Raw genomic sequence first — 71,625 nt, forward strand, 5'->3', positions numbered from 1 at the left:
GATGTACCAACTTATCCATTTCTGGTCTCAGACTTGGGATCAGGCCTCTCTCTAAGGCACCCTGGTTCCTGCGGGGCAGTGGCGCTCATTGCTAGAGTTTCAGTAGTTTTGATGTAACATTTTGGTCATTTTTATTTCAAAATCAATAAGGCAAATAAAACAAAATTTAGAAAGTTTATAAGTTTCAATTTATAAGTTTCAATTCATAAGCTTGATCCTTAAAGTTATTCACCATAAGGACTTTATCAATTGGCTGAGTTGTCTCCAGGACAAACCCAATGCTAAACATGCTTTCTAAGTCTAGAGACTTTTTACCAGGGAGGAGGCATCCCATAAAGCCCTTGTTTAATCCCACCACATACTGCTTCCCCAGCCTGTGATGCAGTTAAGATGCGTTTGCAGGATGGACAATGGCTTCCTTGCTCTGGGGGCCAGGGTCATGCTATTTTTCTCACTGTTAAATAGCACCGACAAAGAGTCTGGAGACAAATGCCAGCAGGTTATTTGGGCTTGTCCTTTGAGTGCATAAGGTGTAAAATTTTCTGGGACACCGTATTAGTCAGGGTTTTCTAGAGGGACAGAACTAATAGGATACATATATATATATATATATATATATATATATATGTATCCTTTTATTTATGTGTTTATTAAGTGTTATATATACTTATATAGTTTATAATATAAACATATATAGTTTACTTATATAATACTTGTATAGTTTATTTAAATATATAATATAGTTTATTATATAATGCTTTCATAGTTTATATGTTTAAAGTATTACAATATATAATACTGTATAACTAATAGGATAATATATAACTTATATATAACTAATAGAATATATATATCCTTTATATATATACTATATATATATATATATATATATATATATGGTGTTTATTAAGTATTAACTTACACTGTCACAAGGTCCCACAATAGGCTGTCTGCAAGTTTGAGGAGAAAGGAGAGCCAGTCCAAGTCTCAGAACTGAAGAACTTGGAATCAGATGTTTGAGGGCAGGAAGCGTCCACCATAGGAGAAAGACATAGACTGGGAGTAGACCAGTCTCTTCTTTTGACATTTTTCTGCCTGCTTTATATTCACTGGCAGCTGATTAGCTGGTACCCACCAGATTAATGGTGGGTCTGCCTCTCCTAGCGCACTGACTCAAATGTTAATCTCCTTCGGCAATACCCTCACAGACACACCCAGGATCAATACTTTGTATCCTTCAATCAGGTGGATACTCAGTATTATTAACCATCACAGACACATAGAGGGAAGTCATCCCCCTAGCTAGTTACAAACCTGTGTTTCTACATCCCTCTTCCTCTCCACCATCATGTAACATACCAGATGTAGAGGAATTCTTACTCCAATTAATTTTAAGATATTTTAGATCCTGTAAATTAAAGTCCAATTACAATAGAACCCTTAAGTGAGTTTATAGAGCAGATGCAATTGCAAAAGCTTTTAAATTTAAAATGGAGACATTAACCTTATGTTTGAAACCTCTACATTATCAACAGAAGAGTTAAACAGTGGGAGGTAGGGAGTGAGATGGTGGTATTTTAATGTCTTCACAGGTTGCTTTCCCTCCTGGTTCCACCACAGCTAACAGAGGTTTACAAGGTGGGGTGAAGCAGGAAACCTGGTTGTCACTGTGTTTCCCAGCTGGCTAGGTGCCTGGCTGAGAGTCACCGGCTGTAGCATCCTTTCCTTCAGGCCATGGTTCTGCCTAAGAGTAGTCTGAGAACCCTCATGCCAGCCCCTACTTTCGAGATACTTGTACGTCTTTCAGGAGGAGCACCCACTGGCGATGTTACCTGTGCCAAGTCACTTACCCTCACTTCATGTCGGTTTTCTCAACAGCATTATAAACTAGATGGGTCTTCCCAGCTTAAAAAGTCTATGGGTTTAGGTCAACTCAGGATAAATATAACACATACGCCATGCAAGGTGTAGTGAAGGCACAGCTAATAGGACATGACAGCTGCCTTCACTGGTTTCTTCTTCCCTGCCTCACATTAATAGAAAAAGCACTTCAAAAGCTTCCGTTTTGTTCAGATGTCAAGAGAAATGGCAGTGAATTTCAGTTTCAGGGTGGCCTCGGCACCTCCTGAACTCTTGTGAACTATTTTCCTTCACGGATAGGCTAGCGCCCCTGCAAGGGATTGCTCACATGACCTACTGGAGAGATGCAGGCAGCAGCAGTCCCATCAGAGGGGCATCGTTGTGCTGTGTGCACGGCCAGGGCACACTCGGTCAGCCTAACCAGAGTGGAGCGAAACGGTGCAGACTGTCAGCTCTGAGAGCCTGTGTGAATTTGTGATGCTGAAATGGGATTTGGAGGTTGCACAACCCATAATACTAAGGTTGTCATTAGAAACACTGAGGTGAGGCCAAGTGTGGTGTCACATACCTGTAATGGAAGCACTTTGGGAGGCTGAGGTGGGTAGATCACTTGAGGTCATGAGTTCCAAATCATCCTGGCCACCATGGTGAAACCCTGTCGCTGCTAAAAATACAAATATTAGCTAGGTGTGGTGGCATGCACCTGTAATCCCAGCCACTTGGGAGGCTGAGGCAGGACTGATTGAATTTAGAAGGTAGAGGTTGCAGTGAGCCAAGACCATGCCACTGCACTACAGCCTGAGCAACAGAACGAGACTCTGTCTCAAAAAAAAAAAAAAAAAAAAGAAAGAAAGAAAAGAAAGAAAAGGAAAGAAAGAAAAAGAAAGAAAGAGAGAAAAAGAAAGAAAGAAAAGAAACACTGAGGTGGATCTGATCCTCTGTATGTGTGATGGTTAATACTGAGTGTCAACTTGATTGGATTGAAAGATGCAAAGTATTGATCCTGGGTGTGTCTGTGGGAGTGTTGCCCAAGGATTTTAACATTTGAGTCAGTGGGTGGGGGAAGGCAGACTTATCCTCAATCTGAGTGGATGCCATCTAATCAGCTGCTGGTGCGGCCAGAATATGGTGGTGGCAGGTAGAAAAACATGAAAAGACTAGACTGGCTTCACCTCCCAGCCTACATCTTTCTCCCATGCTGTATGCTTCCTGTCCTTGAACATCCAAGTTCTTCATCCTTGGGACTCAGGCTGGCCTCCTTGCTCCTCAGCTTGCAGATGGCCTATTTGCGGGACTGATCTAGTTTGGCTCAGTTTCCCCACCCAAATGTCATCTTGAATTGTACTCCTGTAATTCCCATGTGTTGTGGGAGGGACCTGGTGGGAGACAGTTTGAATCATGGGGATGGTTTCTCCCACATTGTTCTCCTGGTAGTGAACAAGTCTCATGAGATCTGATGGGTTTATCAGGGTTTCCGCTTTTGCATCTTCCTAATTTTCTCTTGCCGCCACCAGGCAAGAAGTGCCTTTCGCCTCCCACCATGATTCTGATTTCACACACCAGCCGTGTGAAACTGTAGGTCCAATTAAACCCCCTTTTCATGCCATTCTTGGATATGTCTTTATCAGCAGAGTGAAAACGGACTAATACAGGGACAGTGTGATCATGTGAGTTAATACTCCTTAATAAACTCATATATATATATGGCCTATTAGTTCTGTTCCTCAAGAGAACCCTAATACAGTATAGTTAGCCCAGCCCCAGTGTGTGAACATGGTTTCCCTATTAATTTGTCTCCTTTGAGAGGACAGTTTTTACACTTGTTTCATACTCCTCTTCTCCTACACAGAACTTTTGAATACAAGTACAGACGTGAGGAGCCTAAACATATCACACTCTGTGACCTTGTATTCCAGTCATGTACCCAGGAATACAAAATAAGATCATACAGGAAAATACTTTTTTAAAAAGAATATTTTTTTAAAAAAGGAACTAAAGCCTCTTAATAATCAACATTTCCAAAGTCTGTCTTGCCCATGGTTTCATCTGTCTGGTACTGTAGGGCTGAGGGCCCCACAGGGTCATGGGTGAGCCTTATGCTGTGCTGAGGTGCAGGATCTGAGAATAAAGAGACAGGACACAGAAGTACAAAGAAAATGCAGGTGGGCTCAGGGGACCACACTACCTATAAGCGGAGTCAGGCGAGGCCCCAAATGTCCAGAAGCATGAGTATTTATTGTGTATAGGTTAGGGGGCAGGGCAGTGAGTGAAATCATCTTTAAGGATAGTGATAGGGTCGTAAGCAATAAAACATGGGGTCCACCCCCATTAGGTCACCTAGGCCAGGAGGTGGACAGTGTGCAGCAAGGGGCCTGTTTCCATGAAGGCAAGGATCGTGTGCAGTAAGGGGTCCACCCCCATTTGCTCACCGAGGCTTGAAGGTGGGCCATGTGCAGTGAAGAGGGTGCAGTGTGCAGTACTTCTATCTATGGGCAAACTACTTCTAAGAAGATTTATAGGAGGATGCTTTAAGTTACATAACAGTGACAGAGCTGTCAAGGTTACCGCCACCTTCTGGCAGCTTCCAATGAGTTCTATGGGAAGATGCTTTTGGGGCAGCACAGTAGCAAGAGCTGATAGAGTTCACAGTCACCAAGGTGGATTGCTGGTCTGAGGGCAGCCTTCCACAAGAACTGGAGCAAGGTCCTACAACTCCTTTATCAGGAGGAGTGGCTCTTGCCCCAAGCCTGCCATACAGTGGGTATCTTTACGATACTGAACGCTGCCACCTGGGCCATGGATTCTTGTCCTGGTATAACTGTTTTCCCTTAATTCATGCTCTGCACTGTGTCTGCTTTAGGGATCCCTCCAATTATAAGCTGTTTATTCCTTAATTCATGCTCTGTACTGTGTCCACTCTAGGTATTCCTCCGATTATGAGCTAAGATATAATTATAGGTATATATGCAGGGAAATATTCTTTAGGCACTCATACTGTTACCTATTATATGATTATATATAAAGGATTATATAAAGGGATTCTACAAGCCCTGATTCTATAAACTAATATATGATTATATAAAGGATTATATAAAAGGAAATAGCTGAGTAGTAACACTATAAAGTGAGACATTCTTCAAGCCCTAACTGTGCCAGAGTTCTGCTTAGCTCTTTCCTCGGTGCCTATATGGGGGGTTACCCACATGGTACCCCGACCTGCATTGTTAGGCCTCACGTCTCATTCCGCCTTCATCTCTGGGGGACCATTCCATGGGGTGTGAAAGTAGCATCTCACCTCTAGTAGATGCCCCCGTCTTCTGCTGCCAGCCCCAGGGCTCCTGGGACACCAGTGACGCAAGACACTGCAGGGGAGCCTGTGAGACCCTGGGGCAGGGGCGGTGAAGTTGAGAAGCTAACAACTGAAGGAGTGAGCCTCCACTGCCTCCAGCAGACAGGAGCAAGAGACGAAACACATCTCCATGTTGATCCTCTGGGGCAATTCTTCAAGGGTCTGTCCAGGCCCCTCAGGAAGGTCTGAGCATGGCCATGCACCAGCCACCCTCAGCAGTGACCTGGGTAGTGCATCCTTGCTATCTCTTGCTCCTCTTGGTTTCTCTCCTGTTTCCTGGGATTACCTCCCAGATAAACTCAGGCCCTTGTCTCAGACTCATCTGTTAGAGGAAACCTGAGCTATGGCAACTGCATTTATTTATTCAGTAATATTTGAGTTCCTACTGTATCCCAGACTTGAACCATCTGTATAAGTTTGTCCTCATGCTGCTGTAAAGAAATATCTGAGACTGGATAACTTATAAAGGAAACAGTTTTAATTGATTCACAGTTCATCCTGGCTGGGGTGGCCTCAGGAAACGTACAATCATGGTAGAAAGTAAAGGGGAAGCAAGGCACCTTCTTCACAAGGTGCAGGAAGAAGTGCCAAGCGAAGGGGGAAGAGTCCCTTATAAAACAATCAGATCCTGTGAGAACTCACTATCACGAGAACAGCATGGGAGAAACGGCCCCCATGATTCCATTATCTCCACTTGGCCTCTCTTTTGACACTTGGGGATTATGGGGATTACAATTCAAGATGAGATTTGGGCGTGGACGCAAAGCCTAACCATATCACCAACCAAGAAGAAAACGATGTAGGTAGCCTTGCCCTTGAGAGCTCTTGGTCTAGGACATGACAAAATGTCACCTACTGAAATTGAAGTTAGCAGATTCACATCTGTATACCTGCATAGACTGTACTAATTTCTTTTACTAAGAAATTATCTCAGTCTCAGTTTTAGCTGAATTCTCAAGATAATTGGTTTCAACTACCTCCACTTTCCAAAGTATGATACCAGGTCACTGATGCAAGGCTTACAAAATCTTGTGACCATTAGTTGACCTCTCTTGTGTCATTGGAGACACTGAGAGACGAGATGTTAACCACCACCTGTGGAGGTTAGGGATGGGTCATCAGTGGCTTTTGGAGGGTGAAATGCAGCCAATCGACCAAGAGCCCCTGTACATCTACACATTTATTCAGTAAATATTTCACAACAAAGGTTCTAAGTCAACACACTTGTGGATAATTAACATGGTTAAAAGAGTGGTTTTATGAATGATAAAAGCTTTAGGTTCCAGGCCCAGAGTAAACATTATGAACTACTATTAACCAGTAATTCCCCTTTGATCTCCCCCTGAGAGGACCATCCAGCACAAAGTTTACCTAAGTAAACAGAGTAGAGAAAAAGGGATGTGGGGTCTTTGGCCTTTTCAGTCTTCCAAAAGGTTTGAGACTAATCTATAACTTTCCCTAATATTTTCATAATATTTTGCCCGCCACCCCTAGTGAATTCCAACAGAGAGAGGTTGAGAAAGGCATATTATAAGGGCTTTTAAAAAATCATGACTGATGCTTTAATGAGGCTAAAAACTTATATGTCATGCCTTTTAGGATTTCAGTTCATGGGAGAAAAATAAGATCCCCTCTTCCTTCACATCACATGTAGAGAAATGGTGCTCCGTCTCCAAGCACCAAGGATATGTCACCCTCTCCAAGTGGTTCCAATTAGGTTGATAGGTCCACCAGGCTTAGGGACATGGTGGGCAGGTGTCTGATCTTTGACTCATAGTTGACTCATGTTCTGCCTGCTCATGGAGCAAAGAGATGTGTCCTTGGCACAAAGAAGGCACATGGATTTCTCAGGAAGCTCTTAGGGACGAGAGAGAGAGAGAGAGAGAGAGAGAGAGAGAGAGAGAGAGAAGGAGGAAGAAGAAGAAGAAGAAGAAGAAGAAGAAGAAGAAGAAGAAGAAGAAGAAGAAGAAGAAGAAGAAGAAGAAGAAGAAGAGGAAGAAGAAGAAGAAGAAAGAAGAAGAAGAAGAAGAAAAGAAGAAGAAGAAAGAAGAAGAAGAAGAAGAAAGAAGGAGGAGGAGGAGGAGGAGGAGGAGGAGGAGGAGGAGTGGTAGCACCAGGATGTCTTAAATCCTGCTCAGAAGGAGGAGGAGGAGGAGGAGGAGGAGGAGGAGGAGGAGGAGGAGGAGGAGTGGTAGTACCAGGATGTCTTAAATCCTGCTCAGAAGGATCTCTAGGACTCTGGAGACTACAGAGTGGATCACCAGGTGCCTTGGATTGACAGCGGCATCTTAAGCCACCAACCTGCATCACAGAATTGCAAACAAGAGATTCCTACCTAGTTGCAGGGGTGGGGAAGAAGGCAGTGCACAGTTCCTTCCATTGTCCCGTAAGACCTCTCCATCAGGACCCTGTCTATCTGTTCACCTTCACCAGTTTCTGGCTTCATGAGGTCACAGCACTCCACCTCCTGCTGCCCTTCAAACACAAGATTGCCTCTGCTTCAGAGGACCAAGTCCGCTTGGGAGGGATTTCCAGACTCACAGAACTGGCTTTTCATTTTGCTATGTTTCATCTCAAACATCACCTCCTCAGCAAGGCTAGCCTTCCCAGAAACCCTGGCTAAAGCATTTCCCAAGCCTTGGTCATTATGTTACCTTTTTTTTTTTTTTTTTTTTTTTTTTTTTTTTTTTTTTTTTTAACTTTTCTTGGCTCTACACCCACTCCTCAGGAGTAAAAATCTCAATACATTGTCAACAAATGAAAAGTAGGTATTGACTGAGCATTCAAATCCAGGTCTAACGGATCCACATTGGTGAAGGGTTGCGAGAGCCCTGCCCAGAGCAGCTGAGTTCTGCCAGATTCTGTAACTTCATGCAGCTTTACACCTGCACTGGCAATACACGTGGCTGCCGTCAGCTGAAAAGCAGCTAGTGCCATTGGTTGAAACGATAACGTTTTGGACACGCTGAGTCAAAGAAGAAATGACGCACATGGTTCTCATCAGGTTTCTATTGGACAGCGCTGCCCCGAGCCTCGGCAAGTCATTTGGCTTCTTCCTGTCTACCATCTGTCTTCTTGAGCCGACTGTAAGCTCCCTGCGGACAAGGCCTGCTCCGTTCAAGGTTGGATCTCCAGCTCCCGACACACGCCAGGTGCTCAGTCACTAATGGTCCCGCGAAGGAGTGAGTGAAGCAGGGACTGCTGCCTGGGAAAGGGGAGCAGGCTGGAAATGGGTGGTCCCCGCGGCGTCTCCCACCCGGGACCCCGCTTTAGCAGCCGGGCTCCTCCCGGGTCGGAAGGAAGCAGAGACTCGGGGTGCAGCCGAGGCGCCCGGAGGGAGGAGGAGGGGGAGGAGGGGAGGGAGGGAGGAGGGCAGGATCACCCACCCCAGCCCCAGCCCCGCCCCACCTCCGGGCAGCTCGGGGTCGCCAGGCGGCGGTATCCAGGCAACGGCCGAACACAGCCGCGGACTGGACGCGGGCGCTGCCAACCTGAGGCCGGCGGGCTCCGACTGGGCCCTGGGCGGGCGGGAAGGACCTGGGCCAAGGCTGGGGCGCAGACGGGGACGGCATGGAGGACGAGGAGGGGGAGGAGACCACCGCGTCCACGCTGCGGGGCAAGCCCAGGCCGCTGCCCGTCTCGGCGATCTCCGCCTTCAGCTACATCCCGCCGCGGCGCCTGGACCCCAAGGAGTACAGCTACTACTACCGCCAGGCGCGGGTGAGGACCGCGGACGGGGCGCACAGGCGGGGAGGCGGGGCAGGCGCGGGCGGCCGCGCAGGGGCTGGGAGAGGGGATCACCCCAGCGGAGGGGGCCTGGGGGCGGGGCTCACCCTCAGGGAGAGGGCGTGGGAGCGGGGCTCACCTTAGGAGCCGGGCTCACCTTAAGGGAGGCGGTCTGGGGGCGGGGCTCACTCTGGGGGTGTGGGGGCGGGGCTCACCTTAGGGGCGGGGCTCACCCTCGGGGAGAGGTTGTGGGGGCGGGGCTCACCTTAGGGGAGGGACTCTGGGGGCGGGGCTCACCTTAGGGGCGGGGCTCACCTTTGGGGAGGCGGTCTGGGGGCGGGGCTCACTCTCGGCTCTGCGTGGGGGCGGGGCTCACATTTGGGGAGGGGCTCTGGGGGGGGGCTCACCTTAGAAGGGGGTCCTCGGGGCGGGGCTGACCCTCGGGAAGAGGGCGTGGGGGCGGGGCTCACCTTAGGGGAGCGGCCTGGGGCGGGCATCACCTTAGGGGACGGGCTCTTGGGGCGGGTCTCACCTCAGGGGAGGCGGTCTGGGGGCGGGGCTCGCCTTAGAGGAGCGGTCTGGGGGCGGGGCTCACTTTAGGGGAGGCGGCCTGTGGGCAGGGCTCACCTTAGGGGAGGGGGACTTCGGGGTGGGGCTCTCCTTAGAGGAGAGAAATGGGGCGGGGCCCACTTTAGGGGACGTGGCCTGGGAGCGGGAATACGCCGCTGGTGACTGCTGAGGGGATCACAGTGGAGGGTCCCTGGGAGGGGCTGCAGCGCTAGGGGCTGGGGATAGAGCTCACAGCGCGGAGGGGCCCTACAGGAGGAGCGCACCTTCGGGCAGGGACCCTGGGGGCAGGGCTTCACTTCCAGGGGTGGGTTCCAGAGGCGGGGCTGGACAGCCTGTGGAGGGCCCCGGGTGGGAGCAGTCGGACAGGAAGCGGACGCGGCACGGCCAGCTGGGGAGACAGGCTGGGCGAGCTCCCATGAAGGCGCCTGGACCCCAAAGACTACAGCTAAGACGACCACCAGTGTCAGCTGAACTGCTCGGAACGAGGGAGGAGCCGGGGCTGCGAGTGGACGTCTCAGCTGGGACCAGGGGCTGAGGGTCGCGGCAATGCTCAGCTGGGACCCGGTGCTCTTCCAGGAAGGGAGCGGGAGCCACTAGGTGTCAGGATCCCTCAAAAGCACAGTGGCTCTGCCGGGACAGCAGGGCGCTCCTTCTGCCCAGGTTCTGGAGGGGGTCGCAGGAAGTTGGGGCCGCCCAGCGGGTCTTTCTGCAGGTCTGTCTGCGGCGGGTCCAGGGTAGCAAGGAAACAAGGCCTTGCCGCCGGGACTACGCCCGGATGGTCCAGGGCGCGGAAAACCCGCCGCCCGCCTGCAAACAGAAGACCAGGAGGAAGAGCTGGCGAGCCGCCTGCAGGGAGGGCTGGACTGAGAGTGGTCACTCTGTTCTGTCCTGGCCCCAGTGGTCCGTGCCCTTCCTGGGATGGGCTCTGCGGGTCTGCGAAGGCCACCTCCTACCAGCGGTCAAAGGAGCAAAAAGTAGCAAATTCAAAGCCAGCTGAGGCTCATCTACTCCTTTCTTCTCACCATTGTTCCTAAATGTCTCCAGTATGTCTTGCTCAGGATGCAGAGGCAGGGGCCTCATTGCTGAAAAGGAGCATTCACTGGGGACCCTCGGCCTGCGGGCATAACTGGGACAGGCCTTTCTAATTCTAGTTGTCCTGGTGGCTTGAGTGGCTAGAGAAGTGGCTACAGATTAGCCAGGTGTCTGGGGGGAAGGAGATCGTTCCCTTATGGTGTATAAGGTGTTACCAGAAAATGCATCCTTCATTTTCCCCCTCCCGCCCCCACAATCCTAGACCCCAAATAAAGCCCCCTTCTGATTGGGTCGGCACACATTGGCCCGCATGCCACACATAAAACGTAAGCACTCTTGGACAGCCTCAACAACGGAAGCAGTCCTGTTTCTAGTTTAGACAACTGCTGTCGGTTGAATCGTGTCCCCTTAAAATTTATGTTTTGGAGTCCTAATCCTCAATACCTTAGAAGATGAACTTATTTGGAGACAGAATTTTACAGAGATAATCAAATTAAAATGAAGTCATTAGGATGAGCCCTGTACTGGTGTCCTTGAGAAAAGGGCAAATTTGGATATAGAGGCAGACATGCATGTGTTAGTCCTTTCTCACACTGCTAATAAAGACATACTCAAGACTGGGTAATTTATAAAAAGAGGTTTAACTGACTCACAGTTCAGCATGGCTGGGGAAGACTCAGGAAACTTAAAATCAGGGTGGAAGGGGACACAAACATGTCCTTCACATGCCCACAACAAGAAGAATGAGTGCCCAATGAAGAAAGAGGACCCTTATAAAACCATCAGGTCTAGTGAGAACTAACTCACTATCAGGAGGACAAGATGGGAGAAACTACCCCCAAGATTCAGTCGTCTCCACCTGGTCCCTCCAAGGACATGTGGGAATTATGGAAACCACAATTCAAGATGAGATTTGGGTAGGGACACAGCCAAACCATATCAGGGAGGATGATGTAAAGGGATAGAGGGAGAAGACGGCTGCCTACAAGCCTCAGGGAAAGGCCTGGAATGGGGCATTCCTTCACAGCTGACTGATTCCATACTTCTCGTGCCAGAACTGTGAGACAATGAATTCTGTTGGTTAAGCCACCTCATCCGTGGTACTTAGTTTGTGCAGCCACAGCTGACAAATACAGCTGCCATAAACCTCAGCCGGCTGCCAGGAGGATCTCTGGTATCTGACAGCTCCTCTCTGCCTGGCCTTTAGCAATATGCAAAGACATGGGGGAAAGGGACATTTGCAGTCAGATCTGTCTTCAGCCCTGTTTGCCTGTTCTCCCAGGCTTGACTATCCACTGGATATTAAGACAGAAGCAAGGACACAAGGGGATGATAAGTTCCCAATCTCATTGCCTCCAGCGATGTCAGTTTTTTCCTCCTGGAAGCAATATGTTTTGAAAGAACTGTTACCTATACATAATTTCATTTATTAAATGAATTTTACATGTTAAATATTTAATACTCATGTGACTGCCAATAAATTGATAATTAATGCGTTAGCAGTATTGCACAGCATGAGATAAGCAGTTGAAAAAGTATTGAGTCTTGTTAAGTTGTTCTATGTTGTTTTGCTAAGAGGAAATAAAATTCTTCTGACAGAATAAAAACATTGATACTATGCCACATTTGAGGGGTCCTGTAAATAAGATAAAATATACAACTGGGGTGGCACCAGGAAAAAGAGCAGAACTTCTATCCCCTGTGGTCCAGTTACTGCCTAGGGAAAGGTGCTGGAATTGAGCCTGGCAGGCCCAGCTCATTCTTATATTTACTAGTCCAATAAACAGCTCCACCTTCCTGGGACCAAACTAACCAAAGGGCAGAGAGATGGCCGAGGTGTGAAGTGATGGAGACTCCATCACTTGGAAAGAGGTCATTTGGGAGTCAGCCGGAAATCTGTCCCTTTAATGCAAGGGTCAGTAAACTGAGGTTCCTTGGCCAAATGTGGCCAGCTGCCTACTTTAATAAATAAAGTTTGACTAGAACACAGCTTCACACCTATGTGTTTAGCATGTCTATAGTACCCCAGAGAGTTGTGTACATTTGGCAGAGACCATGTGACCTGCAAAGGCTAAAACAGTTACTACCTGGCTCTTTACAAGAAAAGCTTTCTGTCCCCTGCTCTAATGTATCACTACCTTCTGGAAGGTAGGTATGGAACTTAAAACAAATAATGCAAAGTGGATTTTTGAAAAAAAAAAAAAAAAACAAAAAAACAAAAAACAAAAAACAAAAAAAATTTTTTCCATGCAGTTTGGATAGTTGAGGTCACAAACAAATTCAAGTCCTGAGGCCTTCAGTACCACGCAAAAGAAAGTAATGCAACATAAATGTTAACATCTGAATTAAAACAGCCTTGAAAGCAACAAGAATAACAAAAAAACATTTTGAAGTCCATTTGACAAATAGCTACCCATGGTAATAATCCACTCCTCAGGATGATATTAACTGGCATTCAATCAGCTGCAGGACCAAAGAACCAGTCTCTGACCTGGAGATTGTTTGGAATAAAGAGGGTAAATTCTGTGTCACAGGTTTGCTAGAGGACTCAGTTAAACCTAAATTTACTGAAAATAATTTCAGGCCCTACTTGGAAGGTCAAGGAGGGTGGATCACTTGAGATCAGGAGTTAACGACTAGCCTAGCCAAAATGGTGAAACCCCATCTCTACTAAAAATACAAAAGTTGGCTGGGTGTGGTGGCACATGCCTGTAGTCACAGCTACTCAGGAGGCTGAGGCAGGAGAATCACTTGAGCCCAGGAGGTGGAGGTTGCAGTGAGCCAAGATCATACCACTGCACTCGGGTCTGGGTGACAGAGCAAGACTTCATCTTCAAAATAATAATAATACAAGCTGAGTAGTAGAAACAGTATGGAATTAGTTCTTAAGCCAATGCTATGGTCTGAAAATTTGTGTTCCCCCAAAATACATATGTTGAAATCGTAACCCCCAAAGTGACAGTATTAGGAGGTGGGTCTTTGGGAACTGATGAGGACATGAAGGTGAAGCTGTCATGAATGGTATTATCACCCTTGTTAAAGGGACCCCAGAGAGCTCTGTTGCCCCTTCCAACATGTAAGGACACAATGAGAACATGCCATGTAGCAACCATTAAATGTTCCCTCACCAGACACCAAATCTGCCAGCATCTTAATCTTGGGCTGCCCAACCTCAAGAACCTTGAAAAATAATGTCTGTTGTTTATAAATCACCCAGTGTATAGGTATTTTGTTATAGCGGTATGATGGGACTCTTCTGTTTAGTTTATTTCTGTGTGACACACACAATAGTGTGTGTACTGATTAGTTAGTAGCGCAGGCTGAGTAATCCTAGGTAAAAATATTGGCTCCATGTTGACCAGCCATGTGGACTTGCCACACTACACACACGCTGTTCCATTCTGCCCATCTTTAAGGCAAATGGTACCAACTTCATAGAGGTCTTATATGAATGACTTTAATTAATCAATGCGAAGTGGCACATAGTAAGCCCAATGTAAGTATAGCTGTTATTATTATTTGGTTGGTGATTATTAGAGCTGCTTTTCACTAAGTGCTAGGTCCCAGTGGCAAATCTCATATCCCCGATCCTCATTTGCTGTAAGAAATTAACACAAGTGAAGGCAAAATGTGTCAGTCTGTGACTTCTAATCCTCTAAAGCAGCTCACTTCAGGGAGCCCATAGAGTGGATGCACTGAAGGATGCACACTTATTTAAAGCCAGTAATGCCTCCAAATTGTAAAACAAATTTGTCATCTAAAGCTGCCAGCAAAAAATGTGATTGGCTTCTGTACTGCTCCCTAGATAGTTCTAGTAGCATGGGCTTTGCCCGTAAAATATGGTTCCTGTGGCAGCAAAGCAGATTCTGTTCAATGGTGTTTTTCAATTACTTTTTTCTTCTTCTGCCTTGTGCAGCATTTCTGCTGCAAAATGAAAAAGCAGAGTCAAGCCCTTTTATGAAGGTTTTGATTAAATTTTTCAAAGTCAAAGAGCTGCATTAAAAAAAAGTTATAAGTGGTTTTAGAACTGCTTTCCCTCATGCTGAGGGGGCTTGTGGATAGCTCTGTCCTGAGTGAGGCTTTGCTGTGAAGGCCCCACCTTAGGTTTGGTGGGATTAGCTGGCTCTCCTTCTCTATGTACGGGGGAGACAGAAGCTGACTGTTTCATTATGCATCAAGGACTCTACCTCCCTGAGCACTGAAGTTCCCTTTGCCAAGTGCAGCCAAGCCCCTTATACAGGTGCATAGTGACATGGCTTAGCAATATGTCCCCACCCAAATCTCGGCTCCCCCACCCAAATCTCAGCTCCAATTGCAACCCACACATGTTGAGGCAGGGATCAGGTGGGAGGTTATTGGATCATGGGGCAGTTTCCCCCATGTTCTTCTCATGATAGTGTGTGAACCCTCAGGAGATCTGATGGTTTAAGAGTGGCACTTCCCCCTTTGCTTTCTCTCTCTCTCTCCCACCAGCATGTGAAGAAGGTCCTTGCTTCCCCTTCCCCTTCTGCCACGATGCTAAGTTTCCTAAGGCCTCCCCAGCCATGCAGAACTTTGAGTCAATTAAATCTTTTTTTCGTTATAAATTACCCAGTCTTAGGCAGTTCTTTATAGCAGAGTGAAAATAGACTAATACAATGTTAACTGTTCAGAGCCACAAAGGGGAATCTCTGAAGGGCCTGTCAGTATACAGACAGTGCTCAATATAAGCCTCTCTAGGTCCTACCTATGGAGTCTCTCCCTTCTCTCCCTTAGGAACCACGCACCTTTACCACACACACTCAGCCACTCCAAGGGAGCTCTCCGGGGAAGGTGAACTCAATTTTGTTGCTGGTCTGACTGTCAATATCTAGGCAACTCTCCATTATCCAGCGGATTCTTAAGCTCACATGCCTTTCCAAAAGAATTTTTACTAGCCCAATTTAGTTATGAGCTCTCCACATGGATACTTTGTTTTCTCTCCCTATTTTTCTCCTTTTGCCAATTAGCTAAACTACTAAGCATTTTCCTTAGTTATCTTGTTGTTTTCTTCCACTAAATGTGAACTTTGTGAGGGAAAAATTTACCTTTGTCACAGCTATGTCTTCAGCAATCGAAAGAGTGCCCATCTCACAGTTGGCACTCTGTAAATAACTGTTGCCTGAACAAATGAGGAATGAATAACTGGAAAGCCAATTTTTTAAAAACAAAGGGATAACTCACTGATTCACAAAATTAGCTTCTTGGACTAAATAGGGGTTTTGGTTTAGATTACCTGCTGCTTTGGTTACTCTTGTTCTCGTTCACCTTCTCTGGTATCGTCAATGGCAGTGGGCTATGGTTTCTCCTCTCACTTTGCTAATTGCATTTTTCGCTATGCAGTGACCTGCCCCTGGAAAACTCAAGGCTTGGGGGAATGGGGCTGAACGTCTTCCTCCAGAGCAGGTAGCGCTTTAAAAAGGGGTTGATTGGGAGGCTGAGCCCAAGGCCCAGTTTCTCTTGCAAACCCATCTGTGAGGGAGGAATGAGTGAAAGGGGAGGCAGGCACCTTTCTGCAGAGTTCTGGCAGAGACCTTTCACTTGGAAAGGTGATGGGTAGATTGCAAACATTTTTTCCCATTCTGTTGGTTGCCAGTTCACGCTAATGATTGTTTCTTTTGCTGTGCAGAAGCTCTGGAGCTTAATTATATCCCGTTTGTCTATTTGGCTTTTGTTGCCAATGCTCTTGGTCTTCTAGTCACGAAGTCCTTGCCTACGCCTATGTCCTGAATGGTTTTGCCTAGGTTTTCTTTCAGGGTTTTTATGGTGTTAGGTCTTACATTTAAATCTTTAAGCCATATGGAGTTAATTTTAGTGTAAGGTGTCAGGAAGGGGTCCAGTTTCTGCTTTCTGCACATGGCTAGCCAGTTTTTCCAACACCATTTATTAAACAGGGTATCCTTTTCCCCATTGCTTTTGCTGGGTTTGTCAAAGATCAGATGGTTGTAGATGTGTGGTGTTGCCTCCAAGGCCTCTGTTCTGTTCCATTGGTCTCTATCTCTGTTTTGGTACCAGTACCATGCTGTTATGATTACTGTAGCCTTGTAGTATAGTTTGAAGTCAGGTAGTGTGATGCCTCCAGCTTTGTTCTTTTTGTTTAGGATTGTCTTGGCTATGTGAGCTCTCTTTTGGTTCCATATGAAGTTTAAGGTGGTTTTTTCCAGTTCTGTGAAGAGGGTCCTAGGTAGCTTGATGGGGATAGCATTGAATCTATAAATTACTTTGGGCAGTCTGGCCATTTTCACGATATTGATTCTTCCTAACCTTAAGCATGGAATGTTTTTCCATCTGTTTGTATCCTCTCTTATTTCTCTGAGCAGTGGTTTGTAGTTCTCCTTGAAGACGTCCTCTACATCCTTTGTTAGTTGTATTCCTAGGTGTTTTATTCTCTTTGTAGCAATTGTGAATGGCAGTTCATTCTTGATTTGGCTCTCTGTTAGTCTGTTATTGGTGTATAGGAATGCCTGTGATTTCTGCACATTGATTTTTTATCCTGAGACTTTGCTGAACTTGCTTATCAGTTTCAGGAGATTTTGGGCTGAAACGATGAGATCTTCTAAACATGCAATCATGTCGTCTGCAAATAGAGACAATTTGACTTCCTCATTTCCTAATTGAGTATGCTTTCTTTTTCTTGCCTGATTGCTCTGGCAGAAATCACCCTCTTTTAAGGAGTAAAAGCAAGTGACACAAGGAAAGAGACAGTATTTTTCCCAGTAGCTTTGATCAAGAGGAACATGTAAAATGAAATTCGAATTTCAGCTCCTGTGGATTCCTGTTTCTTCCTGATTTGTGAATTGCTGGGCTGGTGGTGGTGGGGTGAGTAGGAAGCTGGTATCAGCGGAGGAGGAAAAGCAATTGACTCCACAATCACCAAATTTCCAGTTGGCGACAAGTTGAGCACATAGGTGAATGCAGAGCTCTCTGAATCAGAGCACTCTTAGAATCTGACACAGACACGAGATCAGAGGGAAGAATAATTTTGACTTCAGTCGAATGGCAAAATATCTAGATTACTTGAAATTTTATAAGAGTTTCTAAAGCTTGTGATATTAACATACCAGGAGAAGACACAGAATCTTTTTTACAGGAAAAAACAAAAACCCAAAGGGAATAGTTGAGTATTCTCTTTTCAGAAAAACCTAACATTGTGTCCTTGACAAGCAACAGTCCTCTGAGATACAGAATTTTTAATGTTGTTAAAATTAATGAAAATGTCCTCATTAAGCTTCACACAATACCAGACCTCTAAGGAGATGCTCCGGATCTGTCAGAAGTAAATTCAGGCCCTTATGAATCAAAGGAAACTGTTTTTGATTACCTTGGGGATTTTTAGTTTTAAAAGTAGGTTGTTTATCTCTGGACAAGCAAACTGACAGGAAGCCTCAAGTTAAGAGGATTTGAGAGGTTGCAGTTCTGTGGCTTCTGAGGACAGGAAATTAGGTAGCTCACTTACAGGTTGATGAGCATATGAGACAAGGTGGGCTAGGATGTGCTGTGGAAATACTTTCTAAACTGGAAGAGACTCAACCCGCAGTGTGCTGGAGCTGGCTTGTATGACTCACAGAAGCCAACTTTCAGCATTTCTTCTAAGCTTTGCATTTAATTGCTATCCTAAAATTGACCATGATTGGAGTATTTACACCACAGAAATCATCAAACACTACAAATCAGATATTTTTTTTTTCTCCAGAAAGTGGGTTGTTAATCAGGTGTACCAACAGCTTAACATAATGACCATGACATCACAAAGGCTTATTTTTTTCTCATGCATAGCTTGACATGTATGTTTCTACCAGGAGGCTTTTAGCGCAATTTCTTGGAAACCCCAGTGCCTTCTTTTTCATGGTTTCCCTATTGCTAGGACCTGGGAGTCCTTAGGACTTTAGAGTTATTTGTTGGATGCTCTGAATTTATCCACCAGTCACTGGGGAGAGAGGGCTTGGAGGACTGCCTGGAAGTTTTTTATGGACCAGGACTAGAAGTAGTATTCACTGGAGTCACCCACATTCCTGGCCCCAACTTACTTGTGAGGAAAACTGGGAAACGCATCTTCTGCTTGTTCTGGAAGGGGTAGTATGTGTGATAAGCACATGGCATCACCCCTGCCACAATTACATGACAAAAGGTATTATTTTTTTTCTCGGTTTTTTTTTTCTCTCTTATAGAACTTACTGGTTTAACCTTATGGTGGAGAGTAAATTAATGCTTTAAATGATCTGAAAGGGAGGAGAAAATAAAGGATGAGGGCCCCAGTTTGCTCAAAACCTTACACCAGTTACTTGTGTGAGAGTGCGTGTAACTTCTGCGAGTAAGAGTGCTTCACAGGTTTGGAGGAGTCATGGGCATAATGGCTACTTCTCATCAAGTGTGTTTGCCTGGGCAACTATAAAATGCACGAACTTGGTGGCTTAAAACAACAGAAATTTTTTTTTTTTTTTTTTTTTTTTTTTTTTTTTTGAGACACTCTGTCATCAGGCTGGAGTGTACTGTCATGATCTCAGCTCACTGCAACCTCCCAGGTTCAAGCGATTCTCCTGCCTCAGCCTCCCAAGTAGCTGAGACTACAAGCACATGCCACCATGCTCAGCTAATTTTTGTATTTTTAGTAGAGATGGGGTTTCACCATGTTGGCCAGGATGGTCTCGATTTCTTGACCTTGCAATCTGCCCACCTTGTTCTCCCAAAACGCTGGGATTACAGGCATGAGCCACCACACCTGGCTAGGAATTTCTTCTTTTAGTTTTGGAGGCTAGAAGCCTGAAATCAGGGTGTTACCAGGACTTCTTTTCTAATTTCCGACTTTTAATTTGCGAAGGATATGCAAGTTTGTTGCATATGTAAACATGTGCCATGGTGGATTGTACAGATCATCCCATCACCCAGGTATAAAGCCCAGTATCCATTAGCTCTTCTTCCTGGTCTCCCTCCTCTCACCTCCTGTCCTCTGACAGGCCCCAGTGTGTGTTGGGCCCCTGCAATGTGTCCCTGTATTTTGAACACTTAGTCCCCACTTATAAGTGAGAACATGAGGTATTTGGTTTTCTGTTCCTGCATTAGTTTGCTGAGGATAATGGCCTCCAGCTCCATCTATGTCCCTGCAGAGGACGTGATCTCATTCCTTTTTATGGCTGCATAGAATTATATGATATATATGTACCACATTTTGTTTATCCAGTCTATTATTGATGGGTGTTTAGGTTGGCTCCATATCTTTGCTATTGTGAGTAGTGCTGCAATGAACATACATGTACATTTGTCTTTATAATAGAATAATTTATATTCCTTTGGGTATTTACCCTGTAATAGGATTGCTGGGTCAAATGGTATTTTTGCCTCTAGGTCTTTGAGGAGTCACCATACTGTCTTCCACAATGGTTGAATTCATTTACACTCCCACCAACAGTGTAAAAGCCTTCCCATTTTTCCACAACCTCACCAGTGTCTGTTTTGACTTTTCAATATCCATTCTGACTGCTGTGAGATGGTATCTCACTGTGGTTTGGTTTGCATTTCTCTAATGATCAGTGATATTGAGCTTTGTTCACATGTTTGTTGGTTACATGTATGTCTTTTGAGAAGTGTCTGTTCCTGTCTTTGCCCAATTTTTAATGGGGTGTTTTTCTTTTCTTGTAAATCCAAGTTTCTTGAAGATGCTGGATATTAGACCTTTGTCAGATGCATTGCTTGCAAAAATTTTCTCTTATTCTGTAGGTTATCTGTTTACTCTGTTGATAGTGTCTTTTGCTGTGCAGAAGCTCTTACATTTAATTAGATACCATAAGTCAATTTTAGCTTTGTTGCAATTCAGCAGGATTCATTCCTTCTAGGGGCTGTGAGGGAAGGCTCCGTTCCAGGCCTCCCTTCTTGGCTTTTTGATGGCCATCTTTTCCCAGTGTTTCTTCACATCATCTTCCCTCTGTACATGTCTGTGTCCAAATTCCCCTTTGTTTGTTTCTTTCTTTTTTTTCTGTTGATACAGAGTCTCACTCTGTAGCCCAGGCTAGAGTGCAGTGGCATGATCTTGGCTCACTGCAACCTCCACTTCCTGGATCCCAGTTCAAGCAGTTCTCCTATCTCAGCCTCCCGAGTAGCTGGGATTACAGGCACATGCCACTATGCCCAGTTAAATTTTGTATTTTTAGTAGAGACAGAGTTTCACCATGTTGGTCAAGCTGGTCTTGAACTCCTGACCTCATGATCCACTAACCTCACCCTCTGAAAGTGCTGGGATTACAGGTGTGAGCCACCGTGCCCTCCCAATTTCCCCTTTCAATAAGGACATCAGTCATATTAGCTTGGCGGTCTACCCTACTCCAGTATGACCTCATCTTAATTAATTCTTCAATTACCTTATTCCAAATAAGGTCACATTCAGAGTTCCTGAGAGTTAGGACTTCAACATTTGAACACTTGGAGGACACAAGTCAGCCGACCACATCCAGAGAGGTTATTCTGCAGTGGTTCTCACCACAGTAGTGTGGTGTGGTCACCCGTCTCACCTTCAGTCACCTGTACCTCCTACCCGTGGCCTAAGCAATTGCTCATCAGTCATTATTTTCTGCTACTACACTTTGTGATTTTCATTTATTCCATTTGTATTTTTCTGTGGTTCATAACTAACCGGCTAGTTTCTCTTCTCAGTCTGTGGTCTTTTTTAAGGCAAGGACTCCCCATTTCTGTTCTGGAGTCTGGCATAATGTCTTGTACAATAGTAGGCTGAATGTGCTGTGTAGGTTGAAAACTGGAGGCCTCCACTCTACTCATGGCATCTGTCCAGGCCTGTGGTCCACAGTGATTTCTCAGGATCGGGGTGGAGGTGACTGTGAGGGAAACTGAGGGTAGGTGATCAAGCACCATGACCAGGCTAAACCCATGCGACATTTTAACAATATTCAAACACAATGGGAGAGATCACAAGGTAAAAAATGGACATTTTCTCTTTTGCTTTGTTTCTTTTTGAAGCAACATCATCTGTGAAACAGAGGTAATTCCTTGAGGGATTTTAATGGCAAATTTCAGAAGCTCTGTCTTGTGATTGCATCTAAATCCCAATTGGTTTTTATTAATATCATTTTGCTTCAAGCCATACAAGAATAAAAGGAAAATAGAAGAAAGATTAATAATTAAAATCCAAGGAAAATACAGATTTTCAGTTTGATTAGGTATTAAAAATGGATAGTCACATTTCACAGTGAGGGTGCCTGACTTTTTTTTTTTAAATCCTTAGTTTTCAATGATAGAAAAATTCAATTTTACTCTGGAAAGTTCTGAATTTGCAAAATCTGCACAAAATTAAAAAAATAAGCTTCCTAAGATTCTGATCATTCCACACCCACAAGTAGTAAGATTCCTAGTAAACACTAAGATATAGAAGACTGTCGGCAACTAGTCCAGGGATTGTGAGGCAGGCATGGCTGCTCAGAGTGGTTACTTTGATAATGTTTTAGGAGACCTGATTAGAATGAGAGGAAATAAGCTTCTTCAGTATAGGGAATACAATGAATGAACTAATAACAGTGATTGCATTCTCATTTCTATTCTTAAGTCCATTCTACCTTCTTAAGAGTTTTTCTCCCAGGATAATCCAGGCACCTCAGTGGGGGCTCATTCGGTTCCGGAGGGTTGAGCCTGATTAAAAGTACTGTGCAGAAGAAAACACAAGCCTAGGCAGTTCCTGGAGGATCTGTTTTCCTTGCTGTTGGTGCTGCCCACTCTGGGGGGCTGTCCCTTAGACCTGGGTGATATGGTTTGGCTGTGTCCCCACCTAAGTCTTGAACTGTAACTCCCACCATTCCCACGTGTCATGATAGGAATCTGGTAGGAGGTGACTGAATTATGGGTGTGGGTCTTTCCTGCGCTGTTCTTGTGAATGAGTCTCATGAGATCTGGTGGTTTTAAAAAGGGGAGTTTTCCTGCACAAGCTCTCTCTACCGCTGCCATGTAAGAAGTGACTTTTGCCTTCTGCCATGATTGTGAGGCCTCCCTATGCACGTGAAACTGTAAGTCCATTAAACCTCTTTCTTTCATAAATTGCAAAGTCTTGGGTATGTCTTTATCAGCAGCATGAAAATGGACTAATACACTGAATGATGGTGGCTGCCCACCTGCAGGGAGCATTGTAGGGTTTGAGGAGTCACCAGTCACCTCCACTTTGCTGCAAGATTCTTAGGGTGCAGAAGAAGAGAGTGCCTCCTGGCCATGGGTGTAGCTTTCTCCCAGGGGTTCAGTTCTAGAGACTGGGTCTTCATATTGTGCACTGCAACTGCTCTCCCCAAAACTCATGACACAGGGTCAGCCAGGTCAGTAGGGATTCCAGAGGCAATGGAACACCTAGATGATGAGAAGAGTCTGGCTACTACTGAATCTCTTAAAATATTGCTTGTATGTGGGGTGGCCTGGGGGTGATGGCGATCAAGCTATTGGCTGGCTAGTGGCTCTGAATCTCAAAGGAAAGGTCTGATGGCAATGTCTTTACTCTAGAGCATTTATCCTCCCTCATCCTTGCAGAGTGTATGGTGTGAGTGGCTTCCTGTGTGTTACTGGGTGGCCCATCCCAAAAAGGTTTGCTTAGCCTCTGCAGGCCAGCAGCAAATCAGTGTCTGCAACAACAGCTGCCTATGTTATGGATGTTAAAGATATTGAGATTTCTCTATCATGTCTTAAAATGGTTTTTTAAAGTTTTCATTTTATTTGATAAGCAAATGTCTAATTTATATGTAGTCAAAGTAACTGATATTTTCTGACTTTTTCTATTGTTTTTATGTGTACAAGTTTTCTAATGGGTTTTCTTTTTCTCTTATTTTACTCATCATCCAGAATTTACTTTTGACTGTACTGTGATGTGAAGACCCAAATAACTAGCCAGTTGTCACAATATTAAATGTTGAATGGCTTATCAATTCCCCACTGATTCACGCTTTTAACCAATCCTACGGGTACATAGCTATATGGTAGATTGCCGTCAGGAGACATGGGGGCCAGGGTCGTTCGACGTGAACACATCCAGAAGTTGAGTGAGAGCGAAGACAACAATGAGAGATGCTCGTGTCTGGTGAACTCATAAAATTGCCAGCACAGGCACAGAGGCAGAAGCCACAGCTCCTGGTTGGAGGTTGTTTCCCTCCTTCAAGCTGATTAGAGTGACTCTGAACTAAGACATGCCAGGATTCCTGCAGTTGCTGGCCAGGTGCCTTATACATGTTGCTGTTGGAATTCTTACGAACCGTAAGGTAATGATTCTTAAAGACTCTGTTGTTTCCTTACTAGATGGCTCATTGAATGAGGACAGTAGCCAAGTCTCAGTTATCTTCTAAATCCCCTCAGCAGAAGCACAGCATGTTGCACATGACAGATGATCTGTGAATGATTTGCTAAGGATTGGCTGAAGTTACAGTATGCCCTAGTTATTCCATTACTGTCCAGAGTGCCAAGTTCCTGCAGTCAGTGTGAATGGGCATGATGTGTTTTCCAACATACTATATATATGTTTGCCTTATGTCCTTTTCACTGCCTACTTCCACCTCTGTGTTCCCCTGTTGAAGGAAATCATTCTAGCCTCCCTATCTGGGAAAACAAACAAACAAAACTAACCAAGCATAAGCTAGAGACCTGCTGCTCCCAGATTCCATGGAGATGTGTCTGAGTTTGCTGCTGGAAGATTTAAAGCGGCTGGAATAACATAAACGACAAGCCTGACTCACAAGGTGAAGGCTGAAGTCCAGCTAACACATGCATTCTTGACTGGATACTAGACCACCAAGATTTTCTTTTGTATTCAGAAAAAGTTGGGATGATAAAATAGAGATGATACAGACAATAGCTCTGTTAATGGGTCATTTTCTAGTACATCAGAGTTGTGTGTGTATGTAAATTATATACATATGATATATATGTGTATATTATATGTAGTATATGTATTCATATATATATATATATATATATATATATATATATATGGATTACCAAGTGTTACACTTAACACATATGATTAAAGAAAAAAATACGTTAACTCTCAAGAGAGGGTTTTGCACATAGAGAGCCTGACTCTTGGCTAATGTTAGAGTTGGGGAAGCAATACACCAAAATGTGGTGCTCTTACATTCTGATTTTGAGAAGAAGGCTCCAGGTCTCTCTGACCACCCCCTACCCGTGCCCCCTACTCCTGTCTCTCAGTACTTTGTCTCTCCCAAAGCACTGGATGAAGCTGATTTCTAAAGTTCCCCTATCTGCCTAAATCTGGACTCACCAAAGAAGAAAACCGTCAGGGTAGCCGGGAGAAAGGAGAATAGACCAAAGTCAGGCAAGCCAGTTTTATGAACCTGCCGGGCTGCTCCACAGCAATCAGAGGAGGCAGCGTATTCCTAACATTCTCGCCTCTTAATAGGTAATAGAGGAGGGCACTGTTCTTGTCTGGCTGCTTCTTGCTGGATGGGGATGATGTATGGGGAGAGGCTAGATCATAGGGTTTGCTGTTCCTGGAACTGTCGGTATTCTTGAAACAGCATTATATTTTGTATTGTTTCTTTGGTGAAAGCTTTAATATGGTTCTGTAAGAACTGGGTGAGAAGTTATAAGAGTCAGGGGCCAAATGCTAGAAGGAGAAGGATAGAAGCAAGAGGTCCAGCTAGCGGGAGGAGCCAGGGTGCCCAACTCCAAAGCTTAGTCCAAGAGTTCGAGAGGCACTGCCTGATTTCAGAAGCTTTTTTATTTAACCGTTGAGCTGATCTTGTACTAGTCCTGACTACATTTTTCCCCTAAAAAGGTACACAGCCCTCCTTTTTCGACAGTGAGGACCTGGTTTAAACCTTCACGGTTTTGGAGTGCAACTGCTGCTAGAGAGTCTATTTGGGACTGAAGAGTAAGAGTGGATTCTGCTATGTCTTGCCGATTGTCTGAGAGGTCTTTGGAGAGGATGTGCTAGTAGGACAGGGAGGGGGCAGATCTGCTATTCCTGTTCCTGTGGCTGCGGTGATTCCAAATCCCATTAGTAGGGGTATCAGCTGCATGGCTCAGCACTGACAGATTTGAGCTTTGATGGGGACTGGTAAGTTTTGGTTCCCTGGGGCAATGCCTATTTTGGGGCTTGGAAAGACTAGGGTGCAGGTGCCAGTCCAATTAGTGGGGAGATATAGGTAAGTTGAGGCCCCACACATGAAAAGTATGCCTTGGCTGGGGCAGACAGAACTGGTTGTCTATGTTAAAAAGTGTGTGTGAGATTATTGTTCTTTTCCCGTGCTCCTAGGGTGCTAGCTAGGGCGGCTCCAGTAAGCAGCTGAAAAGGGGCTAGTGGGGAAAGGTGAGTGGCTCTGTGTGTTCTGTTTTCCCATTGACCAAGGAATCATTTTGTATCTGCTAAGATTCATTCAGAAGGATGGTTAAATGTGGGTATAAGGAGGCATTTATCAGGGGTGGGGGCTGCGCTGCAAGGGGTCCATGGGTGTATAGTTATGCCTTCCTTTACAAAATCCTGATTGTTTGTTAAGTAGAGACCTACTAACGACTTTAGGGGGTCCTGAAAAGCGGACAGGTGCCTAAATGGAGCGGCCTGGAAGACTTGAAAGTTTTGATAGTTGGTTGGGGCCTGAAGCTGTAAGGCATAATTGCACCGATGGGGCAGTAGGTGCCCCAGAGGTAGACCTGAAGATACATTGCCTTGAAAGCAAATTGGGGCTTGGAGAGTTAAGTCTGTATTTATGGTTATGGGGCTGTGTACTGTTATTATTGTTTGCATGTTGGGTGGGATTGGAAATATAGAAACGCAGAAGTTGTACTGTGCATTCTGTTAAAGTATTTTTCATTGTTTTAGAGATGGGAAACCTGGCTAATGACTGCATGTTTAAGGGCTGGGAGAGGCTTGTACTTTCATATTGGGGATGATAGGTTAATTTGGTAAAAACCCATGTTTTTTTCAGGGGCAGGAGTGGCAGTATACGTGGTGGCTGACAGGGAGAGGCAGAGCCAGCAGTCTTTTGCTAGGGTTGGGTTGGATTGGTTCAGCAGTGAATGGGTTAAGCTGAGGGTTTTGTAGAGGTAGTTAGGGATGGTGCAGGGCTGCCACAGGAGTGGGAGGGGCGGACAGAGGAGTGAATAGAAAGGTAAACAGCTGCATCTCATCTGGAGTGGGAGGGGCAGACAGAGGAGTGAATAGAAAGGTAAATAGCTGCATCTCATCTGCATCCAAGGCTGTGTGCCTTGGAAAAATCGGTCATTTATCCACTCCAAAGGAGAGTTAAGAGTGGGAGCTTAGGGGTAAAACCAGGAGATGTCTTTGCAGACGGAGTAGAGGAAGAGGGTAAAGCGGCAGTCTAGGCAGGGGCAGGGCATTTACAATTCTTTAGGTATTTGGGGAGTAAAGAGGAGGGAGACAGCAGAGGGTTACCCTCGGGAACAGGCATGAGGCGGAGTTTGGTTGCGCTGAGAAGAGAACTGGAGAATCGGTGGAGGATGGGGCTGGCGAGTTAGTGGGCACGTCAGGAGCTCTTTGTAATCTGGAAAGATGGTACCAAGAGACACGACCTGAGAGTTTAGCTGCAGTGGGGGTTGTGAGAAGAACTTGAAAGGGACTGTCCCACTTTGGTTTAAGCCTTCCTGAGTCAAGAGTTTTTAGAAAGACATGTTCTCCTGGTAGGTCTGGTTGGTGGGGCCTTTGTGGGGCTGTGGGAGGGCTTGATCTGCTTGTTCACAGAGGAGATGGCGGATGAGGGAAAGTGTTGGGAGGTATTCTCCTAGCTGAGTTAGAAGGGGGTGTGTTTTGTAAGATCAAAGGGAGTCCATACATTAACTCCAAAGGGCTGAGGAAGGAGGGTGCTTTCAGGCTGGCTCTGATACGGGGACTGGGCTACAGGCAGAAGAGAGGTCCAGGGTTTCTGGATTTCTAGAGTGAGTTTGGTTAACTGAGTTTTAGGAACCCCATTTGCCCTCTCAGCTTTTCCTGATGAGTGGGGCCGGTATGGGATATGGAGGCGCCACTGAATGCCGACGGACTGAGAGACTTCTGGGGTGATTTGGGAGATGAAGCTAGGGCCCATGTCTGATTGTATGGAGCAGGGAAGAAATATCTAGGAATGATTTCTATTAATTGGGAGACTACTGCAGCTGTTTCTGAGGAGATGGGAAATGCTTCTACCCACCCACAGAAGGTATCAGTAAGAGTAAGAAGAAACTGAGTTCTTTTAACAGGGGGCGTATTAGGGAAACGAGCCTGTAGGTGATCAAGGAGTTCAGTGCAGGAGTGGGTGGGAGAGGAGGAAGATACTGGAAGAAGAGATGCAGGATTGAGGGGAGCACTTACGGAGAGGCAGAACTCAGGGTTGTCAAGAAAGGGCATGGGGTAGTTGGATACGAGGAGAAAGTGTGTTCAGAGCTCAGGAGGGGAGATCTTGTAGATTGTGTGGGCTGTAGACTGTGGTGTGTTGACTGAATGTTAGTTTCTTGCTTTCTAAGGCTAGGGTGGCGGCTGCTGCTAGGGCTCTGAGGCGGGTGGGCCACCCTTGGGAGGCGTTGTCGAATTGTTTAGATAGATAAGCTACGGGTGTGTAGGAAGGAGAACTTCCATGGTTTTCGGCTGTGTAGAGAATGAAGGGCTGAGAGATGTCAGGCAAAGACAGAGCAGGAGCAGTGATGAGGGCAGCTTTAAGTTTGTGGGAGCTGGGGATTATGTTGTGTGAAGGGTTTAGGGACTCATTGACAGAGCCTGTAGCCGCTTCATCGAGGGGGCGGACTAGGAGGGCAAAACTGGGAATCCATATTCTGAAGAAGCCTGCTAGTCCAGGAAAGAGAGGATTTCACCCTTAGAGGTGGGTGGGGACAAGCTGTCTATTAGTGCTGCTGTGCTGAGGTCATGGCTCTGGCCCTGGTGGGAGAGTTGGACTCCTAAGTACGTTACTGTTGGAATGGAGAGTTGTGCTTTGGAGGGGGAAACCCTACATCCTTCATTAGAAAGAAACTTTAGAAGGGTAATAGTGTGAGTTTGAGAGTCCTCTAAGGAGGGGCCGCAGAGGAGAAGGCTGAGGTTGTTCACATACCAGAGAGAAGGTTGTTTGCGTACCGGAGGAGCCGACTAGGGGACAGGTTTAGAGAGGTGACGTTTTGAGCTAGAGCTTGCCCAAAGAAATGGTGACTGTCATCTTTAAAGCCTTGGGGGAGGGCTGTCCAAGTAAGTTGTCTGACTGGAGGGTTTCAGGTTCAGTCCAAGTGAAAGCAAAGAGATCTGGGGAGTCAGCGTGAAGAGGAATGTAAAAAAGGCACCTGTTAGGTCTACCACAGTGTAACGGGTTGTGTCTGGAGGGATGAGGGAAAGGCGTGTGTAGGAGTTGGGAACTACGTGATGGATGGGAAGGACCGCCTGACTGAAAGCTTGGAGATCTTGGAACGACCTTTGTGGCAGGGAGTATAGAAGTATTGTATGGAGAAGGAGTTGGCCTAAGGTGGCCTTGCAAGAGGGGTCTGTTGACAATAATTGTAAGCCTTTTAGGTGTGTTCATGAAATGGGATACTGAGAGACATTAGGAAATTTGGAGGGGTCGTTTAGCTGGGTTTTGATGGGGTCATGGTGAGCTGCTAGAGAAGGGTTAGTGGTATCCCACACTATTGGATTAACAAGAGAAGTCAGGAGTGGATATCTTGGGGAAGGGTCAAGGGCTGGTGTGGTGACAGAGAGGAGTAGGAGAGAATCTGGTTGTGGGGAACAGAAAAAGGTGATGGAAGCTTTGAATTTAGTTAGGAGATTTTTGCCTAGATTGGGGGTAGGGCAATGAGGCATGATAAGGAAAGAGTGTGAGAAAACAGTATGAAATAGGGAACAAGTAAGAGGTCTGGTGGCACGTGGGTGTGAGATGAGTCCGCCAACCCCCACAACTGAGACCTGAGAGGCATGAGTGGGTCCTGAGAATTCAGGCAAAGCTGAGTACGTGGCCCCAGTATTGATTTAAAAAGAGATCGGCTTGCCTGCTGCTAGCAGAGTTACCCTGGGCTCTGATGCCGTGATGGCAGATGGGGCTAGGGGCCCTGAGCCTCAGCAGTCTTCAGTGGCTAGGCCGAGCAGCTGCAGGAGTGCAAGCGATTCTTCCCTTTTTGTCTTGCTGAGCTGATGGTGGCTCTGAGGTGCAGGCTCTTCTGTCCGTCTGTTGAGAGGAGTCAGACTTCCAGGGGACTGTCTGCCGGCAGACTGGGCAAGGGCTTTTCGGCCCTCTTGGGTTAGGACATGCCCTCGCCCAGTGACCTTTTTTTGATGCTCTTAAAACAAGGCCCGGGAGGGCCACTGCTATCAGGTCTTTTTGTGCCGTTGGGTACTATGGCTAGGCTGACGGATAGCTGCAGCTCGAGGCTGGTATTTAGCACGATCTCTTTGGACTTTATCTAACTTACTCTGCTTATTTCTGTTATTGAAGACTTTGAAAGCCAGGTTAAGGAGGTCTTGTTGTGGGGTTTGAGGGCCATCTTCAGCCTTTTTAAGTTTGCACCAAATGTCAGGAGCAGATTGGGAGATAAAATGGATATTAAGAACAATAGTTTCTTCTCGGGAAGCAGGGTTGACGCAAGCATATTTTTGGAGAGCCTCTGTAAGGTGGGAAAGGAATTGGGCAGGATTTTTATCTGCCTTTTGGGAACTTTCTTTAAGTTTTTCAAAATTTACGGCCCTATAGGCAGCCTTGTTAAGGCCTGAAATAAGGCAAGTAATCATATGGTTGTGGGATGCCTGACCGGGGTCTGTGGGTTGGTGCTCTCAGGAAGGCTCTTCCCGGGGGACAGCAGCGGCTCTTTCGGGCTTAGTAGGGTCTCGCCGATGAAGATCCTCCGCATGTTCCTGGGCCGTGAGCCACACTCTTTCCTTCTTTTCCGGAAGGAAGGTAGAAAAGAGAATAATATAGAGATCATGCCAAGTGAGTTCGTAAGACCGGGTGAGATATTTAAATTTGTTGATATAAGTGTCGGGATCAGAGGAGAAGGACCCAAGACGCTTTTCAATATGGGGCAGATCGGAGAGGGAGAAGGGGACACGGACACGAACAATTCCTTTAGCCCCTGCTATCTCCTGGAGGGGAAGCAAGGGGGCCCAAGGGAGCCGGTTGCTGGGCATGTTGGGCTTGGGAATGGTTATGGGGCCGGGAGGATTCAGAGCCAGAAGGGAGGTGGCTGGGGGAGAAGTAGGGCTGGAGTGCGGAGGTACAGTGGATTGTGATGTTTGGGTGGGAATTATGATGTGGTTGAGGAGGAGGAAAATCGACGGGGTCAAAGGAAGAGGAATCGTTGGCTGGGGCTGTGGGAAGTGTGGCAGGAAAAGAGTTGTCAGCCGGGGCTGTGGGGAGAGCGACAGGAAGAGAGTCAGGTTTGGAACGAGAGGAAGCTTTGGAAAATAGAGCAGGACCGGCCGAGGGAAGGATGGTTACAGAGGGTGAAGAAAGCCTGAGCATAAGGCATCTCAGACCATTTCCCACTGCAGTGGCAAACACTGTCTAAGTCTGTAAGTATGTTGAAATCAAAAGCACCATTTTTAGGCCATTGGGAGCCATTGTCTAATTTGTATTGAGGCCAAACGGTATTACCATAAAAGATAAGCCTCTTAGGACAGACTTCTGAACAGAGGCCAAGAGTATTGATATTACGCAGGAGACACCCAAGGGAGGTAGTTTTGGAAGGGGTAGAGTAACAGGCTCCCATTGCACATGGGGGAGGGAGGGAGAGGAAGAAGAGACTGCTGATTGACAAGGATGGCAGGAGACGGAGTCCCCTGTTCTGGGGGCCCTGTCCGGAATTTAGGAGGTATCCTCTGAGTCAGGCTTCCCTGAAATGGAGGAACCAGAGGCCTGGAGGCTGGAGGAAGCCCTTGGCCCAGTGCTGGGTCTTTTGGGAAGACAGAGACAGTCAACAGTTCCGGGTAAACGGCAACAGTCTCTCTGACTCACCCCGGCAGAGGCTCTGACGGTGGATGTGGTCACCAGCAACGGGAGAGTCTGGGAGATCCTCTGGATCTTTGGTAGGTTCGGGAAGCAGAGGATGGCCAGCAGAGAAGTGATAGAAGAGAGAGGTAAGGAGAGAGAAAGAGCGAGGGAGAGTCCCTTAAGGATGCCCAGCTACAGCGCACCCCTCCTGGGTTTCGGCACCAATAATGTAAGGGTAGCTGAGAGAAAGGAGAATAGACCCAAAGTCAGGCAAGCCAGTTTTATTAACCTGCCGGGCTGCTCCATAACTATCAGAGGAGGCAGCTTGTTCCTAACAAAAACAAGAACCGCTGGTACCTTCCCTGAGTTTGCATTAATTGCACTCCTATCATGGGAAGACAGGTTGAAGTCTGTTAGGACACTTGGACAGACTTTTGTCACAGACCATCGTCTGCTCTGTGGGCACAATGGACTTTGTCGCAGACCTTTGTATCTTCTCCAAGCCCATTGTATCCCCCTAAAAATAACTTCCTACCTCCCTAAAATCATCCACAGTTCCCCATCTTCCTTTCTCATATGAAGAAGCCTGTACTAGCCCGTTGTGTGGCAGGGTAATCACCCTGAGATTTCCCTCATGCACATTAATAAAAATGTGTATGCCTTTCTTTTAATCTTCCTTCTGTCAGTTGGTTTTCAGGCAACTGTCAGAGGGCAGAGAAGTTTGCCCTGAGGTCCTGCACTAGCAACTCCTAAGTTTCATTATCCTAGTATGTAGGTATTGTTTGTTTTTCAAAGAAGCTCAAGCTTATTACAGAAAACTTGAGAAACACAAAACAAGTAGAAACAAAGAAAAAATATACACAAACATAACCTTAGAGATGTCATTTTGCTATGGTCTGAATGTTTGTGTCTCTCCAAATTCATATGTTGAAGCCTCAGTGGCATTGGGAGGTGGGGCCTTTGGGAGGGGATTAGGCCTTGAGGGTCGAGTTTTCATAAATGGGATTAGTGCTCTCATAAAAGAAACCTGAAGGGGCTTGTTTGCCCTTTCAGCATGTGAGGATACAGGGAAAAGACACCATCTGTGAATCATAAATTGGGTCTTCACCTGACACCCAACCTCACAGGGCCTCGAACTTGGACCTTGCAGCCTCCAGGACTGTGAGAAATAAATTGCTGTTGCTCCTAAGTCACCCAGTCTATAGGGTATTTTGTTACAGCAGCCTGAATGGACTAACACATTTTTATTTTAAAGTTTGAGCTCTAGCAATGGAGTCAGACAGCAAGAGAGCTTGGAGACTCACCTCTCTCAACAAGGGAGGAGAAAGTTGAGAAGTGCCATGAAAATATTCCTACTTCATCTGGGGCCTCGTAGCAACCATCTCTTGCTGGTAAGGCCTGGGCCTCTCCCGGCCCCAGGTCACAGCTGGTCCTTCTTGGTGAGATGACCTTTCCTACCACATATTCACCATATGCACCTCCGACCTCCCTTGGGAAAGTACTGGCATCTGTGCTCCACCAGGCCTCAATGTCTCCGCCTTCAAATTAACCCATGGCTTTCTTTCTCTTTTTGTTCCAGACAGGAATTATTTCCCTCTACGACTGTGTTTTTAAGAGGCGCCTAGATTATGATCAGAAGTTGCACCGAGATGACAGAGAACACGCAAAAAGCCTGGGACTTCATGTTAATGAAGAGGTAATATTAAGACAGAATATTAACAGGTTGTCAACAGATTAACAAAACTCTGTACAGGCATATCTAGTTTTATTGGACTTCACTTTATTGGCTTTCACAGATACTGCATTTTTTTTTCCTTTTTTTTTTTCTACATCTCAAGCTCATTGTTTACTAGATACTGAATTTTTTTACAAATTGAAAGTTCGTGGCAACCTTATGTCAAGTAAGTCTGTTGGTGCCATTTTTCCAGCAGCGTGTGCTCCCTTCCTATCTCTGTGTTAGCATTTTTTAACAATAAAGTATTTACAGATTAAGATCTGTACCTTTTTCAGACATAATGCTATTGCACACTTAATACACTATGGTGTAGTGTAAATATAACTTATATATGCACTGAAATCCCCCCAAAATTTTATGACTCACTTTATAGTGATATTTACTTTATTGCCATGGTTTAGAATCAAACCTGCAATATCTCTGAGGTATGCTTGTGTGTGTGTGTGTGTGTGTGTGTGTGTGTGTGTTTGTGTGGTGGAGGGTGCATGTACAGTTATGCATCACTTAATGACAGGGGTTCATTCTGAGAAATTCATTGCTAGGCAATTTTGTCATTGAGTGAACAAGTACCTAACACAAATCTAGATAACATGGTTTACTCCACACCTAGGCCATATGGTACAGCTTATTGCTCCTAGGCTACCAATCTGTACAGCATGTTACTGTATAAAATATTGTAGACGATTATAACACAATGGTAAGTATTGGTGTATCTAAACGTAAAAAGGTACAGTAAAAATATGGCATAAAGGATAAAAAACGATACATTTGTGTGGGCATTTACCGTGAATGGAGCTTGCAGGACTGGAAACTGCTGTGGGTGAGTCAGGGAGTGAGTGGTGAGTGAATGTGAAGGCCCAGGGCATTACTGTGACTACCATAGCCTTTATAAACACTGTATACTTTGGCTGCAGTAAATTCATTAAATTTTTTTCTTGAATAATAAATTAACTTTAGCTTACTATAACTTTTTAACCTTATAAACTTTTTAATTTTAAAAACTTGATGACTCTTTTATGGTAACACTTAGCTTAAAATACAAACACATTGTACAGCTGGACAAAAATATTTTCTTTATCTCTTTAAAAGGTTTCTCTTTTTATTTTTTTTTAAGCTTTTAAAGGTTTTGGTTAAAAACTAAGACACAAACACACACTGTAGCCTAGGCCTACACAGGGTCAGGATCATCAGTATCACTGCCTTCCACCTCCACACCTTGTCCCACTGGAAGGTCTTCAAAGGCAATGACACACAACACGATGGAGCTGTCAACTCCTATGCTAACAATGTCTTCTCTGGAATACCTCCTAAAGAACCTGCATGAGGCTTTTCTACAGTTAACTTTAAGAAATAAGTTGAAGGAGTACACTCTTAAAATAGCAATAAAAAGTATCATAAATACATAAACCTATGTATAATAAACGCATAGTCATTTATCATCGTTGTCAAGTACTATGAGCTGTACATAATCGTATGTGCTGTATTTTATATGACTGGCAGCACAGTACGTTTGTTTTCGCCAGCATCACCACAAACACATGAGTAATGTGTTGTGTTACGACATGACAACTATTATGACATCATTAGGTGACAGGAGCTTTTCAGTTCTATTAGGTTTTGCCATTTTAATGGCAAAAACAGCAATTACGTTTGCACCAATCTAATATTATAACCTTATTTGGACTACCATCATATATGCAATCCATCATTGAGTAAAATGTCACGTGGCACACGACTGTATGTGTATATGTGTATGCATGTATATAGGCATACATCTATGTACATGTATGTCTATGTGTATATGTATATATTCAGATATGTATATTTTTATATAATGTACATAGTTTGTGGGTATGCATATGTGTACCTGTGCATATACATGTATGCATGTATGTATATGCATGTGTGTATGTGTGCATATATTATATGTGTGTATATGTGTGTTCATGTGTGTGTGCTTGCTTGTGAATGTGTGTAAATGTGTATAGGTGCATGCATATTTGTACATGTGTGTATATATGTGTGCATACATGTATATATCATGCACGTGTGTATATTGTATTGTGTATATGCACATACATTTATATGTACATGCATTGGGTTATATGTGCACATACACGTATATATTTAATGTTGTACTCAGCTGCTTTATTTAATTTTCTTTACACAACTCTCCTCTATTTGTGCCAAGAAGTTAAGGCTAAGCTACTATTATAGCTCTCTCTGTTCAGTCATGTCATTGTGTATTTTTCTTGTAGTATTGTTTGGTTCTTTAGAATTTAACAATTTAAAGACAGCAAAACTAAGATGTTCTCTTCAACAGATAAAACAAGTCTCTGCTTAACCGCTAAGTCCTGGCTTTCATAATTTTTCTGGAAAAGTTGATTTTGCAGGGCTGAAGTTGCACACACAAGAACATTTCTTCCAAGTTTAGTTACCAAGCCACCATCCCCAGCACATGTAGTGCGTTCTAAGTTGACAGCAATGTTAATGTTTTCCTCAGGAGAAAAATACGGCACATAATTCTTTAGAAAAAAATCCCCATCCTCTCAAAGCTGTCATTCCTGCAGGGAGAGAGATAAAGTAAAGGCACAGAAATCATGGGTCAGGTGTGGTGGCTCATGCCTGTAATCCTAGCAGTTTGGGAGGCCGAGGTGGGTGGATCACCTGAGGTGATGAATTCAAGACCAGCCTGGCCAACGTGGTGAAACCCCATCTCTACTAAAAATACAAAAATTAGCCAGGCATGGTGGTGCACTCTTGTAATCTCAGCTACTAGAGAAGCTGAGGCAGGAGAATTGTTTGAACCTGGGAGGTGGATATTGCAGTGAGCTGAGATTACGTTACTGCATTCCAGTCTAGGCAACAAGAACAAGACTCCATCTTGAAAAAAAAAAAAAAAAGAAATCATGAGCAAATTCTAGGTAGTGATGAGTGGTGGTACATAGGAAGAGGAAGCCATGTGAGGATGTGAGGAGATGCAGAAAGTGAAAGGGATGAGCAGGGAGCTGGGGAGACGGGGGGCCAGGGAGGACCTGGACATCTGATCCAGGATCTGGGTGGTGGGAAGGGACCAGCAGCAGCAGGAGAGGGAAATGACCAGAAAGAGCACAAGGACACACAGGTAGAGCAAATGGTCTGGGACAGTTGAAGGAGGCCCCTGGCTTCAGCATGGAGGTATCCCCTTGGTTCACTGTGGCCGAAAAAGCTCCCAGGACCGAGGCTGATGGACGTGCGGGTGAGCTGTGCTGGTGAATGCAGTGGTGTTGACTATGTGCTTTGACAACTTTCACCAGGAACAGGAGAGGCCGGTTGGTGTGCTGACGTCTTCTGTCTATGGGAAGCGCATCAATCAGCCCATTGAACCCCTAAACCGGGACTTCGGCCGTGCCAACCACATACAGGCTGACTTCTACAGGAAGAATGACATCCCCAGCCTCAGGGCACCTGGCTTTGGGCACATTGATCCAGCCTGAAGCATCCCTGTGACCCACAGGGCATGTCACGATATCGCATGGTCTGGCAAAGTTGTACAGTGAGAAGGTGGCATCTGGAGCCTTCTTTCCCCTTCTCATGACACCTAGGAGCTTGGCTATGCCTGTGTTACATCTCTACTGTGGGCACATGAACACATTAGCAGCCTCCCTCAGGCTGCCATGGTCAGGAGCCTGAGCAAACACCTGTAGTACATGTGAAGAGTCTCTAGTGGGATGATCTTCAGCTGGAATTATTTTTGATCAAATGATACTGGAGACTGATTCATTGTGAGCACCTGAATAAAATGAAAACTTTGTTCCCCTTAGTAATGGTTGAGTTGGTTTTTGTTCACTGGCTGTCTACATTTGCCAGGATTCTTTGGGGAGGCAGTCACAGGAGTCAGGTGCAGTTACAAAGTTTCCCAAGAGTTATGGGAACTCCTGCTGCTTCATAACACAGACAACCCTGACATGTTCCCTCCTCCAAGAGGAGATGTAATGACAATTGTCTGTTGGCACAAACTCTAGAAACTACATTTTTGTTATTCCAGAGGTCTGAACCACAAATAACAGATTTTTTTGCAACTGAGACTGGGAGCCCTAGTAAGGATGGGTGGCCCTGTTATCCTGGTGGCCAGCAGTGCTCACTGTCACCATTCAGGGAGAGGGGCCAGTCATGGGAAGAGACTTTGGTGTTCAACGAACTCGGGTAAAATTCTGGCTGCTGTGTTTTCTAGATTTGTGTTCTAGGACAAGTCATGTCATCTATTTGAGCAGACAAGTCCTCATCTTTAAAGTGGAATTTCCAAACCTAGAATAGTTCATTTGGGAGTCAGTGAGCTGCTAGATTGCAGGCATAACATGAGCGCAATGTGCATGTCCCGCCCAGGGTCCCATCATCACAGCAGTGACTTGACCTTAGACAGTCTTCTTTTGGGATGCAGTTGCTTTTAACCTAAGCTGAAAATACTTACTTTGGAGATAATTTGAAACTTACCCAAGTATTAAGGTATCAGCTACGTTTTTAATGAATGAATCCCTTGGAAGAACTCATCTCTCATCTACCGTGATTAAATTTCCCACAGTTTAGCAGTGAATGGGCAGGTGGTCTAATTGAGTTCAATGCTGATTCCTCCATCACTGGCTTTATTGTTTCGAATCTGCCAAGAGGATTCTCTAAAAATAAATGACACTGAATTGCCGGCGATTTCAAGGCTGAGTGACTCCTAAATATTTATTTTTCTGAAAACAGTTTTTCCGTGTAAGTGCCTTTTATTTATTTCAAACAAATGGCAGTCGTTTATTTCGAATGCCTTTGGGTGCATTATACCACATTTATAATAACATAATAGAAAATATATAAAGTTTGGGTTATAGAAATATTTATAAATTATTCATTATTCAGACTTGATATCAACAGAGACAAGGCATCTGTAAGTGACTGCAATAAATTAATGCCAAACTAACTTATTGTCATTTACTTTAAGTCAGACCTTACTCCCTTCACCTTCTACTACATACTGACTTTCAATAGGCAGGGCTGTAATTAGCCAAGATTTGAAAAGATCTCACATTTGTTAAGCAGTAAGAGAAAATTAACTATATTTATCTTGGTATCCCAATGCTTATCATTTAAAGCCAATGAATGAATGCTTGTTAAAGTCATTGTACGTAAGATATTATATTCTTATAGTATGATTTGTTTTGTTTATACAATTTTCATCACTGGACAATTAGGTTGTTATTTTCTTTCTTTCTTTTTTCTTTTTCTTTTTCTTTTTTTTCTTTCTTTTTTTTTTGACAAAGTCTGGCTCTGTCACCCAGACTGGAGTGCAGTGGTGTAATGGAAGCTCACTGCATTCTGGACTTCCTGGGCTCAAGTGATCCGACCACCTCAACTTCCCATGTAGCTGGGACTACAGGCACATGCCACCATCCCCAGCTAATATTCTTATTTTCTGTAGAGATGTGGTCTCGCTATGTTGCCCAGGCCAGTCTCAGACTCCTGGGCTTAAGTGATTCTCTCTCTTTGGCCACCCAAAATACTGGGGTTACAGGCATGAGCCACTGAATCTGGCCTGATGATGTTTCCTGGTCATTCATGTATCCGAGCAAAGGAAAGATGAATGGTTCTGCCTTTCGGAGCAGATTGAATTGGGAAGGAAGAACAACATTGTGGATTGATGATAAAACTGAGACATTTCTAAACAGATACATAAAACATGGGTTTTCGGCAACCGGACTAGAGGCAATTTTCATGAGAGGCTTCCTGTAAGACTTAAAGGTTAAGGAGAGCATTAGGGAGAGGTTTTTTCTTGAAACCAATGGCACTGGGACCTGGGCTGATGAGCGGTGCCCTTCAGGTTTTCTGCCTGGCATTTTGGCTCACAGGGATGTTTTTAGCTACTCAGAGCTTTAAGGAGCTTTGACCAGGATGAATGCTCTTTCAGATTCAGGGAACAGGCAGTTTTCCACTCTAGCCTGGCCTCGACTGCTAACCAGTTGTGGAACTCTGAACACGTGTGCCTGAACTACTCTGCCCCTATTTCCTCATTTGCAAAAACACTGGGGAGGGAAGGAGGGCGTGCTCAAGGTTGATCGGGGATCAGCATCACCTGGGGAACCTGTTCACTAGACAATGATTGTGCTGGGCCCCCACCTCAGGGATTTCAGATTCAGGGTCCTCCTTCAGGTTGGGGCCTGGGAATCTGCATTTCTGACAAGTTCCCAGGTGATGCTAAGGCTGCTGTTATGGGACCACACCTAGAAGGGCCCACATGGAGCTTCCCACAGTGGATTCTGACAGTGACTCTGATTGCTTTTAAAAGCCTATTGTTTGGTAGGACTGGTGACATGGCTTTGGGAGAGCACAATTCTCCTTTTGAGTTCTTTTCAGTACAAACCCAGGTTCAGTGCATCCCCTGGGGGAGTGGGAGGAACTCTGTTTATGAGAACTTGGTGGATCACTCAGCTGGGGGTGTTCACTCAGGATAGATGACCTAAGGTGACCTGAGGATGAGTGTAATTAGGATGGTAAGGGAGGAAGAACCTATGAGGCCCGGCTGCTGCTCATCTTATAAATTCTACATCAGTTTGAGCTCACGGAAATGCAATGGCATCGTAGTCCAGATTTCGGTTAGAGGGAACAGAAATGCCTTGGAATAGTTCTCTTGCTTCAATCATTGTTATTAGAGATTTGGGTATATTAAGGCCAAGGCCGAGTTGTGATTACAGGATCAAAAAATTCTCGATTGAAGCAGAATATTGAATAAGTCATGCTCTACTCACACTTTGGTGATGAGGGACGGTTATCAGCTTCTATAAGTGCCTTTTACTGGGAATGAGTCAGTCCTGGCACAGGAGCTGTGCCATGCTGCGAATGCCACAGGGCACCTGCCAGCCTCGCTCACAGTCATTGCCTCATTTAATCACTACCGATCCCATGAGTTGCCAATAAGGAAAGTACTCCTAAGAGGGGCTGGGAGATGTGTTCAAAGTCACACAGCTAGTGAAAAATCAGAGCCAGGAATCAAACCAGGGACTTGTGCTTCAAATTCTAGTTCCTACAAATAACAGGCTTCCTATGAGATCATCTGGGTCCTCTGCCTCTTACAGATGCCTGCCATGAGCTATAAAAAGAAAACAAGTTTGACCAACTACGCTATGATTTGCAGTTTTGCTTTTAAACATTAGATTACACATGATTGCTCTACTTTTCACTATTTGGCAAAGTATGATTTCTTTATGTTAAAAGTACCAAACAACTTGTGTTGGATTTACAAGAACAAATTCTTCAAGGTCTTCTGTCTTCAAAAATGCATAAGCCTTGGCTGTGTGTCTTCTTTCGCCTTCTCAGACGTAACAGGCAGTTCGTGGGTCTTAGTACTTCTAGCAGTTAGTTCACACTGTTGTGAGACTGATTTGCATAGCTTCTTCCAAATTATTCTTTTGCAGTCTATGTCTGTTAGCTCTAGCAAAACATTCTTCCTACAGACAGGAGCGTAGTGGACGGAGGGGGCACTGTTGCTCGCAGAGAATCTTTTTACTGTTGAAGTATTTTTCCCTGAAAACGTACTCTAGAGATGCCCAAATTAAAATCAGACCACTAGGTACATTGAGCACGCTTGCCTACTTTCCAGGGAGCTGAGTAACCAAATTATCTGCGTCACACACTGTGTCCTAATCTGAATTACATCTCAGTATTGGCTTCTGGAGAGCTCCTTCTGAATCAACTGTGTCAAAAGGGAGAATGGATGGAAAACAAACTTGAATTCTGGAGCAAACCATGGGGAGAAAGAAGACAAGAAAATAAGATACAGGCACTGTAAATCAAAGTACGTAAAACTTTTAATGAATTAACTTTACAAAAGACAAATGGCATCAAAACATCAGACGAGTCTGGTACAAAACTAGTCCTAGGCTGTGAGGACTAACTCTGGTGATGGATGGTGACGTGCTGCTGGCATGAGGCACATGGAGCAGAAGGACGAGAGCCGTGGGTCCCAACGGGGGCCCTTGGACACCACTGGCAATGAGATGACGGGTAAGCACAGACTCCATGTGGGGGACAGAATCAACTTATTCACGAATACTGTGTGTTTGAGTATCAGACCAGTGGATGTGGTTGGTGAGCTACCGTATTTTCCAGAAAAGAGCATGCACCAGAAGATAATATACACCCCCTAGTTTTATTGCCTTAAGAATGTGTGTGTGTTTCACCTCTCTCCTCTTTGTTAGTTCTCTGGATGCTTTTCTTCTATCACGCACGCTCCTTTTCCCTTTTGCTCAGGAGCAAGCACAGTGCAAGTGGCAGAACGATCTGGGCACACGTCAGATACCAAACGGTATGCCACTGGGTCACGGGAACGAGTCTGCAGAGGCTCCATAGGACAGACAGAGCACGCACATCAAAAACGAGGGACAGAAGTTGCAGTCAGAAAGTGTGTGGTACCTTCCTGGAAATACAGTCTTCTTGCCAAAATGAAGGTGTCTCTTCAGGACGCCACGTTGCTCTGGGAAAGGGACCTTGACATTTCTGTGTTTACAAAGTACGTCTTCAGGTCCCCTTTTCCTTTCACATTGATTATTCCTCGACAGGTGCACGTGTATCCAAGGGTCTGCAGGACAAGGCTTGTTTCCTCGGTGACCTAGAAGGCAAAGGAAGACAGGAAAACAGGCTTAGTAGCGACATTCATACAACCCATCTGCCTCAAGGATGAACAGCCAAAAAAAAAAAAGCACCATGCTCTTTGACCCAGAAATTCCACTCCTGAGACCTTAGCAGAAAAGAGAGAGAGAGTAATTCACAAGAAGAAAATTCCAACATTGTGAAGGACAAATATTGTTTAATTCAGCGCTGTGATAGTGAAAACCTGGAAACAACCTAAAATTCAAGTAACTCCAGTAAACTATGGTGCTACCATGACTGCTATCACGGCTGAGACAATATTGAGCCATTTGGTCCAGAAAAGGAATTGAGCCTGGGACCTCCAGGCTATGATTTCAACCACATGACGTTATGTTTTCACATGGAAGAGACCTGGAAAAAATACAGTACATCAAACGAGGTTGGAGTGGTGGGATTCTGAATAATGTTTATAAATTGCCATGAATGTCCTTTCATGAAATCATCAATATTAATAATAGATTTTGGTGTCAATGAGAGAAACATCCTGAGAAACTGCACCATCAACCCCCGCAAGTGGCCACATCTGACAGGTGTGATGCATGTGAGCACTGGCATCTGCACGAGTGTGACGCTCTCAGTCCAGTGTCAAAGGTCTCCTCACTTCACTGCACTGACACAGGGGCCGAGGTGGGCATCCCTCTTGCACACTGCTGACTTGACAGGATGACCGATTTCCTGCCATTGCACCGACAGGTGAGGGCCCGGCTGCAGAGCCCTGTCCCGGCACTGCAGGTCGGATGGCAGTGAACTCGCTGGCTGGGACGCTTCCTTCTCAATGGAGACGCGCTGTTCCATACTGCGCCTGCATGCTCTCAGCTTCCCACCGTCCAGTACTGAGCCTCACAGGCGCTCAGCTTCCCACCGTCCGGTACTGAGCCTCGTGCGTTCTCAGCTTCCCGCCGTCTGGTACTGAGCCTTGAGTGCGCTCAGCTTCCCCCCATCCAGTACTGATCCTTGTGCATTCCCAGCTTCCTGCCGTCCGGTACTGAGCCTTGTGCATTCCCAGCCTCCCGCCGTCTGGTACTGAGCCTCGTGCATTCTCAGCTTCCCGCTGTCCGGTCCTGAGCCTCGAGTGTGCTCAGCTTCCCGCCGTCTGGTACTGAGCCTCGTGTTCTCAGCTTCCCGCCGTCCGCCGTCTGGTACAGAGCCTCGTGCATTCTCAGCTTCCTGCCGTCTGGTACTGAGCCTCGTGTTCTCAGCTTCCACGTGTGCTGCGCCTTCCTTGGGACACCACGTCTGGGACTGTGGCCCACGCCTGCCCAGGCTTGGTCTGCCTTAGGGTGGAAGGAGCTGCAAGAGCAGAGAACCAGTGAGGCACACAGGTGTGGTGTAAGGGTAAGGCCTTCGCTTCTGAGGCCAGGGCAGACCCCTTTACGGGCTACCTGGTCCTCCACCCAGACTCCGCTAGAAGGTGTCTGAGTTTGGCCAGACAGAAAGCCCTGGTACTGCTGCTTCAGAACCATGAGAAAAAAGCACAAAGGAGTGACCTCCTCCCACTTCATCTGAGAAGGCCACCTGGCACAGCTGCAGCAAGGGCACCTGTGAGACCCTGGCCACCAGGTACTTGAGTTGTGACAGACCTGCATCAGGTGGGTGTGGCAGGGCTGGGCAGCTTGCAAGCACACAGCAATGTTATGGCACACAGCAGCATTGTTATGACACAGCAGCGTTTTTGTGGCACACAGCAGCATTGTTGTGGTGCACAGCAGCGTTGTGATGGCACACAGCAGTGTTTTTGTGGCACACAGCAGTGTTTTGTGGCACACAGCAGTGTTTTTGTGGCACACAGCAGTGTTTTTGTGGCACAGCAGCATTGTATGACACACAACAGCATTGTCTTGGCACACAGCAGTGTTTTTGTGGCACACAGCAGTGTTTTTGTGGCACAGCAGCATTGTATGGCACACAACAGCATTGTCTTGGCACACAGCAGTGTTTTTGTGGCACACAGCAGTGTTTTCATGGCACAGCAGCATTGTATGGCACACAACAGCATTGTCTTGGCACACAGCAGTGTTTTTGTGGCAAAGCAGCATTGTTATGGCACACAACAGCATTGTCTTGGCACACAGCAGTGTTTTGTGGCACACAGCAGTGTTTTTGTGGCACACAGCAGCATTGTTATGGCACACAACAGCATTGTCTTGGCACACAGCAGTGTTTTGTGGCACACAGCAGTGTTTTTGTGGCACATAGCAGCATTGTTATGGCACACAACAGCATTGTCTTGGCACACAGCAGTGTTTTGTGGCACACAGCAGTGTTTTTGTGGCACATAGCAGCATTGTTATGGCACACAACAGCATTGTCTTGGCACACAGCAGTGTTTTGTGGCACAGCAGCATTGTTGTGGCACACAGCAGTGTTGTTGTGACACAGCAGTGTTATGGCACACAGCAGTGTTTTTGTGGTACACAGCAGTGTTGTGATGGCACACAGCAGTGTTTTTGTGGCACACAGCATTGTGTGGCACACAGCAGTGTTATGACACAGCAGTGTTATGGCACACAGCAGTGTTTTTGTGGCACACAGCAGCCTTGTTATGACACAGCAGTGTTTTTGTGGCACACAGCAGTGTTTTTGTGGCACACAGCAGTGTTTTTGTGGCACACAGCAGTGTTTCTGTGGCACACAGCAGTGTTTTTGTGCCACATAGCAGTGTTGTTACAGCATATAGCCGTGTTACATCACAATTTTGGTTGTGGTGTGGCCCAGGGTTGGTGCAAAGGTGGGGCCCTGTCAACAGCAAAGCTCCAACCTCCTTGGGCTTAGAGACAGAGAGGGGCCTCAAGGGAAGCCCAGAACCAGGGCAAAGTCCATGCACAGATCTCAAGGGTGGGCTGTGGGAGAGGGTGGGAAGAATCGTCCACGTTTCTGCATTGCGATGCAAAGGACAGCCCTGAGCACAAGGCCCACGTGTAGGTCCTCGGGACCCTGATGATCAGGGCAGAAAGGAAAATGAGGCACAGCTGCCAGATGCCATGGCCTGCTGCTCTAGTCCAGCCCAAGTTCCAGGAGGAGGGCAGTAGCCCAGGGAGTACTTCGTGTACTGGATAAGAACTGAAAGAAGATGGAGAAAACCTAGAAACTCAGGTTTGGAAATTCTGCAGGCATCCGACGAGTGCCCTTCCACACAGAGAACAAGCCAATCTTTTGGTGCTTTGGGGGTTAACTGCTGAGGTATTTACTGGTGCTAACATCACTGGCATTTTTAATCTATCCACTGGTGTTCATAATGCCAAGCCACCCGCCAATCAGCACCGCGGGATTAACGGGAATGGGAGGAAGAAGCCATCCACCTCGAGGCACAACAATTACTATGCCTCCAGGCCTAGGAGGAGCCCGCAGGCCTTGCTGAGTGGGCTTGCTCTGCTGTTCTTGGGGTTTCCACGCTAGAAAGCATGCTGGGAGTTAAATGCTCTTTAATAAAAAGAACCTGTTCTTCAGGCTTAGGAGAAGCTGATTAATGGTCTGGGCATCATTTTTTATTTTCCTGGCATCTCACTACTGCTTTTTTGCACATAAATGGAAAAGAGAGCTTACTGGAGTGAGGAAGCCAGCCACACCACACCCTTGGGATAGAAAAACCTGCCCAAATGCAGCCCTTCTAGCTCTTGTGCTAAGGAAGCAAACACAGGTCTACAAATATGGCTCGCTACTGACAGACAGAAATCTGTCTTCCTTCCCTCCGGGTATCGGAGGCCATGGAGCCGGGGCAGGTGACTGACCTGACCTGAGTCACATGGGGCTTTATGAAGCCCAATATCCTCTTCAAGACACATATGAGCTCAAACCCATTTCAAACACTGACCTGTAGGAGATTTATGATCTCCAGGAGGGAACACTCTCCCTGACCTGCCTCACTGAAATTGCTTTTGATACTTATCCCAAGTGCTTGAAAGCTGCTTGGGGAGCTAGAAAGCATATTAACTGCTGCCATAAGTCTTTGGAATATTCTGGGTGTGTGCTGGGGATATGGGCTGGCTGACAGGTGGGAAAGTGAGTCTTTGGAAGGGGCAGGCCTCTCTTCCCTGCCAAGAGAAGAATCTGGGTTGTCTAGGATTGCTGGAGCATCCTTGGGCATTGGAAGTGGCTAGTGATGTTTATGCAGAAAGTCCTGGAAGCCTTGGTACCATCAGGAAATGATTAGACTAGGCTCCAAAATGCCCCACAAGTCTTGTTCTGGCTGGGCAACTGAGCACTCTGCACAGATGACGACCACAGCTCCAGCCCCAGGAAGAAAAGCCTCATCGTGCACCCTAGCAGTGAGAGGGGAGGTGGCTGGAGCAGGCGCTGAAAACTCACTCCAAGTTGGATCTCATGAGCAAATCCTTGGCAATGGCCAGTTTGGGTGGAATATTTCCTCCCCACCTCACATTAGTTTTCTGTTTCATCTCTGCCTTCTCTCTGTTGGACTTTTACTTACTTTGCTGCTAGTGTTGACTCATAATCTGAACAAAAAAAGGCAGACACTTTGAAGTAACGCTTCCTCTATTCCATACAAAAATTAAAGCCATCCTTTAGAAAGACCACAGGAACAAATGAGGTGGGGTGAATATGAAAGGCAGGTAAGTCGAGGTTTAATAAAAATCCCATTCTGACAACAATGGAGGGAATAGTCTTTTACAGAGGAAAGGACTGAGCCAGTCCGTGCAGTCAATTTTGGGAGGCAAAGCTATTCGCACACCTTGGCTAAGCTGAGACGCACACCACAGGGATTCATCAAAAGCCTCAGAGAGGACCACCATTATAAACCTATTGTGAGTCCAGTGACTTTATATAAATTTGCCATTTAGCAGAAGTCCTCTTCCAGAATGTAGCATGACGGGGGTGAAATGTGAATCCACTGCTTTGCGAGCGTGAGACAAATAGAGTGTTCAGCACAGACACACACACGTGCATGTACACACACGTGCACACGTGCTTCTTACTGGCAGATCCCAGCCCTTCTCTCTGGGTGTCTGCACTGTGCCCGCTCAGGTGCACCTGCAGGTAAGGACCATAAAACCTTGGTGTCTCCAGGCTCTTCACTGAAACACCGTCTGTGTTACTGGATGTGTGTGCCTCTGAGGGGGACACATATTACATTGGCGTGTCATGTGTCACTATGATGACTGGCTTCAGCATAGCTTCTTAGTGTAACAATGGCAGAACTGAAGGAACTTCTAGTATTAACCAAAACATGTTAAGTGGATTTGGGTGTGAGTTGAATGATGACGATTAAAAAGATAATCTCTAACCACAGTTTGAGCAAAATTTCAAAACCATGGTACAAAATGGCTTTTGCTGTAAATAAATTTAAAGTTACATCTAAACCTTGTGAACATATTTACCATTCTAGTTATATTATCCAAGAGTATAAAATAATTGTAGATTAAAAATATAATGACATGTGCCCCTTTATCTTGTTATTATTCTCTTTGCTGAGTTCCTCAGAATTCCTTCTTTGGAATACTGGAAGGAAACATAGCTTCCTGTTTCCGCTCCTGCACCCTTCCTTGTTCACTTTTCTCCATGAATGTTGCAGATGTTGCTGCTCAGCTGTGAGCTCACACACTGTTCCAGTCTCCCTCCTTCACCAGGGGAACCTCAGACCACCTTGATTTTCACTACCCGCCTCACTCTGTTCTTCCTGCGAGCACTGCCCGTGTTCAGGACAGTCCTTGAACGCAGCCTTGGACTCCCTTCCCCTTGTGCTGCATCAGCTCCCGTCACGTCTGAAAGGTGGTCTTCACACACTGTCTCTGGTTCTACGCCGTTCTTCCTCGCACCGCCTGTCGTCTGAAAGTCCAGGTCTCCAGAGCCTTCCCCAGTCACACAGGAAAGCTGAAGTCTTCTAGCACAGTCACGCTTGCAGCGACACCACTATGACTTCTGGGGATAACGGTCACCTCCAAGTGAACATTGGCTGTGCAAGGGCAGAGTGAGTCTGACTGGCTCACTCTGATCAGCTGCAGCACCTGATCAGCACACGGGAGGAGCACGGGATGCAGGTGCTGCATGAATGGAAGGGCAGACTCGACAGAGTGGCCGTCTTCATAGCCTGCTTTCTTCCTCTTTCCGCCTCTTCCTTGATTCTGTCACTGCCAACCTGGGCTGAAGCACTGCTCTTTTGTAGCTTGGGGATAGTTTCAGCATAGTTCTAATAACACATTTTTTTTCTATTATCTTTTCAGTTATTTCAAAATGCTCTTAAAAGTATGATATTATTAGTGTTATTGTAATATAGTTACTTTAACCATGATTATAATTGATTTAATGAGCAGCAGGAATAGTAACGCAGAATAATTTCAGTTTTCTCCAACCACTGCTTTTCATTTGTCAGACCTTCCTTTCTCCCCGTTGGGCGGAGTCCAGAGCCGCCGTTGAGATGGACCTTCTAGTTCATGTCCGGCTTCTCCCTGACCTCCCACTTCCCTTCCTCCCAATTCAGCTTGCGCTAAGAAGGCTGGGGATGATGTCTGGTTTTGGCTGCCTGATCCCTCTCGCTTGCAAAGTCCTTTTCAAGGTACTGGCACCAGGATAAGTGATAGAGGCGGAAGAGGCACTACTCCCATGCCGAATGTCCAGAGCTGCTGTGCCATGATGCTGGTCACTGCTGGATCATTTGTTTTCACAAGGGCAATAGCCTTTATACTGTTAGAATTTTGTTATTGTTGTTAACAGTTAATGCAGAAACATTTCAGATGTTAGTAATTTGCTCCCCAAAAGATTTAAGTAAATTTCAAGGTTTACTTTTTTCCTTTATGTTAATATGTTAGTATATACTTATGTATGGTTCCCAAGAGAGCAGAAACGGTTGATGGAGGCAGCACAGACCACTCACTGCATTACCTGTATTTTGTCCAGGACTCCAGTGCTGTCCATCCTACTGGCCACATTGACGGTGTTGCCCCAGATATCATATTGTGGCTTCTGAGCTCCAATTACACCAGCTATTACAGGTCCATGGTTAATACCTGTGTCACATCAGAGTTGAGTTAGCAAGATTCATCTTATAGCCACTGTCTTTTTTTTTTTTTTTTGAAATGGGGTCTTACTCTGTCACCAAGGCTGGAGTGCAGTGGCACAATCTTGGTTGACAACAACCTCCACCTCCCAGGCTCAAGAGATCCTCCCACCTCATCCTCCCAAGTAGCTGGGGCTACAGGCACACACCACCACACCTCGCTAATTTTTTGTATTTTTGGTAGAGACAGAGTTTTTTCATGTTGCCCAGGCTAGTCTCAAACTCCTGAGCTCAGGAGATTCACCTGTCTTGGCCTCCCAAAGTGCTGGGGTTACAGGCATGAGACATCAGGCCCAGCCATGGTATTGTCTAAACAGGAGGGTTTCCTGAATTGTCATTATTAAACAAACGTAAGCCCAACTCATGGAATTTCAAAGCAAAGCAAAATAATTCCTCTTATTTTATCTCCTCAAAAATGTTAAAATATTTGTCCTCTTTTTTCTTCTAGACCTTTATTCATATTTATATGATCATTTATCATTATTGCATAAATTAAAGTGGGTATGATTTAAAAAACTAAACATGGTTAGGTGTAGTGGCTCACACCTTTAATCCCAGCACTTTGGGAGATCAAGGTAGGTGAATCTTTTGAGGTCGGGAGTTCGAGACCAGCCTGGGCAACATAGTGAGACCCCCATCTCTACCAAAAATATAAAAAAAAATTAGGTGTGGTGGCACATGGCTGTAGTCCCAGCTACTCAGGAAGCTGAGGTAGGAGGATCCCATGAGTCTGGGAGGTGGAGGTTGCAGTGAGCTGAGACAGCACCACTTCACTGCAGCCTGGGCAATAGTGGGAGACCCTGTCTCAGCAACAACCACCACCACCACAACAAAAAGACCCCAAAACTAAACATAATACAGTGGTTTTTCTGTGTTGCTATATACTTTTACACAGGAGATGATTACTATTTCCCAAGAGTTTTAGAGTAAATTTTGATTTTGAGATAAACATATTTTTATTTTAAATGGCTGCACTGCATTGAGGTATGCCACTGGCAATCCTGCCACTGTTGGGCTTTAAGGTTCACCCTGATTCTGCACTGAAAGAACAACCACAGGGACCCTCCAGCCAAACCAGCATGGTACTTTCCCACAGCCACACCAGCACGGTGCCTTCCCGCAGCCATGCCAGCATGGTGCTTGCGGCCACACCAACACAGAGGAAATGCCAGGGCAGTCAGTGGGAGGGCAACTGAGCTCCCCAGCAAGAAGGAAAGGGACACACAGCCAGTCTTCTGGGAAGCCTTAGACAGTCTGTCAGTTTTTGCTGCCAGAAGCTGGGCTTGACTGCTCAGCATTCATCAGAGTGAGGAATGGCAATCCCCAGGGACACAAGCCTGCTCACATATGGTATCCTCTAAGGAAACTTAACCACCAGGTTGCTGGAGCCATGCTTGAAGCCAGCTGTCTTCAACCCAGCTGGCCCAGTTCTTGCCAAGTCATGAGTGGTTACCTGGATCCCTGGGCTACCTAGGCATTACGTGTTCCTTCCCCAGGTGAGCAGGCGCCCTGAGCCACTGCTGACTACAGAGGTGATAGACATCATGCTGACCTCCCCCTTTTAATAAGGGCAATTATGAAACCACGGTGATTCCATGTCTACATCTAGGGTCAGAGCTCAGGTGGATATGGCTTCTGCTGTCAGGAGCTGAAGCTTCAAAAGATTAATCAACTTCTCTAATCAAGGAGAAGCCTGCGATCCTCCCTAACTCCAATTTAACAGGAAGGATGGTTCCTTGTCCCATGACCTCCAAATGCGCAGACCTAAGGATGATGTCCTGGGAGTCGGGGGAAGTAGGACCACAGAAATAGAAATAGGGATACTGACATTGATTGATTGATTCTTCCCCGTACATTTTCTCCTGGGTCCAGGACCCCCACTTTCCTGCATTTGTTGAACTGTAGATTGATGAGGGTGTTTCTGGAGATCTAATTTCTGACTGCTGAACTGCTTAGTCTGCTACAGCTCATTGCAGGTCTTAGGCAAAGCTTCCCCTTTGCAATGGAAAGTGAGGTCAGGAAACAGCCCCAATACTATTCCAAACAGTACCCTTGCAGGTACAAAAGAGGTAAGAAATAAATTGTCCTTTGGTTTTGTGTTCTCAGGAAAACACACTACTTGTTTAGACATCTCAAATAATCGATTCCAGCTCTAGCACAGGTCAGAGAACCCAGGGGTCAGCTGCTGGACACTGGCCCCGTGGTTCCAGCCCTGTATCTGTCAGCTCAACTTTTCTTCCAGCCACTGCTGATCCCTGCTTGGTCAGCAGCTCTGGGGGTGGGGAAGAGCCTGGACTGATCATTGCTGGCAATGGGGCCATCTCTAGTTAGTGCAGAGTGGGCTCGATTTGTGGTTCCAATTGATTCTACAGCTTGATATGCAGTAAAGGATGCTAGGAGTGAATTCACCTCATTATTGTCCCCACGCTTTTGTTGGCAATATTATTCTTCCACATGACTATCCCTGAACTGCCTCTGTATGTCGTGGTGCAGGGAAGTCCCCTCCTGGGAGAGACTGAGGATCTGGGGAAAGGGAGACTCAAAGGCCAAGGGGAATGTTGAGTTCAGGCTTCCTTAGAAATCTAACAGGGCTGACATACAGGGTTGACGGTATAGGCCTTATCAGTTACTAGACAATCAGGGTAAAGTAGGCATTTAACTTGAAGGAGGCCCATTCAATAGCTCTTGTGAATCTGAACAAACTCACTGAAGGCTACACCAGGAAAATGGCACTTTGGACATAGCACATGTGATGGGCAAACAGCCATCCTGTTCCCATGCTGCAGTGCGGGGCTATATTATTTTTATCTATACAAGTTTGATGACAAAAGGCATTATTCTCCCATTTCGATAGTTAATACTGAATGTCAACTTGATTGAATTGAAGGATGCAAAGTATTGATCCTGGGTGTGTCTGTGAGGGTGTTGCCAAAGGAGATTAACATTTGAGTCAGTGGGCTGGGAAAGGTAGACCCACCTCCATCTGGGTAGGTTCAATTTAATCAGCTGCCAGCGTGGCCAGATAAAAGCAGGCAGAAGGATGTGGAGGGATTAGACTGGCCTCGTCTCCCACCTGCATCTTTCTCCTGTGCTGGCTGCTTCCTGCCCTTGAACATCGGACTCCAGGTTCTTCAGCCTTGGGACTTGGACTGGCTTCTTTGCTCCTCAGCTTGCAGATGGCCTAATGTGGGACCTCACCTTGTGACTGTGTGAGTTGATACTCCTTAATAAACTTTCCTTCAAATAGATATCTATCCTATTATTTCCTCTAGAGAACTCTAATACATCCACGTAATAGATTTTTTTTTTTTTAAAGAGGCATAGTAGCAAAGTTTGAGGAGCCCATTTTCCAAACTGTCAAAACAGTGTAGAGTCTCTGGGGTCAAAGGGACACGCCCATGTTTGATGTGGTCAGCAGGCTGCCCGGGTGTGTCCTGCCTGCCTGCCTGGTCCATCTCACCTTTGTGCAAGGTAGAGCCCCTGATAGAGGCTTACTGTGCACAGAAGTGAGAAAGTAAAGAAAAATATGGCATTTTGGGAGGCTGAACTGGGCAGATGACTTGAGATCAGGAGTGTGAGACCAGCCTGGCCAACATGGTGAAACCCTGTCTCTACTAAAAATACAAACATGCTGGTGCCTGCCTGTAATCCCAGCTACTTGGGGAGGCTGAGGCAGGAGAATAACTTAAACCAGGAGGTGGAGGTTGCAGTGAGCTGAGACTGTACCACTGCATTCTAGTCTGGGCAACAGAGCAAGACCCTGTCTCAAAAAAAAAAAAAGAAAGAAAGAAAAAGAAAAAAGAAAAGTATGATTAGATACTGACAACTAATAGGGCAGGAGAGAAAAGAATCTCATTTGTGAAAAAGATGTAACGTATTTTGGGTTTAAATGAAATTCAGGACGTACCCATTGCAAAGGAAGAAAATGGCTTTACATATTCAGATTTCTTTTTGAAGCTGAAATTTGTATGTAAGAGAAAGTTAAAAATCATTCAGACAGAATTTGTTGCTGGAACTGCTCTTACATAAACTGACTCTCAGAAGCAGCAAAATGTGTTGCCAAAAAAACCGTAAAATGGTCAAGGAAGCTCTTAGAAATCTGAATGGTTGCAAGTAACTGCGTACATTGCAAGCCAGCTGTGTGTGGACTTGATGGCTTAAAACACATTTCAAAAAATAAGAATTTGTAAAAGGCAATGAAACATGCTAAAAAATCAACTGAAAGCTTGTTAAAACTTAGAAATTGGGAAGCTTTGTTTTCAGCAAAGTCAAGTTTACTTTTTTTTTGGTGACAGGGTCTCTCTCTGTCACTCAGGCTGTGTTGCAGTGGCACCATTATGGCTTGCTGCAGTTTCAGTCTCCTGAGTTCAATCAATCCTCCCTCCTCAGCCTCCCAAGTAGCTGGGACTACAGGCATGTACCACCAAGCTCAGCTAAGTTATTTTTTGCAGAGATGGGGTCTCATTATGTTGCCCAGGCTGGTCTCAAACTCCTGGACTCAAGTGATCTTCTACCTCAGCCTCTGAAAGTGCTGGGATTACAGGCATGAGCCACTGCACCAGGCCTAACAGTTATTTTTTAGCAATATCATTAAGAAAGCTGGATATTTTTTCTCTAGGGTTTGAACACAATCTGAAAAGTTGTCACTATTTCAGAACCTACGACATGTTTGGTGTTCTTACAGCTTGTGGCCCCAGGAAGGTGGGACTGTATTGCCACAATTCTAAGATCCACCTTTTTTAAGAAAACATTTTTATATCTCTGAAATCTGGATGTATCTTATAGCTAGTGGCAGGTCCCACTTTCACTGACAACAGTCCATAAAATAAAGCAGCACCTCTTAGTGGACGTCTCACAGTGAATCAGCAATGCAGGATGGCTCAAGGCTGTGCGTGCTGTGCTTGTGGACGGGATCTTGGCTCAGTGCCGGCAGCCTAGGTCCAACCAAAGGGGTGCTTTTTTCTAATTTGCTCAAAAGTGTCCTTTCCTCTGTCATCCAGTCTTGCAACAGATGCATTTGTAATTGTTCTACTCCAACATTGAAAGGATAATCAATTCTCCTAGGACTTACTCCTTATTCCACACCTTTGCCACAACTGAAACTGAGACCTCTTTGCAGAACGTACCCACTCGCAGTTTGAAGTCGTTGAAGGAGTGCTTGTTGATGGCATCCAGCTTTGCTACCAGAGCAAAAGCAAACTCCACCATGGTGCCAATGTGCATGTACTGCCGCTCAGGCTCCTGAGAACGAACAAACACAGGCAGATGGAAGTTAGAGCATCCCAAACTGGAAGCTGTTCTCCTTCGTCTCAAACCTGAGCTTTAGGCCAAGAGGAATGCTGGTAAATTCTAATACCGCAAGGCTCTGCAGATATTCTCTAAGAATCAAATCCCATCTCAAGGAAGTGCTGTGTGGCCAAGGGGAGACAGTAGGCACTGGAACACGCTGACTTCTGTGTCTCAGGCCCCCGCAGGCCAAAAGCATCACGTGGGCTAAGGCTGACCAAGGGGAACCCATATTGTATTAATCCAGAAATCACAAGGGAAGCTGGCTTTGAGGAGGAGCTGGCAGTTTCTTCTCCCTTTTCCCCTCCGCAGTCGACTTTTGCCCTTCTCTGCTGGGCTCTGGCCCTGGGGGACTGACCTCTAGAGGCTACCTGCTTCTTATCCTGGGGCTGCCAGTGGGGATTGCCCAGTGGGAGGTTCCATGAAAAAGAGAGCGGAGAGGAGGCTTCGGGTCTCATTCCTTCTCTTCCCTACTCAGTGCATGCTTTCACTGGGGTCAGTCTTGTCACAGAGGACCAGGGCTGCTGCCCCAGGTGGCAGCTACTCTCTGCACTGCAGCTCTCTCTGGTGGCAGCTACTCTCTCTGCACTGCAGCTCTCTCATTCTAGGAACATCCTTCTACTTTTGCCCTCTTATGCCTTGAAAGTGGGGATTTTAGGCTGAATTGTGTGCCTCCAAGATCCTATGTTAATGTCCTAACCCCAGTTTCTCAGGATATGACCATAGTTGGAGATAGGGTCTTCAAAGATGTGATTAAGGTAAAACAAGCTATGGGTAGGCCCTAATCCAATACGACTGGTGTCCTTTTAGGAAGAGGCAATTAGGACTCAGTCACCCACCAAGGGAAGGCCGTGAGACAGGACCCAGTCACCCACACGGGGAAGGCTGTGTGAAGACAAAAGAAGAAGGAAAGAAGCCGACAGGGGAGAAGAGAGGCCTCAGGAGAGACCCACCCCACTAACGCCTTGATCTGCCGTTTGCATCTCCAGAACTGCGAGGCAATACACTTGCGTGGTTTAAGACCCCGTCTGCAGTGCTTTGTTATGGCAGCCCTAGTGAACTAACATGGCGGGGGGTGTCACAATTTCTTCATTTACTCATCCTTGAGGGCTGTGTCATCCCATGGGCATGAGGGAATTATGGAGCTGAAGGGGAGAAGTCCTGAAGATTTTCCCACTGCTGAGAAGTGAACATTTCTATGCAGATTTCCTAATAATTTCGACTATTCCTGTTACCTATTTATATTTAACATTAATTTGTAGCACTTACTATATTTATATTTTAAATCTCACCTTTTCAAAAGTTTCTATTTTTTGTTACATTATTAGTCTAGGCACAGAATTCATTTAATTCAAGTAAATGTTCTGAAGGTTCCTGCTCCCCCAATATTTAAAGATTCTGTGCACCAAAATGGTGTGGAGAACGGTTTCTGTTCCAGCCTGCGTGGTGAGCCACTGGGCCTTTAAGGTTTCATTGAAATGTGGTCCCAGGCCTGCCAGGCATGGCTGCTGGGCTGAATGGACATCAGTGTTAGCACCAGAGCCGTGTGTCTTTTGAAGTTTGCATCCCTTAATGATTTGTGAGCTCCACCAGGGTAGAGACCTTGCTCTATTAATCTGTCTTCACAGCAGAATGACGTCCCTGACAAAGAAGAAGAACTCAATACATGTTTATTAAATGACTATACTTAGGTTGGCAGTAGGATCACCAAGAGGAAATGGCTGGGAGGAATGAAGACAGGGACTCATTAAGCTTTGGTGTAAGGTCAAAGGTGATTGCGGTGCATTTGGAGAACACAAGCCCAGGGTCATGAATGTGCCTCCTACAATGGGTGAGGGCTCCAAGGGAAGAAAAGAGAATAGGATAGTGGAGGATTGGTCTAGGGATATGCCCTCAGCTAGGACATGGGTCAGGGAAGGAAAGCCAGTAAGGCACACTGGAAACCAGCTGAGAGACCAGGAGAGATGGAACATGGGGCTGTTATGGGACTTAGGCAGAGATGTCTAAGATGAACGTTGGATCCCAAAGGGAGCTAAATTGGAGATGAAGAAAGGTCTGGGGACAAAGGGGAGGCACTTGGTGACCTGGTGGGAACAAAGCCAACTCTTAGAGACTCAGAAGGGATGGGTGAGAAGACAGATGGAGACTGTAGACATAAGCATCTATTCAAGGTGACAGCAAGGTGGAGAAAACCAAGGTGGCAGCTAAAGGGGAGAAGAAAACAAAGAAGTGGTTATTCATCTGCTCTACACAGTGTTTAATAAGGAGCATGCAGGGGTATTGCGCTAACGCAGGGTTTCTCAGCCTTGGCACCATGGACATTTGAACCGGGTTGAACTGGGATGAACTGGGTTATGCTGTGTTTTGCGGGCTGTCCTGCACATCGCGGTGTGTTTAACACCATCCCTAGCCTCTACCTACTGGATGTCAGTGGCATCCTTCACCTCTCATTGTGACAACCGGAAATGTCTCCATTGACAATGCCAATGCTTCTGACAGGGTGGCGGGGGGCGAGAATTAAAATTGCTCCCAGTTGAGAATCATTGCACTAAATAATATAAATATGAAAGGAGAAGAAGAATTAAATCTCTGGTCAAGAGGAAAAGACATCTTCCTATCTTCAGGTGAATTACATCATTCTAGAAGAAGGCAAAGGAAATAGGAACTACTGCAGTGAATTCTCAACTTAGAGTCTGGAAGAAAAGCCACATGACTACAAAATTGGAACTACGAAATTGACTGTCAGCTAAGCTTTGGTGGAATTTCGGGATATCATTTCATAAGAACAGCTAGTCTTTTCTATGATAGTTCACTAGTATTTTTTGTCTCCCGACTTATGGGGAAAACCTGACTTGGAGGCTTGTGCAGTCAGTTGGAAAACATCTTGCTCCTTAATAGGAAGCACAAGCTGTTAAATCAACAAGCAAAATCTTGTGTAGTAGAAATGACAACTGTCCAAGTAAGGAGGACATATTTGCCATAGGAGAAATGATTTTGCTTTTTACCAAACCATGGTGCAGCAAACAAGCTCCACTCCTTGATAAAGTATTGCCCAATCTGTTTTCACAACATTGGTTTAAACTGAAGGTCTAAAGTGATCTCAGCAATGAAAGAAGAGATTGAGTTCTGGGAATGAAGTTTAATTCAACGTCAATAACTCATACGACCTTAACAAACCCTAGAAAAAATTCTAGGAAAAATGTTCAGTCCCTAGAAGGACTCAATTCATTTCAGCAAGTCTTTATACATGTGCTCTTGGTAAATATCTGATGGCAGTGTGAAGCAATTATTTCTCCCATGATCTGAATAATTTCTGTTATATATCCCCAGATACTGAATGGATATTCCAGTTACACAGAGAGACTACCCACTGAGTTCCCTGAAACACATTTTTATAAACTGGTTGTTTTAGAAGTTTCACCAGCAAGGACCATTGCTTAAAGTAGTTGCATCTGAAATGATTTTATAACCCAAGTGTTTGTTTGGTAGTAATAGAGGTAATTTTTTAGGCTAAAATAAACATGACCTTCCTTTTCTGTTCTCTCTTCTCCCTCTTTCTTCCATAAATATTCACTGAGCATCTGTTATGTGCCTGGCACTGTATTCTATGCTGGAAAACTTCTGGTGTTCAAGATCCCCTGTGTCTGATTTGGAAGGGAACTGAGGATTATTAGCTAGGGAGCATTTTGTTCTTCTGCCTGGGGCTCCTAGGAGATCTGATTAGATGTCTCAGCTTTTATGTTCAGCCTTCTCTCAGTTAAGCATAAAAGCTGCATACTGTGATAATCAGCCTACCTGGGAGAGGGTTCCCAATGCACACTGACTTCCTCAGGCAAAAAGGAGTTCAGCTCCAGTTTCTCCACACAATTAGCTGTGCGGCCTTGGTAGAGTCATTTAACTTCTCTGGGCCTCAGTTTTCCTCACCTCAAGAATTCATGCAGCACATCACATGTGGCTGAGCAAGTGTCTGCGGGAGCAGAGGTGGCTGGAAGGGGCCTCTGCACATGGAAGACGGCTTGCTCAGCCCCTTCACCTCCTGAGGACGTGAGCAGTCTCCTCTAAGGACAGACGGAGCTGCTTCCTGATCCCAAGCAGGTCGTTGCCACTGGAAGACATGGCCCCTGTGATTTATGCGTCATGCCCACCAACACACCTCTTAGTGTGTGCCTCTGTTTACCTTGGAGATCACCTCTCGTCTCCAGCACCATTTCCTTTACACTGACTAAAAACAGTTTTGGAAACAGCTATTGTCAAGTATACAAGCAGAAGAAATCCCTAAAACACTGTCCCCCCCACTTTTATTTTTTTAAATTCAGGCTGTTTTATATGCCTAAATTTTTTTCTTGAGATCTAAATGAAAAATAGTTTCTTGTTTAAATCCCCATAAGGTAATAAGATTTAGAAAGATACAATATATGTATAAACATTGGTTTGCATTTTATTAAATCATTCTCATGAAAAAAAAAATGTCTTCATTGTGTAATGGGACAATAACTCCCTACCATTTTTTTTTTTTTTTGAGATGGAGTCTTGCTCTGTTGCCCAGTCTGGAGTGCAGTGGCACCATCTCAGCTCACTGCAACCTCCGTCTCCTGGGTGCAAGCCATTCTCCTGCCTCAGCCTCCTGAGTAGCTGGAACTACAGGTGTGCTCCCACCATGCCAAGCTAATTTTTTAGTAGAGACAGGGTTTCTCTGTGTTGGCCAGCCTGTTCTCATATTCCTGAGCTCAGGTGATCCACCTGCCTTGGCCTCCCAAAGTGCTGGGATAACAGGTGTGAGGCACTAGCCAACTCCCTACCTCACTGGGTTTCAGTTAAGATTGAATGAATGGATATAAGCCATACATTCAGCCTGCGTTCCTGGGGCTTGGGACTTAGTTTCCTCCATGATAGTATAGAGATGTATGTCACCCTGCCTGACATGAAAGCCATCTAGGAGGAATAGCTCAGTGTTACTTTACGGCTAAGTGTGGTACTTTTCTGTCTTATGTATGCTTTAACAATGACTTAGGTGCCTGATCTTTTAAGTGTCTTTGAGATTCTCCTTATGTATAGTGAAGAGGGACAGTTCATTTTCTTTCAGTTTTGAGTTTCCTGTTAACAGCATGAAAGCAGTAGGAAATTTCTCTTTTGATGACACACCATGATAGCTTTGGTGTTTGCACAAAAATACACAGACTTGGGATTTTGCTTTTCATTTCCACAAACACCTAAACTTGATTCTTACCAGTGAAGGGAACTGGGGTTATCGTTTCAATGCACCCCTTAGTACTACGACACTGTCGGGGAAGGTCTCTGAATGACTCCTGGCTTCCTCTCTGGCCCATTTGGCGGGATCCGTTTTCTTCCTAGATTCTCTGTGCCCACCTCACACGGGAATTGCTGTTTGTACTCCCTGTTCACTCCCAGACTGTAAAACTCTGAGATAAGTCACCAACATGTACCTGGAACTTGGCTCAGTCAGTAGAGAAAACGTCTGTTGGCTGACCTAGCAAAAACTCCTAACAGCTGAGCTGGACGGAGTGGTCCTTGACAGTCAGTGGATGCGGACAGCAAATCCTTCCTGATCATTGTTTTGTCAACTCAGTTTTGCTAACACGCTAGAGGAGTGAGGGTAGGAATCTCAGGGGTGGCTCAGTGGAGCCTAGGATCTGATTTGGGGGATGGAGGGAGCAAAAAAATGGAGCAAATACAGCAAGAGCCAGTGGAGCAGGAGGTCATGCTTGGGAACAAGTGACAGCCCTTGGCCCACAAACCCAGGCCTGGTGTTGAATTTGTTTAGATATAATCAATATATAAAGTTATATATTTATTTTAAATAATATTTAGGTAAAATAATGTTTTAAAAAATAATTGGAAAGAAAGCAATGACACAGATGTTTTTAAAAACGGAAGCAGCATCAGTGCTGACCCCTTCCTGGACAACAGCTCTGCTTCCTCTTGCTCCCCTGTTTTGGGAGTGCAAGGTCTTTCCTTCCAGGGTGTTGGGGGCGATGAGCATCAACCTGTTAGAAACAGTCCACAACAGCTAGAGGTGTTGCATATTATAGCAACACTATGACCAAAGCATGGGTCTGAATGAAAATTTTCTTCCCTACACTTTGCTTTTGACTTTAGTTCCTAGAAAATTTGTTTGAAGAAGATAAAAACTATTTACATAATTGTTAAGATCACAGTTCTCTCTAATTTTTGCTTAAGGCATGGAAGGGGAATCCTTCTACATGGGGGCCTGAAAAGCCCCTCAGATGTGGAGTAGTGCAGCAGAAAGAATGTGGCAATAGGGAGTGGTGTGGACTGTGGTGGTGGAGAGAACACTCCCAGTCTGATGAACACTTGCTTCTATGCTCCAGCTGGCTGTTGTCATCAGGATGAAGACTATGGTAGATAACCCACCAATCAGACAGATCACCCACCTACCAAGTTGTAATCCACCAGTCAAACAGATCACCTACCTACCAGGTAGATAATTCACCAGTCAAATAGATAACCCAGCTACCAGGTAGATAACCCACAAATCAAACAGATCACCACCTACCAGGTAGTAACCCACCAATCAAACAGATAACCCACCTACCAGGTAGATAATCCACCAATCAAACAAATAACCCACCTATTAGATAGCTAACCCTCCAATCAAACAGATAACCCACCTACCAGGTAGATAACCCACTAATCAGGTAGATAACCCACCAATCAAGCAGGTAGCCTACCCACTAGGTAGATAACTCACCCCTCACATAGATAACCAACCAATCAAGCAGATAACCCATAAACCAGGTAGATAACCCATCCACCAGGTAGATAAACCACTCATCAGATGGATAACCCATCAATCAAGCAGATAACCCACCCATCAGGTAGATAACTCACCCATCAGGTAGCTAACCCACCAATCAAGCAGATAATCCACCAACCAGGTAGATAACTCACCATTCAAGCAGATAACCCACTAACCAGGTAGATAACCCATCATTCAGTAAGATAACCCACTTATCAGGTAGATAACCACCAATTTTCAGGAGAACCTGGATCATTTCCAGTGAAATATTCTTTTTTTAAAAAGCAAAATTCTACAAGTCAAGAAGAATATATCACAGCCACTAGTTTTCTCAAAAGTCCATGGAAAGAAACAAGCAGGGGCTGCAGGTATGAGGCTCAGCAGAGAGTGAGGTCTTGAGGGCAAAACGAGGGCCACTGAGATGGGCAAACTTTCATATTCTACTGACCACTGAATCCAGTCCGGGGAGTCTACACCTCAGGGAGTGTGTTCAGGGAATGATGAAAGCAGGGCTGGAATGAAAACCCATTTCCAGTTTAATATTTCCTTTCTTGACAAATGCCTGTTTCTTTCAAAAACAACAATAAGTTCTTACATGTAATGCAACTATTTAGCCACACTGTTGACTTAAGCTTAAAATTGGAATGGATCATTCATTTAAAAAGTACAAATGAGGCAAAACAGAGCCAGGCACAAAAGCCCTGCCTCACTAGGTGCTGATGTTCTCCTAGGCACTTGTTTCTCCATAGGTAAATATGTTGTTACCACAAACAGAAAATGCAGAGGTAGTTACAAATAAAGGCTAAATTTCAAAAGGCTATTACCCAGATAATTTGCCTCTTTTTTGGATTTAAGAAAAAAGCATTATCCTTGGGTTACCCTATATATTTTTTAAACTTTTACAAAAGGTAACAGTAACATTCATTTCTTATAAAAGTGACTAATATTACCACGAATATTTATCAGAATTGTTATTTTACCCAAATTAAGTGTAATGAACTTTCCTTTCACAACACATTTATTGCACTTCAAAATATTTCTAGGATGCCCATGCAAAGAATCTAATTAAATGCTCTAATCACAAATAGCACATACAGTACTAAGAGAATTTCCCTCCTTGATATGATTACATGTAATATTTTAATGTCCTAAAACCCTTATCTCTGTTCTTTTGGAGGCAGCAGTGGTACCAATATGCAAAACACAGTACAAACCACAATTATATTATTATTACTGTTAGCATTTTTATTACTTATTATGCCCATGGAGTCTACTAAGTAATCTGCATATTAAATATAGTCTTCCCAACAGCCTTTTGCAACTGGCGTGATCACCATTTCATGCATAAGGTAACAGAAGTGCAGAACACTTAGGTATAATAGTAAGTCGTGGGCAGCTGCATTTGAAAGTCATGCTCTATCAACTCTACCCTGAAAACGGTCATGTGTTAACAGCAGTGACTGGGTTTGGAGTCAGTAAGCAGTTCAAGGGTAACTAAGAAGACACGTTTCATTGCTGGGGCAGCTGAGGGTGGAGGAATGGGGCTCCTGGGAAGGGCTTTGCTAAAGGGCTGGGAGCAGAGATGAGTGAATAGGACGGATACAAATGCAGGAGTGCAGGGATCCTCAGGAAATGGCAGGGGCTGGTAGAGGGGCAGGGAAGCCAAGGATGATAGGAGGCGGCACCAGAGGCTGCCATGCGGAGCTTGGACAGACAGGAACAACCAGAGCAGGAACACCCTACTCTGTGGCTGCTTGTTTTCCCTAGGATATGGAGAAAGGTACTTGACTGCTCTGTGACTCAATTTCTCCATCTGTAAAATGGGCAAGGAGTTTTACTACCTACCTCCTAGGCTTGTTGTAAGGGCTCAGGAGCCATTAGTAAAGGTTCAATAAAGTCAGAGAAAGAAATCAGAGGGTTTGCATTGGAAGTAGCAGATTTGTAAAACAGAGTGAAGGAAGCCAAACACTGTCTGAGAGGTGGAGTAGTCACAGGTGCAATCACTCCTTGAACACACACAGGTGATTGCTGCTTAAAGGCCCCACTGGGAACTTTGAAGTCCACTGCATAGGACATGGCACCTGCTATAGTCTGGATGTTGGCTAAGAAACATACATACACTTCTAAGAAAGTTGAAAATGATAGGTAGCAAACAGTGAAAAAAGAAGTAAGTCCTGGACCCAGACAGCCAGGTGAGGCAAAGCTCCCCAGGTCAGGGCACAGGAAAGCCTTCTGTGAAAGCTGGAGCCTTGGCCTTGCTGATGGGTGAGATTCTGAAAGGCTCCTTGACTGGGCAGGGCATCTTCTGTGAGCATCAGAACCACCTGGATAAACTAGTGAAAATGGGGGTCCCCAGCCCACCCCAGAGATACAGCAGGCTTGGGGCTGTCCCTGGAAAACACTGTAACAATTGCCGCTGGTGGTGCTGCTACAGGTCATGGGTGCACCACACCTGGGGAGAATGAGGATAGAACCCAGGTTGCTCTGCACAAAAGCACACTCATGTTTGAGGGCAGGTGTAGAGACTGTAGGAAGAGGTGGAAGATGGGTCAGGGCTTAAAATGGGAATAGATGATTTCATTTAAAAAACACAAATGAGGCAAAACAGAGCCAGGCACAAAAGCCCTGCTTCACTAGGTGCTGATGTTCTCCTAGGCACTTGTTTCTTCATGGGTAAGTAACTTGTTACTGCAAATAGAAAATGCAGAGGTAATTACAAATAAAGGCTAAGTTTCAAAAGGCTGTTAACCAGATAATTTGCCTCTTTTTGGATTTAAGCAAAAGACAATCCTTGGGTTACCCTATATATTTTGTAAACTAGGTATCTTTTGTTGCCAGACTAAAGATTTGATATAGAAAGTATTTTGTTTATAACTAGAGAAGCAAAGACTTAATCCCATTTTGGGCAGGTTACAAAAGGTAAAAGCGACATTCATTTCTTATAAAAGTAACTAATATTAGCACATATATTTATCAGGTATGTTATTTTCCCCAAATCAATTGTGATGAACTTTCCTCTGCCTCTGCTGGAGCAGAGGGTTGGGGCCCTGTTTTCAAAGTGGGGAGGACAAGAAGAAAATGGCAGTAGTGTTAGAAAACGGGGTGTCTAGAGGAAGCTGGAAGTGATACAAGTCTGGTCCAAGTCTCTATTCTGTTGGAAGCAGCAATGGTACCAACGTGCAAAACACGGTACAAACCACTACTATATTATTATTACTGTTGGCCTTTTTATTACTTACTCTGCCCATGGAGTCACTTAAGTATTTTGCATATTAAATATTGTCTTCCCAACAACCTCATGCAATGTGCATGATCACCATTTCATGCATAAAGTAACAGAAGTGCAGTACACTTAGACAGTGGATAGAGGTTTTGGTGGAGACTGAATGTGCAGAGGTGATTGATCAAGTCTTAGGAGAGGTCCCTGATGGAGAAGAGGGAGTGGGGAAAGACTATTACAATGTCCCACAGAGAGGGACCACAGGCTGGGGCTAGACAATGGAAAGGCTCAAAAGCCAAAGGAGGATTTCTGGGCATAGGTGATGGCCACCCATGGTCAGGGCGCAACCCAGGATGAATGCTCAGAGAATTTGATTGGACTTGAATTTTGGAATCTGGGAGTGTTTTTTGGTCATCAAGGGTAGCATTCCTGATGGCATTAGTGAGGCAGGATTGGGGAGGTGTAGAAAGAGAAAGTAGAAGATGAAAAATAAAGGCAGTGGATATGGACCATCTGTCTATAAAGTATGGCTGCAGAACAAGAGAGAAAAGAACTGAAGACTTTTCTTGATGATCCAGACCAGGTCTGATGGAGGCAGAGTCAGGGTCAGGAAGAAGAGGGAGACACACACACACCAGGCTATAGAGTGATGGAGGGTGAACCCACAGGTCCACACACACACTGAATGTGGAATGGGTCTTCATGTGGTGGTGCCCCAGAAGGTCTCCCACTCCAAGGCCCTGCCAAACTATCTGTAGCTGGCTGTCCAAGAGCAAAGGGCTGGAGTGGATGTGATCGGGTGAAGTGCTCCTGACGGCCCTCCTTAGATGAACCGGAGAAGCCTCCAATCACGGCTGCATGAGGGTAAGTGAGGTACTCACTTTGGGGGTGAAACTTCAGAAGGTGCAAAAAACTCAGCAATCATGAGAAATAATATTCTAGTGTAATATTTTTAAAAATAAAAATTAATGTAGAAAAATTCAAGATGAACTAAAATAATGAAATTTTAACTGAAGATACTGGTGTGGACAGGATTGTATCCTCTCCAAAATTTATATGTTGAAGTGCTGACCTCCCAGGTGACTCTATGAAGACAGGGCTTTGTAAGGAGGTGATTATGGTCAACTAAGAGCATAAGGGTGGAACTCTTACCCAACAGAACTGGTGTCCTCATTAAAATGGAAGAGGAACCAGCTTTCTCTCTCTCTCCCTGTCTCTCTCTCCCCTCTATGGGAAGCCTAAGAGAAGTGAGAAGGCTGCTGTTTGCAAGACAGAAGGGGAGCCCTCACCATACACCTAATCAACCAGCACTTCAGTCTTTAATTTCCCAGCCTTCAAAACTGTAAGAAATAAATTTCCATTGATTAAGCCACCCAGCCTGTGGTATTCTGCCTGGCAGGCCAAGCAGACTAAGACAGATAGGTCCTGCAGTGTTGCACTGACTATCTTAGAGCCTGAGGCAATAAGAAAAATGTCTGTCTCTATACATGTTTTAATGTTATTTTTTAATATTCTATGTTTTTCAGAACATTAAAGGCATTGGAAAAGTATATACTTGTTTCCATGAAAGCCAGGAAAGTAAAATTATAATTAGTTCTGGTTTGGGTTATAAATAGAATATTTAAAATTAAAAGAATGTTATACATTTTAATATCTCTATTTTACATTTATTTTCAATTTTTTTAAGACTTCAATATTCCGAAAAAAACCTAGCTATTAAAAATAAACAACACCATGCAGAAGGGACAGCAGTTTTCCTTTGGCTGCAGGCTCCACGATAGCTTGAGATGGTGCTGCTCAGAATTCAAAGGCAAGTTTCTTCTAAGATTTCTTTTAAGCTTGTTTCTTTTCTTTTCTTTTCTTTTTTTTTTTTTACAAACCCTTGTGTCGAGGGCTGACTTTCAATAGATCGCAGCGAGGGAGCTGCTCTGCTACGTACGAAACCCCGACCCAGAAGCAGGTCGTCTACGAATGGTTTAGCGCCAGGTTCCCCACGAACGTGCGTTGCGTGACGGGCGAGGGGGCGGCCGCCTTTCCGGCTTTATTACTGAAGTAATATATACTCACTAAAAATAATAATCTGAAGGCAACCATCTGAAGAGGAGAACCAATGGAATATATATTACTCCATCCAACTGGAAAAATGCTAGGGTTCCATCTTGAGTCAGATGTCTATCTACTTCTGTTCTTTGCCCATGAATGCATAAATGTTAAGCAGGAAACTAAGACCCTCTCCTGATATTCCTGGAGGAGGGAGCTGTGTTACAGTGCCTACTGCCTCTCTCCCTGCTCTCACTTTTCCTATGGGAGGTGGGTATTGGGAGAGGGGCTCATATACAGTGCTCAGCCCTTCTTGTCTTTGGGAACCTGCCTGTGCACAGAAACTGTGTTCTAATAAGTTCAGTTCCTCTGTACTCTGCCCAGCATGGGGCAGGCTCCACAGCAAAGGCCACTGTCCTGAGGGGAAAGAGGGTCTTGTTTATGGGCCCCTACTGATATTCCAACAGGTTATACAAGCTTGGCTACATATATTCTCTCTCTCTCTCTCTCTCTCTCTCTCTCTCTCTCACACACACACACACACACACACACACACACACACGAGAAAATCTTGAAAACCTTAGTTGCTTGAAGACATTCAGTTTTGCCCAAATCACCTTTTCAATCAAATTTCCATGTGGCCAACTTGTTTTTTGACCACATTATCTTATTTGATTTTAATTCATCTTAGATGGGGTGTCACTCTGTCACCCAGGCTGCAGTGCAGTGGCAAGATCTCAGTTCCCTGCAACCTCTGCCTCCCAGGCTGAACCATCCTTCCATGTCAGCCTCCCAAGTAACAGGGACCACAAGTGCACACTACCACCACTAGGCTGATTTTTTGTTGTTTTTGGTAAAGACGGGGTTTCACCATGTGGCCTAGGTTGGTCTCAAACTCCTGAGCTCAAGAGAACCACCCGCCATGGTTTCCCAAAGTGCTGGGATTACAGACATGAGCCACTGCACACAGCCTTGACTACATTCTTTTAAATCAAAAGACCCAGAGCCATTCTTACTGAGTCTCTTTTACATAACTGGCTTTCATACTTCATTGTGTATTTATCTTGTCACAAGCAGCTACTGACTGTTTTTTCTTCTCCAGCAGAAGTTCTGTGAACAGATCCTCTGACACTAAGAAGTGTGGAATTTTCATCTTCTCTCATAAGACCTTGACCCTGAGCTTTAGGTTATACATAATATACAGTTCTTGGGTCATTGCATGGCTGTTTTGGTCCCAAGGTGGCTTGTGGATGGGACTAAGGCTCACCTGTGTTGTTAGGTGGCCAACACATCTTACCTGGGCATGTTCCTGGCTGGGCACAGCGCTCAGACCTGTTGCTGCCATGTATGTGCTGCCAATGGTCTTGATCTTTTCAACTCCACTGAATTTTGGCTTGGACAGAAGCTGTGAAGCAATGACAACCATCCAGTTACTCAGTTGGATGCTGACCTGAAGCTGAGCACTTTATAGAGACATTCTCAATTTCTGGTTCATGTGAGGATTCACTCAAGGTAGTGGCAAAAATATTAAGGGGAAAAATATTATATAAAGTTATAGAATATACTCACAAACCTTCTTGGAAGGCCAAGAAATTTGTATAATTTCAGGAGACATTTCAGCTGAAAGCAGTCTAAATCCTCTTTACATTTAGTTAATTTAAAAAAAAGCAAATAACTAAAGTAGATAGAAGAGTTTATTTGAATAATTTGTTTACTCATGTAGTCTTAAAACTAATCTTTGAGCCAGATAGCTCTTTCAGAAAGAAGTCAGCCAAAGATAGTACCCACTAATAGTGTTTGCTTTAGGCATCAGAACCTGTCCTTTAATCTTCAACCTGTAGTAGTGTTGCTTCAAGCCTTTGTCAATTAAACTTTACTAAGTAAATGCATGTCTCACTAGCTGAAGAAGGCCAACAGTTGCAACTGTTTACAACACTCTCCAAAGTGCCTGTAAGCCACCCAGACACACTCAGTCAAACTAGCAAATTATCTGTGTGTTAGTGTACTTTATTCATCGTTGCTGAGTCAAAGTCTGCAGGGCAGAATCCTGCAAGTGGTAACCCTGACAAGTTCACAAGAAAGCCGTGACTTGTTTCAACCACTGCTTATGTACCCTTGTGCCTTGGGATTTTCCAGGAACACCACTTCACATATTTCATACAGAGGAAAGTGCAGCAGCATGATTTACTTCCAAGGAACATGAATTACCATTCAAACTTTGCTAGTGATGGAATCAAGATGAATTATGATGCAAATGACAATGGGCTTGAATAACTTTCCTGACTATGCATATGAAAGGCATAAATATAAAATTATGACTTGATGACTAAGGTCTTTTCTTGCATGGTCAGAATGATTTATGATCAATTATTCGTGCTGAGGATTGGCTTTTGCTCTCTGAATGCTTGAGGGGGATGCAATAAAGATCTAGAATGGTTGTCATCAGCCCTAGATGGAATATATATATATATATATATATTTGAGACAGGGTCTTACTCTGTCACTGTAGCTGGAGTGCAGTGGCATGACCATAGTTCTTTGCAGCCTCCACCTTCCAGACTTAAGTGAACCTCCTGCCTCAGACTCCCAAGTAGCTGAGACCACAGGCATATGGCACCATGAACAGTTAATCTTAAATGGTTTTTTTTTTTTTTTTTTTTTTTTTTGCAGAGACAGGGTCTCCCTATGTAGCCCAGGCTGGTCTCAAACTCCTGAGCTCAAGCTATCCTCCTACCTTGGCCACCTAAAGTGCTGGGATTATAGGCATGAGCCACTGCAGCTGGCCTGAGACCTAATATTTCTTGTCTTTGAATCAGTTATCAACGTCCCACTTGACTCCTCCTTAGTCTATTGATTTAGGCTTTCAGTTGGGATGGAAGAAAGATATGAATAAGTACAGAAGCTATAGGAAAGAAAAGGAATGGGCTTGCAGTGATGGAAGCCCTGGAAGGTCTGTATTTGTTCAGGAGGGCCAGGCTCAACGGCGCTGACCAGAGACCAAGAGTGTTTTCTTGCCCCTTCCTTGGAACTCCTGATTTCAGAGGAGATTCCTCCAGGATTACATATCAAATAACTTAAGACAGATGAGCAAATCCCTGTACCACCTATCTACATACCCACTGTTTCTCACCCATTAGTACTGGGAGTGTTTATTTCACTGAGGAGCAGCTGAGATACCCAGCCACTGTTTGTCGTGATGCACCCAGGATCGCAGTGGTCATCTCTGGTGGTCATGAGTTCTCCAGGAATTTCTAGCATCAACCTCACAGTGATGATGGTGGTGAGAGAAAACACACAGGGCCCACAAGACATTTAGGCGGTTTGCCTGAAGCCACTGTGTTATATAATCTCACCACATCACTGTATTTCAAAATTCCATGAATCATCACTAACATATGCTCCCAGACAGATGTCAATTTTCTTCTCTTTTGCAGGATAGTGATAAGAATAATGTGGCTGCAAGATCCTTAAACCAAAGGGGTGTTTGTTCTTGCTGGGAAATAGAACATAGCATTCTCTATGCAGAAAGTTAAAAAATGACACCTATTTCAAATTCTAAAACAGACACTTTGTCCCTTCTAAATTGTATTGTATTATTTCCCCATACAGATTGTATTTTCAAAAATAAAATGTCATCCATGCATAGTGCAAGTTGATATCTGACAAAGGCATTGAACTAGGCACAGATATAACAATAATCTATTATAATTTATTATCTTTTTTACATAGAAAGAGATGGGCAAGTATTTTATCTAGAATTCAAGCCTTTGTAGAGAATCCATAAGCACACTGGATACACATTTGATTCAACAGATTTTGGTAGCTGTTCCTAGCAGTCATACCAGCTTCAAAAATACAATGTATTTGTCTACCTCAAATTAGTCAGAGACCTAAATAAAGTGAAAGCCTTTAATGCCAGCTGCCAGAAATCATGCCAAAGGACAAGTTGTTTTAGGATATGCCTCTATCCTGAACTAACTTCAAGTGCACAGGAACATCAAGGTGTGAGATTGGGTGTCCTCCTGCCCTTTAAAGGCAACTCTCAGTACCTACATCATCAAAGTCAGCGATGATCTCGTTCAGGAGCCGAAGGCATTCCAAGCCCTCCTTGTTCACGTCGGATTCTGTATAAAACTCTTTGAAATCCGGAATGGAGGCAAACATGACGCAGACACAGTCATAGGACTGGTGGTATAGGTCCTGCTTGGGAGAAAAGCACAAGCTGATCACTAGGAGACTGACCTTTAAACAAAAACACTCCACATGCAAGTGTTTTGTTTATGCCAGGTTTCACAGAGAAACCCCCCAAATGCCTACTCCACCTGCCCCGCCCCAGCCATGGCCCAATCTACACGCTGCTGCTGCTCTCAGGAGAAGGCTTCTAATGAGCTGGATTCAGGCCACTACCAGTTAAGAGGAGGTGCCTTGCCAGTTAAACCTCTCTATCATATTGACCTTACACAATGACAAGAGACCACCGAGTTCTGGCTCAGGAAAAAGCGTCCTTTAAACAACGGAAAGGAAACAAAATATTTTCCCAAACTATCAGATTGCCCTGAAGTAACTCTTTATGGCTCCAGTATTTGGATGGACATCTTGATGAATTTTCCTCTTTGGTGTCCCCTGAAAAGAGCATATGGAATTCATCAAGTTACTTGTTATTACACCAGAAAGAACCAATAGAACTCCTCAGTCTACTTATTTATATTATATTAGACACTGACTATATTTACTAGGGATATATTTTGTTTTTAAATAGAAAGAGGCTCATAGTTCTTCATCCATAGACATGAGTTAAATTGCAATGTCTTGTAAACACAATTTCAAGATGTTTCCATAATTTTCCCAACACAGTGACACCTTTGAATCAATGAAGGTTTCAGAAAGGAAGAGCTGTTAGGTGGTCTTGGGGGCTAGTCCTAGGTGTGGAGAATCTGCCCGTCACTGGCAAGGGCTTCTGAGACCCCTAAGATGGCCCCAACACAGGCAGACCGGCCCGGGCCACTGAGGATGATGCAGTTTAGCATAGGAAATGCTTTCTTCTCCAGGCAAGGCGAGGAGAGTTCTGTTAGACAAGATGGCCGACTTCTGAGTGGAGGAAAAAATGCTAGTGGTGGGTGCTTCCGGTGTGTTTGGCAGGGCGAAGGAATCCATTCTACATGAACATTATCAGTAAGCCCTGCTCTTTGGGGCACCCGGATGAACTCCTTTGCAGAGAGCAGGCACTTAAATAGTATTATAACTCCAAGGTTTGATGGCACCTCAGAGGAACAGTTCTTCCTCTAGTGATGTCCTCTTGAAAAACCATCAGAGCCAGGGAAAACCAACTGAAGGCCACACAGTTTTGAGAAAAAGATGGACTTGTGCCCTGTTCTGGGTCTCAGGACCAGCCACTCTATAACGCCCACTACTCCCTCTAAATCTGTACAAAGTACATGAGCAATGAAATCAAGGTT

General features: G+C 45.1%; 2 protein-coding genes across 2 annotated transcripts in view; one reads left to right on the forward strand and one right to left on the reverse strand.

Annotated features, from left to right (window-relative positions):
* Positions 1-8,639: 8,639 nt before the first annotated feature.
* On the forward strand, positions 8,640-38,209 carry CFAP90 (cilia and flagella associated protein 90). The gene is made up of 3 exons (XM_039468959.2): positions 8,640-8,929; positions 33,017-33,133; positions 36,469-38,209. The coding sequence occupies exons 1-3, from the start codon at positions 8,780-8,782 to the stop codon at positions 36,646-36,648; spliced, it is 447 nt and encodes a 148-aa protein (XP_039324893.1). The 5' UTR covers positions 8,640-8,779; the 3' UTR covers positions 36,649-38,209.
* Positions 38,210-40,977: 2,768 nt separating this feature from the next.
* ADCY2 (adenylate cyclase 2) overlaps positions 40,978-71,625 on the reverse strand; it is a 445,240-nt gene continuing 414,592 nt past the window's right edge. Inside the window, exons 21-25 of the mRNA XM_003932504.4 lie at positions 70,223-70,369; positions 67,467-67,574; positions 53,972-54,086; positions 48,671-48,795; positions 40,978-41,795 (exon numbers count right to left, since the gene is read on the reverse strand). Coding sequence (XP_003932553.2) covers positions 41,643-41,795; positions 48,671-48,795; positions 53,972-54,086; positions 67,467-67,574; positions 70,223-70,369 — 648 coding nt within the window. The 3' untranslated portion in view covers positions 40,978-41,642. The remainder of the gene's footprint in view (positions 41,796-48,670; positions 48,796-53,971; positions 54,087-67,466; positions 67,575-70,222; positions 70,370-71,625) is intronic.

Source organism: Saimiri boliviensis, chromosome 1 (genome assembly GCF_048565385.1).
Source record: "Saimiri boliviensis isolate mSaiBol1 chromosome 1, mSaiBol1.pri, whole genome shotgun sequence".
Classification (NCBI taxonomy): Eukaryota; Metazoa; Chordata; class Mammalia; order Primates; family Cebidae; genus Saimiri; species Saimiri boliviensis.

Excerpts from the sequence above, each read along its gene's own strand:
- CFAP90 (XM_039468959.2), top strand. The coding sequence starts at position 8,780 with ATGGAGGACGAGGAGGGGGAGGAGACCACCGCGTCCACGCTGCGGGGC. Across the intron at positions 8,930-33,016 it reads ACTACTACCGCCAGGCGCGG|ACAGGAATTATTTCCCTCTA; the intron begins GTGAGGACCGCG and ends TTTTTGTTCCAG. Across the intron at positions 33,134-36,468 it reads GACTTCATGTTAATGAAGAG|GAACAGGAGAGGCCGGTTGG; the intron begins GTAATATTAAGA and ends AACTTTCACCAG.